Source organism: Eurosta solidaginis, chromosome X, assembly GCF_040869045.1.
Source record: "Eurosta solidaginis isolate ZX-2024a chromosome X, ASM4086904v1, whole genome shotgun sequence".
In the NCBI taxonomy this organism is placed as follows: Eukaryota; Metazoa; Arthropoda; class Insecta; order Diptera; family Tephritidae; genus Eurosta; species Eurosta solidaginis.
Window position 1 is genome coordinate 112,282,929 of NC_090324.1, and position 72,089 is coordinate 112,355,017.

Below are 72,089 nucleotides of genomic sequence, written 5' to 3' on the forward strand. Positions count from 1 at the left end.
AGGTATCAAATGAAAGATGTTAATGAGTATTTTAAAAGGGAGTGGGCCTTAGTTCTATAGGTGGTCGCCTTTTCGAGATATCGCCATAAAGGTGGACCAGGCGTGCCTCTAGAATGTGTTTGTACGATATGGGTATCAAACAAAAGGTGTTAATGCGTATTTTAAAAGGGAGTCGCCTTAGTTCTATAGGTGGACGCCTTTTCGAGATATCGAAATAAAGGTGGACCAGGGGTGACTCTAGAATGCGTTTGTACGATACGGGAATCAAATGAAAGATGGTAATGAGTATTTTAAAAGGGAGTGATCCTTAGTTCTATAGGTGGACGACTTTTCGAGATATCGCCATAAAGGTGGACCAGCGGTGACTCTAGATTTTTTTGTACGATATGGGTATCAAATGAAAGGTGTTAATGAGTATTTTTTAAAATTGAGTGGGCTTTAGTTCTATAGGTAGACGCCTTTTCGATATGTCGCCATAAAGGTGGACCAGGGGTGACTCTAGAATGTGTTTGTAGGATATGGGTATCAAACGAAAGGCGTTAATGAGTATTTTAAAAGGGAGTGGGCCTTAGTTCTATAGGTGGACGCCTTTTCGAGATATCGCATTAAAGGTGGACCAGGGGTGACTCTAGAATGTGTTTGTACGATATGGGTATCAAATGAAAGGTGTTAATGAGTATTTTAAAAATGAGTGTTCCTTAGTTCTATAGGTGGCCGCCTTTTCGAGATATCACCACGAAGGTGGACGAGGGGTGACTCTAGAATGTGTTTGTACGATATGGGTACCAAATGAAAGGAGTCAATGAGTATTTTAAAAGGGAGTGGGCCTTAGTTCTATAGGTGGACTCCTTTTCGAGATATCGCCATAAAGGTGGACCAGGGGTGACTCTAGAATGTGTTTGTACGATATGGGTATCAAATGAAAGGTGTTAATGAGTATTTTAAAAATGAGTGTTCCTTAGTTCTATAGGTGGCCGCCTTTTCGAGATATCACCACGAAGGTGGACGAGGGGTGACTCTAGAATGTGTTTGTACGATATGGGTACCAAATGAAAGGAGTCAATGAGTATTTTAAAAGGGAGTGGGCCTTAGTTCTATAGGTGGACGCCTTTTCGAGATATCGCATTAAAGGTGGACCAGGGGTGACTCTAGAATGTGTTTGTACGATATGGGTATCAACTGAAAGGTGTTAATGAGTATTTTAAAAATGAGTGTTCCTTAGTTCTATAGGTGGCCGCCTTTTCGAGATATCACCACGAAGGTGGACGAGGGGTGACTCTAGAATGCGTCTGTACGATATGGGTATCAAATGAAAGGTGTTAATGAGTATTTTTTAAAATTGAGTGGGCTTTAGTTCTATAGGTAGACGCCTTTTCGATATGTCGCCATAAAGGTGGACCAGGGGTGACTCTAGAATGTGTTTGTACGATATGGGTACCAAATGAAAGGAGTCGATGAGTATTTTAAAGAGGAGTGGGCCTTAGTTCTATAGGTGGACTCCTTTTCGAGATATCGCCATAAAGGTGGACCAGGGGTGACTCTAGAATGCGTTTGTACGATATGGCTATCAAACGAAAGGTGTTAATGAGTCTTTTAAAAGGGAGTGGGCCTTAGTTCTATAGGTGGACGCCTTTTCGAGATATCGCCATAAAGGTGGACCAGGGGTGACTCTAGAATGCGTTTGTACGATATGGCTATCAAACGAAAGGTGTTAATGAGTCTTTTAAAAGGGAGTGGGCCTTAGTTCTATAGGTGGACGCCTTTTCGAGATGTCGCCATAAAGGTGGACCAAGGGTGACTCTAGAATGCGTTTGTACGATATGGCTATCAAACGAAAGGTGTTAATGAGTCTTTTAAAAGGGAGTGGGCCTTAGTTCTATAGGTGGACGCCTTTTCGAGATATCGCCATAAAGGTGGACCAGGGGTGACTCTAGAATGTGTTTGTACGATGTGGGAATCAAATGAAAGGTGTTAATGAGTATTTTTTAAAATTGAGTGGGACTTAGTTCTATAGGTGGACGCCTTTTCAAGATATCGATAAAGGTGGACCAGGGGTGACTCTAGAATGCGTTTGTACGATATGGGTATCAAACGAAAGGTGTTAATGAGTATTTTAAAAGGGAGTGGGCCTTAGTTCTATAGATGGACGCCTTTTCCAGATATCGCCATAAAGGTGGACCAGGGGTGACTCTAGAATGTGTTAGTACGATATGGGTATCAAATGAAAGTGTTAATGAGTATTTTAAAAATGAGTGATCCTTAATTCTATAGGTGGCCGCCTCTACGAGATATCACCATAAAGGCGGACCAGGGGTGACTCTAGAATGTGTTTGTACGATATGGGTATCAAAGAAAGATGTTAATAAGTATTTTAAAAGGGAGTGGGCTTAGTTCTATATGGGGATGATTTTCGAGATATCGCAATAAAGGTGGACCAGGGGTGACTCTAGAATATGTTTGTACGATATGGGAATCAAATGAAAGGTGTTAATGAGTATTCTAGTGAATATTTTATATAGTGAATATTTTAAAAGGGAGTGGGCCTTAGTTCTATAGATGGACGTCTTTTCGAGATATCGTTAAATGTTTACCAGGGGTGACTCTGGAATTTGTTTGTACGATATGGGTATCAAATGAAGGGTTTTAATTAGTATTTTAAAAGAGAGTGGACCTTAGTTCTATAGGTGAACGCCTTTTCGAGATGTCGCCATAAAGGTGGACTAGGGGTGGCTCTAGAATATGCTTGTACGATATGGGTATCAAATGAAAGGTGTTAGTGAATATTTTGAAAGGAAGTGGGTCTTAGTTCTATAGGTGGACGTCTTTTCGAGACATCGATAAAGGTGGACCAGGGGTGACTCTAGAATTTGTTTGTACGATATGGGTATCAAATGAAAGTTGTTAATTAGTATTTTAAAAGGGAGTGGGCCTTTTTTTCTATAGGTGGACGCCTTTTCGAGATATCGCCATAAAGGTGGACCAGGGGTGACTCTAGAATGTGTTTGTACGATATGCTAATCCTATGAAAGGTGGTAGTGATTACTTTAAAAGGCAGTGGGCCTTAGTTCTAAAGGTGGACGCCTTTTCGAGATATCGCCATAAAAGTGGACCAGGGGTGACTCTAGAATGTGTTTGTACGATATGGGTATCAAATGAAAGGTGGTAATGATTAGTTTAAAAGGGAGTGATCCTTAGTTCTATAGGTGGACGACCTTTCGAGATATAGCCATAAAGGTGGACCAGGGGTGACTCTTGAATTTTTTTGTACGATATGGGTATCAAATGAAAGGTGTTAATAAGTGTATTTTAAAATTGAGTGGGCCTTAGTTCTATAGGTAGAGGCCTTTTAGAGATGTCGCCATAAAGGTGGACCAGGGGTGACTCTAGAATGTGTTTGTACGATATGGGTATCAAACGAAAGGTGTTAATGAGTATTTTAAAAGGGAGTGGGCCTTAGTTCTATAGGTGGACGCCTTTTCGAGATGTCGCCATAAAGGTGGACGAGGGGTGACACTAGAATGCGTTTGTACGATATGGGTATCAAAGAAAGGTGTTACTGAGTATTTTAAAAATGAGTGTTCTTAGTTCTATAGGTGGCCACCTTTTCGAGATATCACCATGAAGGTGGACAGGGGGGACTCTAGAATATGTTTGTACGATATGGGTATCAAAGAAAGGTGTTAATGAGTATTTTAAAAATGAGTGTTCCTTAGTTCTATAGGTGGCCACCTTTTCGAGATATCACCATGAAGGTGGGCCAGGGGTGACTCTAGAATGTGTTTGTACGATATGGGTATCAAAGAAAGGTGTTAATGAGTATATTAAAAGGGAGTGGGCCTTAGTTCTCTAGGTGGACGCCTTTTCGAGATATCGCATAAATTGTCGACCAGTGGTGACTCTAGAATGTGTTTGTACGATATGGGAAACAAATGAAAGGTGTTAATGAGTATTTTAAAAGGGAGTGGGCCTTAGTTTTATAGTTGTACGCCTTTTCAGATTTCGCCATAAAGGTGGACCAGGGGTGACTCTAGAATTTTTTGTACTATATGGGTATCAGATGAAAGGTGCTAATGAGTATTTTAAAAACGAGTGATCCTTAGTTCTATAGGTGGCCGCCTTTTCGAGATATCACCATAAAGTTGGACCAGGGGTGACTCTAGAATGTGTTTGTGCGATATGGGTATCAAACGAAAGGTGTTAATGAGTATTTTAAAAGGGAGTGGGCCTTAGTTCTATAGGTGGACGCCTTTTCGAGATGTCGCCATAAAGGTGGACGAGGGGTGACACTAGAATGCGTTTGTACGATATGGGTACCAAAGAAAGGTGTTAATAAATATTTTAAAAGGGAGTGCGATTAGTTCTATAGGTGGACGCCTTTTCGAGATATCGCAATAAAGGTGGACCAGGGGTGACTCTAGAATGTGTTTGTACGATATGGGAACAAATGAAAGATGTTAATGAGTATTTTAAAAGGAAGTAGGCCTTATTTCTATAGGTGGACGCTTTTTCGAGATATCGCCATAAAGGTGGACCAGGGGTGACTATAGAATTTTTTTGTACGATATGGGTATCAAATGAAAGGGGGTAATGAGTATTTTAAAATTAAGTGGGCCTTAGTTCAATAGGTGGACGCCTTTTCAAGATGTCGCCATAAGGGTGGACCAGTGATGACTCTAGAATGTGTTCGTACGATATGGGTATCAAATGAAAGTTGTTAGTGAATACTTTAAAAGGGAGTGGGCCTTAGTTCTATAGGTGGACGCCTTTTCGAGATACCGATAAAGGTGGACCAGGGGTTACTCTAGAATTTGTTTGTACGATATGGGTATCAAATGAAGGGTGTTAATTAGTATTTTAAAAGGGTGTGGGCCTTAGTTCTATAGGTGGACGCCTTTTCGAGATGTCGTCATAAAGGTGGACCAGGGGTGACTCTAGAATGTGTATGTACGATATGGGTATCAAACGCAAGGTGTTAATGAGTATTTTAAAAGGGAGTGGGCCTTAGTTCTATAGGTAGTCGCCTTTTCGAGATGTCGCCATAAAGGTGGACCAGGGGTGACTCTAGAATGCGTTTGTACGGTATGGGTATCAAACGAAAGGTGTTAATGAGTATTTTAAAAGGGAGCGGGTTTTAGATCTATAGGTGGACACTTTTCGAGATATCGCAATAAAGGTGGACCAGGGGTGACTCCAGAATGTGTTTGTACGATATGGGAATCAAATGAAAGGTGTTAATGAGTATTTTGAAAGGGAGTGGGCCTTAGTTTTATAGGTGGACGCCTTTTCGAGATTTCGCCATAAAGGTGGACCAGGGGTGACTCTAGAATATTTTGTACGATATGGGTATCAAATGAAAGGTGTTAATGAGTATTTTAAAAGGGAGTGAGCCTTAGTTCTATAGGTGGTCGCCTTTTCGAGATATCGCCATAAAGGTGGACCAGGGGTGCCTCCAGAATGTGTTTGTACGATATGGGTATCGAAAGGTGTTAATGGGTATTTTAAAAGGGAGTGGGCTTTAGTTCTATTAGTGTACGCCTTTTCGAGATGTCGCCATAAAGGTGGACCAGGGGTGACTCTAGAATGCGTTTGTACCATATGGGAATCAAATGAAAGGTGGTAATGAGTATTTTAAAAGGGAGTGATCCTTAGTTCTATAGGTGGACGACTTTTCGAGATATCGCCATAAAGGTGGACCAGGGTGACTCTAGAATTTTTTTGTAAGATATGGGTATCAAATGAAAGGTGTTAATGAGTATTTTTTAAAATTGAGTGGGCCTTAGTTCTATAGGTAGACACCTTTTCGAGATGTCGGTATAAAGGTGGACCAGGGGTGACTCTAGAATATGTTTGTACGATATGGGTATCAAACGAAAGGTGTTAATGAGTATTTTAAAAGGGAGTGGGACTTAGTTCTATAGGTGGACGCCTTTTCGAGATATCGATAAAGGTGGACCAGGGGTGACTCTAGAATGCGTTTGTACTATATGGGTATCAAACGAAAGGTGTTAATGAGTATTTTAAAAATGAGTGATTCTTAGTTCTATAGGTGGCCGCCTCTTCGAGATATCACCATAAAGGTGGACCAGGGGTGACTTTAGAATGTGTTTGTACGATATGGGTATCAAAGAAAGATGTTAATAAGTATTTTAAAAGTGAGTGGGCTTAGTCCTTTATGTGGATGATTTTCGAGATATCGCAATAAAGGTGGACCAGGGGTGACTCTAGAATATGCTTGTACGATATGGGAATCAATTGAAAGGTGTTAATGAGTATTCTATTGAATATTTTAAATAGTGAATATTTTAAAATGGAGTGGGCCTTAGTTCTATAGGTGGACGTCTTTTCGAGACATCGATAAAGGTGGACCAGCGGTGACTCTAGAATTTGTTTGTACGATATGGGTATCAAATGAAAGTTGTTAATTAGTATTTTAAAAGGGAGTGGTCCTTTTTTCTATAGGTGGACGCCTTTTCGAGATATCGCCATAAAGGTACACCAGGAGTGACTTTAGAATGTGTTTGTACGATATGCTAATCCAATGAAAGGTGTTAGTGAATATTTTAAAAGGGAGTGGGCCTTAGTTCTATAGGTGGACGTCTTTTCGAGACATCGATAAAGGTGGACCAGGGGTGACTCTAGAATTTGTTTGTACGATATGGGTATCAAATGAAAGTTGTTAATTAGTATTTTAAAAGGGAGTGGGCCTTTTTTCTATAGGTGGACGCCTTTTCGAGATATCACCATAAAGGTACACCAGGAGTGACTTTAGAATGTGTTTGTACGATATGCTAATCCAACGAAAGGTGGTAGTGAGTATTTTAAAAAGCAGTGTGCCTTAGTTCTAAAGGTGGACGCCTTTTCGAGATATCGCCATAAAAGTGGACCAGGGGTGACTCTAGAATGTGTTTGTACGATATGGGTATCAAATGAAAGGTGGTAATGAGTATTTTAAAAGGGAGTGATCCTTAGTTCTATAGGTGGACGACTTTTCGAGATATAGCCATAAAGGTGGACCAGGGGTGACTCTAGAATTTTTTTGTACGATATGGATATCAAACGAAAGGGGTTAATGAGTATTTTAAAAGGGAGTGGGCCTTAGTTCTATAGGTGGACGCCTTTTCGAGATGTCGCCATAAAGGTGGACCAGGGGTGACACTAGAATGCGTTTGTACGATATGGGTATGAAACGAAAGGTGTTAATGAGTATTTTAAAAGGGATTGGGCCTTAGTTCTATAGGTGGACGCCTTTTCGAGATATCGCAATAAAGGTGGACAATGGGTGACTCTAGAATGTGTTTGTACGATATGGGAATCAAATGAAAGGTGTTAATGAGTATTTTAAAAGGGAGTGGGCCTTAGTTTTATAGGTGGACGCTTTTTCGAGATTTCGCCATAAAGGTGGACCAGGGGTGACTCTAGAATATTTTGTACGATATGGGTATCAAATGAAAGGTGTTAGTGAGTATTTTAAAAGGGAGTGGGCCTTAGTTCTATAGGTGGTCGCCTTTTCGAGATATCGCCATAAAGGTGGACAAGGCGTGCCTCTAGAATGTGTTTGTACGATATGTGTATCAAACGAAAGGTGTTAATGAGTATTTTAAAAGGGAGTGGGCCTTAGTTCTATAGGTGGACGTCTTTTCGAGATGTCGCCATAAAGGTGGGCCAGGGGTGACTCTAGAATGCGTTTGTACGATATGGGTATCAAACGAAAGGTGTTAATGAGTATTTTAAAAGGGAGTGGGCCTTAGTTCTATAGGTGGACGTCTTTTCGAGATGTCGCCATAAAGGTGGACCAGGGGTGACTCTAGAATGCGTTTGTACGATATGGTTATTAAACGAAAGGTGTTAATGAGTATTTTAAAAGGGAGTGGGCCTTAGTTCTATAGGTGGACGCCTTTTCGAGATATCGCATTAAAGGTGGACCAGGGGTGACTTTAACATTTTTTTGTACGATATGGGTACCAAATGAAAGGAGTCAATAAGTATTTTAAAAGGGAGTGGGCCATAGTTCTATAGGTGGACTCCTTTTCGAGATATCGCCATAAAGGTGGACCAGAGGTGACTCTAGAATGTGTTTGTACGATATGGGTATCAAATAAAGGTGTTAATGAGTATTTTAAAAATGAGTGTTCCTTAGTTCTATAGGTGGCCACCTTTTCGAGATATCACCATGAAGGTGGACAGGGGTGACTCTAGAATATGTTTGTACGATATGGGTATCAAAGAAAGGTGTTAATGAGTATTTTAAAAATGAGTGTTCCTTAGTTCTATAGGTGGCCACCTTTTCGAGATATGACCATGAAGGTGGAACAGGGGTGACTCTAGAATGTGTTTGTACGATATGGGTATCAAAGAAAGGTGTTAATGAGTATATTAAAGGGGAGTGGGCCTTAGTTCTCTAGGTGAACGCCTTTTCGAGATATCGCATTAATGGTGGACCAGGGGTGACTCTAGAATGTGTTTTTACGATATGGGAAACAAATGAAAGGTGTTAATGAGTATTTTAAAAGGGAGTAGGCCTTAGTTCTATAGGTGGAAACCTTTTCGAGATATCGCCATAAAGGTGGACCAGGGGTGACACTAGAATGCGTTTGTACGATATGGGTATGAAACGAAAGGTGTTAATGAGTATTTTAAAAGGGAGTGGGCCTTAGTTTTATAGTTGTACGCCTTTTCAGATTTCGCCATAAAGGTGGACCAGGGGTGACTCTAGAATTTTTTGTACTATATGGGTATCAAATGAAAGGTGCTAATGAGTATTTTAAAAACGAGTGATCCTTAGTTCTATAGGTGGCCGCCTTTTCGAGATATTAATAAAGTTGGACCAGGGGTGACTCTAAAATGCGTTTGTACGATATGGGTATCAAACGAAAGGTGTTAATGAGTATTTTAAAAGGGAGTGGGCCTTAGTTCTATAGGTGGACGCCTTTTCGAGATGTCGCCATAAAGGTGGACCAGGGGTGACACTAGAATGCGTTTGTACGATATGGGTACCAAAGAAAGGTGTAAATAAATATTTTAAAAGGGAGTGCGATTAGTTCTATAGGTGGACGCCTTTTCGAGATATCGCAATAAAGGTGGACCAGGGGTGACTCTAGAATGTGTTTGTACGATATGGGAACAAATAAAAGGTGTTAATGAGTATTTTAAAAGGGATTAGGCCTTAGTTCTATAGGTGGACGCCTTTTCGAGATATCGCCATAAAGGTGGACCAGGGGTGACTATAGAATTTTTTTGTACGATATGGGTATCAAATGAAAGGTGGTAATGAGTATTTTAAAATTGAGTGGGCCTTAGTTCTATAGGTGGACGCCTTTTCAAGATGTCGCCATAAAGGTGGACCAGTGATGACTCTAGAATGTGTTTGTACGATATGGGTATCAAATGAAAGGTGTTAGTGAATACTTTAAAAGGGAGTCGGCCTTAGTTCTATAGGTGGACGCCTTTGCGAGATACCGATAAAGGTGGACCAGGGGTGACTCTAGAATGTGTTTGTACGATATGAGTATCAAATGAAAGGTGTTAATGAGTAGTTTAAAATTGAGTGGGTCTTAGTTCTATAGGTAGACGCCTTTTCGAGATGTCGCCATAAAGGTGGACCAGGGGTGACTCTAGAATGTGTTTGTATGATATGGGTATCAAACGAAAGGTATTAATGAGTATTTTAAAAGGGAGTGTGCTTTAGTTCTATAGGTAGACTCCTTTTCGAGATGTCGCCATAAAGGTGGACCAGGGGTGACTCTAGAATGCGTCTGTACGATATGGGTATCAAACGAGAGGTGTTAATGAGTATTTTAAAATGGAGTGGGCCTTAGTTTTATAGGTGGACGCCTTTTCGAGATTTCGCCATAAAGGTGGACCAGGGGTGACCTTAGAATATTTTACGATATAGGTATCAAATGAAAGATGTTAATGAGTATTTTAAAAGGGAGTGGGCCTTAGTTCTATAGGTGGTCGCCTTTTCGAGATATCGCCATAAACGTGGACCAGGCGTGCCTCTAGAATGTGTTTGTACGATATGGGTATCAAACAAAAGGTGTTAATGCGTATTTTAAAAGGGAGTCGCCTTAGTTCTATAGGTGGACGCCTTTTCGAGATATCGAAATAAAGGTGGACCAGGGGTGACTCTAGAATGCGTTTGTACGATACGGGAATCAAATGAAAGATGGTAATGAGTATTTTAAAAGGGAGTGATCCTTAGTTCTATAGGTGGACGACTTTTCGAGATATTGCCATAAAGGTGGACCAGCGGTGACTCTAGATTTTTTTGTACGATATGGGTATCAAATGAAAGGTGTTAATGAGTATTTTTTAAAATTGAGTGGGCTTTAGTTCTATAGGTAGACGCCTTTTCGATATGTCGCCATAAAGGTGGACCAGGGGTGACTCTAGAATGTGTTTGTAGGATATGGGTATCAAACGAAAGCGTTAATGAGTATTTTAAAAGGGAGTGGGCCTTAGTTCTATAGGTGGACGCCTTTTCGAGATATCGCATTAAAGGTGGACCAGGGGTGACTCTAGAATGTGTTTGTACGATATGGGTATCAAATGAAAGGTGTTAATGAGTATTTTAAAAATGAGTGTTCCTTAGTTCTATAGGTGGCCGCCTTTTCGAGATATCACCACGAAGGTGGACGAGGGGTGACTCTAGAATGTGTTTGTACGATATGGGTACCAAATGAAAGGAGTCAATGAGTATTTTAAAAGGGAGTGGGCCTTAGTTCTATAGGTGGACTCCTTTTCGAGATATCGCCATAAAGGTGGACCAGGGGTGACTCTAGAATGTGTTTGTACGATATGGGTATCAAATGAAAGGTGTTAATGAGTATTTTAAAAATGAGTGTTCCTTAGTTCTATAGGTGGCCGCCTTTTCGAGATATCACCACGAAGGTGGACGAGGGGTGACTCTAGAATGTGTTTGTACGATATGGGTACCAAATGAAAGGAGTCAATGAGTATTTTAAAAGGGAGTGGGCCTTAGTTCTATAAGTGGACGCCCTTTCGAGATATCGCATTAAAGGTGGACCAGGGGTGACTCTAGAATGTGTTTGTACGATATGGGTATCAACTGAAAGGTGTTAATGAGTATTTTAAAAATGAGTGTTCCTTAGTTCTATAGGTGGCCGCCTTTTCGAGATATCACCACGAAGGTGGACGAGGGGTGACTCTAGAATGCGTCTGTACGATATGGGTATCAAATGAAAGGTGTTAATGAGTATTTTTTAAAATTGAGTGGGCTTTAGTTCTATAGGTAGACGCCTTTTCGATATGTCGCCATAAAGGTGGACCAGGGGTGACTCTAGAATGTGTTTGTACGATATGGGTACCAAATGAAAGGAGTCGATGAGTATTTTAAAGAGGAGTGGGCCTTAGTTCTATAGGTGGACTCCTTTTCGAGATTTCGCCATAAAGGTGGACCAGGGGTGACTCTAGAATGTGTTTGTACGATATGGGTATCAAATGAAAGGTGTTAAGGAGTATTTTAAAAATGAGTGTTCCTTAGTTCTATAGGTGGCCGCCTTTTCGAGATATCACCACGAAGGTGGACGAGGGGTGACTCTAGAATGTGTTTGTACGATATGGGTATCAAATAAAGGTGTTAATAAGTATTTTAAAATGGAGTGGGCTTAGTTCTATAGGTGGACGCCTTTTCGAGATATCACCATAAAGGTGGACCAGGGGTGACTCTAGAATGTGTTTGTACGATATGGGTATCAAAGAAAGGTGTTAATGAGTATTTTAAAAATGAGTGTTCCTTGGTTCTATATGTGGCCACCTTTTCGAGATATCACCATGAAGGTGGACCAGGGGTGACTCTATAATGTGTTTGTACGATATGCGTATCAAAGAAAGGTGTTAATGAGTATTTTAAAAGGGAGTGGGCCTTAGTTCTATAGGTGGACGCCTTTTCGAGATGTCGCCATAAAGGTGGACCAGGGGTGACACTAGAATGCGTTTGTACGATATGGGTACCAAAGAAAGGTGTTAATAAGTATTTTAAAAGGGAGTGCGCTTAGTTCTATAGGTGGACACCTTTTCGAGATATCGCAATAAAGGTGAACCTGGGATGACTCTAGAATGTGTTTGTACGATATGGGAAACAAATGAAAGGTGTTAATGATTATTTTAAAAGGCAGTGGGCCTTAGTTTTATATGTGTACGCCTTTTCAGATTTCGCCATAAAGGTGGACCAGGGGTGGCTCTAGAATTTTTTGTACGATATGGGTATCAAATGAAAGGTGCTAATAAGTATTTTAAAAACGAGTGATCCTTAGTTCTATAGGTGGCCGCCTTTTCGAGATATCACCATAAAGTTGGACCAGGGGTGACTCTAGAATTTTTTGTACGATATGGGAACAAATGAGAGGTGTTAATGAGTATTTTAAAAGGGAGTAGGCCTTAGTTCTATTGGTGGACGCCTTTCGAGATGTCGCCATAAAGGTGGACCAGGGGTGACACTAGAATGCGTTTGTACGATATGGGTACAAAAGAAAGGTGTTAATAAGTATTTTAAAATGGAGTGGGCTTAGTTCTGTAGGTGGACGCCTTTTCGAGATATCACCATAAAAGTGGACCAGGGGTGACTCTAGAATGTGCTTGTACGATTTGGGTATCAAAGAAAGTGTTAATGAGTATTTTAAAAATGAGTGTTCCTTAGTTCTATAGGTGGCCACCTTTTCGAGATAACACCATGAAGGTGGACCAGGGGTGACTCTAGAATGTGCTTGTACGATATGCGTATCAAAGAAAGGTGTTAATGAGTATTTTAAAAGGGAGTGGGCCTTAGTTCTATAGGTGGACGCCTTTTCGAGATGTCGCCATAAAGGTGGACCAGGGGTGACACTAGAATGCGTTTGTACGATATGGGTACCAAAGAAAGGTGTTAATAAGTATTTTAAAAGGGAGTGGGCCTTAGTTCTATAGGTGGACGCCTTTTCGAGATGTCGCTATAAAGGTGGACCAGGGGTGACACTAGAATGCGTTTGTACGATATGGGTACCAAAGAAAGGTGTTAATAAGTATTTTAAAAGGGAGTGCGCTTAGTTCTATAGGTGGACGCCTTTTCGAGATGTCGCCATAAAGGTGGACCAGGGGTGACTCTAGAATGTGTTTGTACGATATGGGTATCAAATGAAAGGTGTTAATGAGTATTTTAAAATTGAGTGGGCCTTAGTTCTATAGGTGGACGCCTTTTCGAGGTGTCGCCATGAAGGTGGACCAGGGGTGACTCTAGAATGTGTTTGTACGATATGAGTATCAAATGAAAGGTGTTAGTGAATATTTTAAAATGGAGTGGGCCTTAGTTCTATAGCTGGACGCCTTTTCGAGATATCGATAAAGGTGGACCAGGGGTGAATCTAGAATTTGTTTGTACGATATGAGTATCAAATGAAAGGTGTTAGTGAATTTTTTAAAAGGAGGTGGACGCCTTTTCGAGATATCGATAAAGGTGGACCAGGGGTGACTCTAGATTGCGTTTGTACGATATGGATATCAAACGAAAGGTGTTAATGAGTATTTAAAAAGGGAGTTAGCCTTAGTTCTATTGGTGGACGCCTTTTCGAGATATCGCCATAAAGGTGGACCAGGGGTGACTCTAGAATGTGTTTGTACGATATGGGTATTAAATGAAAGGTGTTAATGAGTATTTTAAAATTGATTTGGCCTTAGTTCTATAGGTGGACGCCTTTTCGAGATGTCGCCATAAAGGTGGATCAGGGGTGACTCTAGAATGTGTTTGTACGATATGGGTATCAAATGAACGGTGTTAGTGAATATTTTAAAAGGGAGTGGGCCTTAGTTCTATAGGTGGAAGCCTTTTCGAGATATCGATAAAGGTGGACCAGGGGTGAATCTAGAATGTGTTTGTACGATGTGGGAATCAAATGAAAGGTGTTAATGAGTATTTTTTAAAAGTGAGTGGGACTTAGTTCTATAGATGGACGCCTTTTCGAGATATCGATAAAGGTGGAACAGGGGTGACTCTAGAATGCGTTTGTACGATATAGGTATCAAACGAAAGGTGTTAATGAGTATTTTAAAAGGGAGTGGGCCTTAGTTCTATAGGTGGACGTCTTTTCGAGATATCGCCATAAAGGTGGACCAGGGGTGATTCTAGAATGTGTTTGTAAGATATGGGTATCAAATAAAAGGTGTTAATGAGTATTAGTGTTACTGAATATTTTAAAAGGGAGTAATCCTTAGTTCTATAGGTGGACGACTTTTCGAGATATAGCCATAAAGGTGGACCAGGGGTGACTTTAGCATTTTTTTGTACGATATGGGTACCAAACGAAAGGTGTTAATGAGTATTTTAAAAGGGAGTGGGCCTTAGTTCTATAGGTGGACGCCTTCTCGAGATATCGCAATAAAGGTGGACCAGAGGTGACTCTAGAATGTGTTTGTACGATATGGTAATCAAATGAAAGGTGTTAATGAGTATTTTAAAAGGAATTGGGCCTTAGTTTTATAGGTGAACGCCTTTTCGAGATTTCGCCATAAAGGTGGACCAGGGGTGACTCTAGAATATTTGGACGATATGGGTATCAAATGAAAGGTGTCAATGAGTATTTTAAAAGGGAGTGGGCCTTAGTTTTATAGGTGGTCGCCTTTTCGAGATATCGCCATAAAGGTGGACCAGGGGTGCCTCTAGAATGTGTTTGTACTATATGGGTATCAAACGAAAGGCGTTAATGAGTATTTTAAAAGGGAGTGGGCCTTAGTTCTATAGTTGGACGCCTTTTCGAGATATCGCCATAAAGGTGGACCAGGGGTGATTCTAGAATGCGTTTGCACGATATGGGAATCGAATGAAAGGTGGTAATGAGTATTTTAAAAGGGAGTGATCCTTAGTTCTATGGGTGGACGCCTTTTCGAGATATCGCAATAAAGGTGCACCAGGGGTGACTCTAGAATGTGTGTGTACGGTATGGGAATCAAATGAAAGGTGCTAATGAGTATTTTAAAAGGGAGTGGGCCTTAGTTTTATATGTGGACGCCTTTTCGAGATTTCGCCATAAAGGTGGACCAGGGGTGACTCTTGAATATTTTGTACGATATGGGAATCAAATGAAAGGTGCTAATGAGTATTTTAAAAGGAGTGGGCCTTAGTTTTATAGGTGGACGCCTTTTCGAGATATCGCAATAAAGGTGCACCAGGGGTGACTCTAGAATGTGTTTGTACGATATGGGAATCAAATGAAAGGTGCTAATGAGTATTTTAAAAGGGAGTGGGCCTTAGTTTTATAGGTGGACGCCTTTTCAAGATTTCGCCATAAAGGTGGACCAGGGGTGACTCTAGAATGTGTTTGTACGATATGGGAATCAAATGAAAGGTGCTAATGAGTATTTTAAAAGGGAGTGGGCCTTAGTTTTATAGGTGGACGCCTTTTCGAGATTTCGCCATAAAGGTGGAACAGGGGTGACTCTAGAATATTTTGTACGATGTGGGAATCAAATGAAAGGTGTTAATGAGTATTTTTTAAAATTGAGTGGGACTTAGTTCTATAGGTGGACGCCTTTTCGAGATATCGATAAAGGAGGACCAGGGGTGATTCTGGAATGCGTTTTTACGATATGGGTATCAATATTTTAAAAGGGAGTGGGCTTTAGTTCTATAGGTGGACGTCTTTTCGAGACATCGATAAAGGTGGACCAGGGGTGACTCTAGAATTTGTTTGTACGATATGGGTATCAAATGAAAGTTGTTAATTGGTATTTTAAAAGGGAGTGGGCCTTTTTTCTACAGGTGGACGCCTTTTCGAGATATCGCCATAAAGGTGGACCAGGGGTGACTCTAGAATGTGTTTGTACGATATGCTAAACAAATGAAAGGTGGCAGTGTGTATTTTAAAAGGCACTGGGCCTTAGTTCTAAAGGAGGACGCCTTTTCGAGATATCGCCATAAAAGTGGACCAGGGGTGACTCTAGAATGTGTTTGTACGATATGGGTATCAAATGAAAGGCGGTAATGAGTATTTTAAAAGGGAGTGATCCTTAGTTCTATAGGTGGACGACTTTTCGAGATATAGCCATAAAGGTGGACCAGGGGTGACTCTAGAATTTTTTTGTACGATATGGGTATCCTTTCATTTGCTAATGAGTATTTTTTAAAATTGAGTGGGCCTTATTTCTATAGGTAGACGCCTTTTCGAGATGTTGCCATAAAGGTTGACCAGGGGTGACTCTAGAATGTGTTTTTACGATATGGGAATCAAATGAAAGGTGTTAATGACTATTTTAAAAGGGAGTGGGCCTTAGTTTTATAGGTGGACGCCTTTTCGAGATTTCGCCATAAAGGTGGACCAGGGGTGACTCTAGAATATTTTGTACGATATGGGTATCAAATGAAAGGTGTTAATGAGTATTTTAAAAGGGAGTGGGCCTTAGTTCTACAGATGGTCGCCTTTTCGAGATATCGCCATAAAGGTGGACCAGGGGTGTCTCTAGAATGCGTTTGTACGATATGGGTATCAAACGAAAGGTGTTAATGAGTATTTTAAAAGGGAGTGGGCCTTAGTTCTATAGGTGGACGCCTTTTCGAGATATTGCAATAAAGGTGGACCAGGGGTGTCTCTAGAATGCGTTTGTACGATTTGGGTATCAAACGAAAGGTGTTAATGAGTATTTTAAAAGGGAGTGGGCCTTGGTTCTATAGGTGGACGCCTTTTCGAGATGTCGCAATAAAGGTGGACCAGGGGTGACTCTAGAATGCGTTTGTACTATATGGGAATCAAATGAAAGGTGTTAATGAGTATTTTAAAAGGAAGCTGGCCTTAGTTCTATAGGTAGACGCCTTTTCGAGATGTCGCCATAAAGGTGGACCAGGGGTGACTCTAGAATGCGTTTGTACGATGTGGGTATCAAACGAAAGGTGTTAATGAGTATTTTAAAAGGGAGTGGGCCTTGGTTCTATAGGTGGACGCCTTTTCGAGATATCGCATTAAAGGTGGACCATGGCTGACTTTAGCATTTTTTTGTACGATATGGTACCAAATGAGAGGAGTTAATGAGTATTTTAAAAGGGAGTGGGCCTTAGTTCTATAATTGGAATCCTTTTCGAGATATCGCCATGAAGGTGGACCAGGGGTGACTCTAGAATGTGTTTGTACGATATGGGTATCAAATGAAAGGTGCTAATGAGTATTTTAAAAATGAGTTTTCCTTAGTTCTATAGGTGGCCGCCTTTTCGAGATATCACCATGAAGGTGGACCAGGGGTGACTCTAGAATGTGTGTGTACGATATGGGTATCAAAGAAAGGTGTTAATAAGTATTTTAAAATTGAGTGGGCTTAGTTCTATAGGTGGACGCCTTTTCGAGATATCACCATAAGGGTGGATCAGGGGTGACTCTAGAATGTGTTTGTACGATACGGGTATCAAAGAAAGGTGTTAATGATTATTTTAAAAATGATTGTTCTTTAGTTCTATAGGTGGCCAACTTTTCGAGATATCACCATGAAGGTGGACCAGGGGTGACTCTAGAATATGTTTGTACGATATGGGTATCAAAGAAAGGTGTTAATGAGTATTTTAAAAGGGAGTGGGCCTTAGTTCTCTAGGTGGACGCCTTTTCGAGATATCGCAATAATGGTGGACCAAGGGTGACTCTAGAATGTGTTTGTACGATATGGGAAATAAATGAAAGATGTTAATGAGTATTTTAAAAGGGAGTGGACCTAAGTTTTATAGGTGCACGCCTTTTCAGATTTCGCCATAAAGGTGGACCAGGGGTGACTCTATAATTTTTTGTACGATATGGGAAATCAAATGAAAGGTGTCAATGAGTATTTTAAAAGGGAGTAGGCCTTAGTTCTATAGGTGGACGCCTTTTCGAGATATCGCCATAAAGGTGGACCAGGGGTGACTATAGAATTTTTTTGTACGATATGGGTATCAAATGAAAGGTGTTAATGAGCATTTTAAAAGGGAGTGGGCCTTAGTTCTATATGTGGACGCCTTTTCGAGATATCGCCATAAAAGTGGACCAGGGGTGCCTCTAGAATGTGTTTATACGATATAGGTATCAAACGAAAGGTGTTAATGAGCATTTTAAAAGGGAGTGGGCCTTAGTTCTATAGGTGGACGCCTTTTCGAGATGTCGCCATTAAGGTGGACCAGGGGTGACACTAGAATGCGTTTGTACGATATGGGTATCAAACGGAAGGTGTTAATGAGTATTTTAAAAGGGAGTGGGCCTTAGTTCTATAGGTGGACATCTTTTCGATATATCGCCATAAAGGTGGACCAGGGGTGACTCTAGAATGTGTTTGTACGATATGGGTATGAAATGAAAGGTGCTAATGAGTATTTTAAAAACGAGTGATCCTTAGTTCTATAGGTGGCCGCCTTTTCGGGATATCACCATAAAGTTGGACCAGGGGTGACTCTAGAATGTGTTTGTACGATATGGGTACCAAAGAAAGGTGTTAATAAGTATTTTAAAAGGGAGTGCGCTTAGTTCTATAGGTGGACGCCTTTCGAGATATCGCAATAAAGTTGGGCCAGGGGTGACTCTAGAATGTGTTTGTACGATATGGGAAACAAATTAAAGGTGTTAATGAGTTATTTAAAAGGGAGTAGGCCTTAGTTCTATAGGTGGACGCCTTTTCGAGATATCGCCATAAAGGTGGACCAGGTGTGACTATAGAATTTTTTTGTACGATATGGGTATCAAATGAAAGGTGGGAATGAGTATTTTAAAAGAGAGTGGGCCTTAGTTCTATAGGTGGACGCCTTTTCGAGATATCGCCATAAAGGTGGACCAGAGGTGACTATAGAATTTTTTTGTACGATATGGGTATCAAATGAAAGGTGTTAATGAGCATTTTAAAAGGGAGTGGGCCTTAGTTCTATATGTGGACGCCTTTTCGAGATATCGCCATAAAAGTGGACCAGGGGTGCCTCTAGAATGTGTTTATACGATATAGGTATCAAACGAAAGGTGTTAATGAGCATTTTAAAAGGGAGTGGGCCTTAGTTCTATAGGTGGACGCCTTTTCGAGATGTCGCCATTAAGGTGGTCCAGGGGTGACACTAGAATGCGTTTGTACGATATGGGTATCAAACGGAAGGTGTTAATGGGTATTTTAAAAGGGAGTGGGCCTTAGTTCTATAGGTGGACATCTTTTCGATATATCGCCATAAAGGTGGACCAGGGGTGACTTTAGAATGTGTTTGTACGATATGGGTGTGAAATGGAAGGTGCTAATGAGTATTTTAAAAACGAGTTATCCTTAGTTATATAGGTGGCCGCCTTTTCGAGATATCACCATAAAGTTGGACCAGTGATGACTCTAGAATGTGTTTGTATGATATGGGTATGAAAGAAAGATGTTAATAAGTATTTTAAAAGGGAGTGGGCTTAGTTCTATATGTGGACGATTTTCGAGATATCGCAATAAAGGTGGACCAGGGGTGACTCTAGAATGTGTTTGTACGATATGGGAATCAAATGAAAGGTGTTAATGAGTATTCTAGTAAATATTTTAAATAGTGAATATATTAAAAGGGAGTGGGCCTTAGTTCTATAGGTGGACGTCTTTTCCAGATATCGATAAAGGTGGACCAGGGGTGACTCTAGAATTTGTTTGTACGATATGGGTATCAAATGAAGGGTGTTAATTAGTATTTTAAAAGGGAGTCGGCCTTTGTTCTATAGGTGGACGCCTTTTCGAGATGTTGCCATAAAGGTGGACCACGGGTCACTAGAATATGTTTGTACGATATGGGTATCAAACGAAAGGCGTTAGTGAATATTTTAAAAGGGAGTGGGCCTTAGTTTTATAGATGGACGTCTTTTAGAGACATCGGTAAAGGTGGACCAGGGGTTACTCTAGAATTTGTTTGTACGATATGGGTATCAAATGAAGGGTGTTAATGAGTATTTTAAAAGGAAGCTGGCCTTAGTTCTATAGGTAGACGCCTTTTCGAGATGTCGCCATAAAGGTGGACCAGGGGTGACTCTAGAATGCGTTTGTACGATGTGGGTATCAAACGAAAGGTGTTAATGAGTATTTTAAAAGGGAGTGGGCCTTGGTTCTATAGGTGGACGCCTTTTCGAGATATCGCATTAAAGGTGGACCACGGCTGACTTTAGCATTTTTTTGTACGATATGGTACCAAATGAGAGGAGTTAATGAGTATTTTAAAAGGGAGTGGGCCTTAGTTCTATAGGTGGAATCCTTTTCGAGATATCGCCATGAAGGTGGACCAGGGGTGACTCTAGAATGTGTTTGTACGATATGGGTATCAAATGAAAGGTGCTAATGAGTATTTTAAAAATGAGTTTTCCTTAGTTCTATAGGTGGCCGACTTTTCGAGATATCACCATGAAGGTGGACCAGGGGTGACTCTAGAATGTGTGTGTACGATATGGGTATCAAAGAAAGGTGTTAATAAGTATTTTAAAATTGAGTGGGCTTAGTTCTATAGGTGGACGCCTTTTCGAGATATCACCATAAGGGTGGATCAGGGGTGACTCTAGAATGTGTTTGTACGATACGGGTATCAAAGAAAGGTGTTAATGATTATTTTAAAAATGATTGTTCTTTAGTTCTATAGGTGGCCAACTTTTCGAGATATCACCATGAAGGTGGACCAGGGGTGACTCTAGAATATGTTTGTACGATATGGGTATCAAAGAAAGGTGTTAATGAGTATTTTAAAAGGGAGTGGGCCTTAGTTCTCTAGGTGGACGCCTTTTCGAGATATCGCAATAATGGTGGACCAAGGGTGACTCTAGAATGTGTTTGTACGATATGGGAAACAAATGAAAGATGTTAATGAGTATTTTAAAAGGGAGTGGACCTTAGTTTTATAGGTGCACGCCTTTTCAGATTTCGCCATAAAGGTGGACCAGGGGTGACTCTATAATTTTTTGTACGATATGGGAAATCAAATGAAAGGTGTCAATGAGTATTTTAAAAGGGAGTAGGCCTTAGTTCTATAGGTGGACGCCTTTTCGAGATATCGCCATAAAGGTGGACCAGGGGTGACTATAGAATTTTTTTGTACGATATGGGTATCAAATGAAAGGTGCTAATGAGCATTTTAAAAGGGAGTGGGCCTTAGTTCTATATGTGGACGCCTTTTCGAGATATCGCCATAAAAGTGGAACAGGGGTGCCTCTAGAATGTGTTTATACGATATAGGTATCAAACGAAAGGTGTTAATGAGCATTTTAAAAGGGAGTGGGCCTTAGTTCTATAGGTGGACGCCTTTTCGAGATGTCGCCATTAAGGTGGACCAGGGGTGACACTAGAATGCGTTTGTACGATATGGGTATCAAACGGAAGGTGTTAATGAGTATTTTAAAAGGGAGTGGGCCTTAGTTCTATAGGTGGACATCTTTTCGATATATCGCCATAAAGGTGGACCAGGGGTGACTCTAGAATGTGTTTGTACGATATGGGTATGAAATGAAAGGTGCTAATGAGTATTTTAAAAACGAGTGATCCTTAGTTCTATAGGTGGCCGCCTTTTCGGGATATCACCATAAAGTTGGACCAGGGGTGACTCTAGAATGTGTTTGTACGATATGGGTACCAAAGAAAGGTGTTAATAAGTATTTTAAAAGGGAGTGCGCTTAGTTCTATAGGTGGACGCCTTTCGAGATATCGCAATAAAGTTGGGCCAGGGGTGACTCTAGAATGTGTTTGTACGATATGGGAAACAAATTAAAGGTGTTAATGAGTTATTTAAAAGGGAGTAGGCCTTAGTTCTATAGGTGGACGCCTTTTCGAGATATCGCCATAAAGGTGGACCAGGTGTGACTATAGAATTTTTTTGTACGATATGGGTATCAAATGAAAGGTGCTAATGAGCATTTTAAAAGGGAGTGGGCCTTAGTTCTATATGTGGACGCCTTTTCGAGATATCGCCATAAAAGTGGAACAGGGGTGCCTCTAGAATGTGTTTATACGATATAGGTATCAAACGAAAGGTGTTAATGAGCATTTTAAAAGGGAGTGGGCCTTAGTTCTATAGGTGGACGCCTTTTCGAGATGTCGCCATTAAGGTGGACCAGGGGTGACACTAGAATGCGTTTGTACGATATGGGTATCAAACGGAAGGTGTTAATGAGTATTTTAAAAGGGAGTGGGCCTTAGTTCTATAGGTGGACATCTTTTCGATATATCGCCATAAAGGTGGACCAGGGGTGACTCTAGAATGTGTTTGTACGATATGGGTATGAAATGAAAGGTGCTAATGAGTATTTTAAAAACGAGTGATCCTTAGTTCTATAGGTGGCCGCCTTTTCGGGATATCACCATAAAGTTGGACCAGGGGTGACTCTAGAATGTGTTTGTACGATATGGGTACCAAAGAAAGGTGTTAATAAGTATTTTAAAAGGGAGTGCGCTTAGTTCTATAGGTGGACGCCTTTCGAGATATCGCAATAAAGTTGGGCCAGGGGTGACTCTAGAATGTGTTTGTACGATATGGGAAACAAATTAAAGGTGTTAATGAGTTATTTAAAAGGGAGTAGGCCTTAGTTCTATAGGTGGACGCCTTTTCGAGATATCGCCATAAAGGTGGACCAGGTGTGACTATAGAATTTTTTTGTACGATATGGGTATCAAATGAAAGGTGGGAATGAGTATTTTAAAAGAGAGTGGGCCTTAGTTCTATAGGTGGACGCCTTTTCGAGATATCGCCATAAAGATGGACCAGGGGTGACTATAGAATTTTTTTGTACGATATGGGTATCAAATGAAAGGTGTTAATGAGCATTTTAAAAGGGAGTGGGCCTTAGTTCTATATGTGGACGCCTTTTCGAGATATCGCCATAAAAGTGGACCAGGGGTGCCTCTAGAATGTGTTTATACGATATAGGTATCAAACGAAAGGTGTTAATGAGCATTTTAAAAGGGAGTGGGCCTTAGTTCTATAGGTGGACGCCTTTTCGAGATGTCGCCATTAAGGTGGTCCAGGGGTGACCCTAGAATGCGTTTGTACGATATGGGTATCAAACGGAAGGTGTTAATGGGTATTTTAAAAGGGAGTGGGCCTTAGTTCTATAGGTGGACATCTTTTCGATATATCGCCATAAAGGTGGACCAGGGGTGACTCTAGAATGTGTTTGTACGATATGGGTATGAAATGAAAGGTGCTAATGAGTATTTTAAAAACGAGTGATCCTTAGTTCTATAGGTGGCCGCCTTTTCGGGATATCACCATAAAGTTGGACCAGGGGTGACTCTAGAATGTGTTTGTACGATATGGGTACCAAAGAAAGGTGTTAATAAGTATTTTAAAAGGGAGTGCGCTTAGTTCTATAGGTGGACGATTTTCGAGATATCGCAATAAAGGTGGACCAGGGGTGACTCTAGAATGTGTTTGTACGATATGGGAATCAAATGAAAGGTGTTAATGAGTATTCTAGTGAATATTTTAAATAGTGAATATATTAAAAGGGAGTGGGCCTTAGTTCTATAGGTGGACGTCTTTTCCATATATCGATAAAGGTGGACCAGGGGTGACTCTAGAATTTGTTTGTACGATATGGGTATCAAATGAAGGGTGTTAATTAGTATTTTAAAAGGGAGTCGGCCTTAGTTCTATAGGTGGACGCCTTTTCGAGATGTTGCCATAAAGGTGGACCACGGGTCACTAGAATATGTTTGTACGATATGGGTATCAAATGAAAGGCGTTAGTGAATATTTTAAAAGGGAGTGGGCCTTAGTTTTATAGGTGGACGTCTTTTAGAGACATCGGTAAAGGTGGACCAGGGGTTACTCTAGAATTAGTTTGTACGATATGGGTATCAAATGAAAGTTGTTAATTAGTATTTTAAAAGGGAGTGGGCCTTTTTTCTATAGGTGGACGCCTTTTCGAGATATCGCCATAAAGGTGGACCAGGGGTGACTCTAGAATATGTTTGTACGATATGCTAAACAAATGAAAGGTGGCAGTGAGTATTTTAAAAGGCAGTGGGCCTTAGTTCTAAAGGTGGACGCTTTTTCGAGATATCGCCATAAAAGTGAACCAGGGGTGACTCTAGAATGTGTTTTTACGATATGGGTATCAAATGAAAGGTGTTAATGAGTATTTTTTAAAATTGAGTGAGCCTTAGGTCTATAGGTAGACGCCTTTTCGAGATGTCGCAATAAAGGTGGACCAGGGGTAACTCTAGAATGCGTTTGTACGATATGGGAATCAAATGAAAGGTGGTGATGAGTATTTTAAAAGGGAGTGATCCTTAGTTCTATAGGTGGACTACTTTTAGAGATGTCGCCATAAAGGTGGACCAGGGGTGACTCTAGAATGTGTTTGTACGATATGGGAATCAAATGAAAGGTGTTAATTAGTATTTTAAAAGGGAGTGGGCCTTTTTCTATAGGTGGACGCCTTTTCGAGATATCGCCATGAAGGTGGACCAGGGGTGACTCTAGAATGTGTTTGTACGATATGCTAAACAATTGAAAGGTGGCAGTGAGTATTTTAAAAGGCAGTGGGCCTTAGTTCTAAAGGTGGACGCTTTTTCGAGATATCGCCATAAAAGTGAACCAGGGGTGACTCTAGAATGTGTTTTTACGATATGGGTATCAAATGAAAGGTGTTAATGAGTATTTTTTAAAATTGAGTGAGCCTTAGGTCTATAGGTAGACGCCTTTTCGAGATGTCGCCATAAAGGTGGACCAGGGGTGACTCTAGAATGTGTTCGTACGATATGGGAATCAAATGAAAGGTGTTAATGAGTATTTTAAAAGGGATTGGGCCTTAGTTTTATAGGTGGACGCCTTTTCGAGATTTCGCCATAAAGGTGGACCAGGGGTGACTCTAGAATATTTTGTACGATATGGGTATCAAATGAAAGGCGCTAATGAGTATTTTAAAAGGGAGTGGGCCTTAGTTCTATAGGTGGTCGCCTTTTCGAGATATCGCCATAAAGGTGGACCAGGCGTGCCTCTAGAATGTGTTTGTACGATATGGGTATCAAACGAAAGGTGTTAATGAGTATTTTAAAAGGGAGTGGGCCTTAGTTCTATAGGTGGACGCCTTTTCGAGATGTTGCCATAAAGGTGGACCACGGGTCACTAGAATATGTTTGTACGATATGGGTATCAAATGAAAGGCGTTAGTGAATATTTTAAAAGGGAGTGGGCCTTAGTTTTATAGGTGGACGTCTTTTAGAGACATCGGTAAAGGTGGACCAGGGGTTACTCTAGAATTAGTTTGTACGATATGGGTATCAAATGAAAGTTGTTAATTAGTATTTTAAAAGGGAGTGGGCCTTTTTCTATAGGTGGACGCCTTTTCGAGATATCGCCATGAAGGTGGACCAGGGGTGACTCTAGAATGTGTTTGTACGATATGCTAAACAATTGAAAGGTGGCAGTGAGTATTTTAAAAGGCAGTGGGCCTTAGTTCTAAAGGTGGACGCTTTTTCGAGATATCGCCATAAAAGTGAACCAGGGGTGACTCTAGAATGTGTTTTTACGATATGGGTATCAAATGAAAGGTGTTAATGAGTATTTTTTAAAATTGAGTGAGCCTTAGGTCTATAGGTAGACGCCTTTTCGAGATGTCGCCATAAAGGTGGACCAGGGGTGACTCTAGAATGTGTTCGTACGATATGGGAATCAAATGAAAGGTGTTAATGAGTATTTTAAAAGGGATTGGGCCTTAGTTTTATAGGTGGACGCCTTTTCGAGATTTCGCCATAAAGGTGGACCAGGGGTGACTCTAGAATATTTTGTACGATATGGGTATCAAATGAAGGGCGCTAATGAGTATTTTAAAAGGGAGTGGGCCTTAGTTCTATAGGTGGTCGCCTTTTCGAGATATCGCCATAAAGGTGGACCAGGCGTGCCTCTAGAATGTGTTTGTACGATATGGGTATCAAACGAAATGTGTTAATGAGTATTTTAAAAGGGAGTGGGCCTTAGTTCTATAGGTGGACGCCTTTTCGAGATGTCGCAATAAAGGTGGACCAGGGGTAACTCTAGAATGCGTTTGTACGATATGGGAATCAAATGAAAGGTGGTGATGAGTATTTTAAAAGGGAGTGATCCTTAGTTCTATAGGTGGACTACTTTTAGAGATGTCGCCATAAAGGTGGACCAGGGGTGACTCTAGAATGTGTTTGTACGATATGGGAATCAAATGAAAGGTGTTAGTGAGTATTTTAAAAGGGAGTGGGCCTTAGTTTTATAGGTGGACGCCTTTTCGAGATTTCGCCATAAAGGTGGACCAGGGGTGACTCTAGAATATTTTGTACGATATGGGTATCAAATGAAAGGCGTTAATGAGTATTTTAAAAGGGAGTGGGCCTTAGTTCTATAGGTAGACGCCTTTTCGAGATGTCGCCATAAAGGTGGACCAGGGGTGGCTCTAGAATGTGTTTGTACGATATGGGTATCAAACGAAAGGTGTTAATGAGTATTTTAAAAGGGAGTGGGCCTTAGTTCTACAGGTGGACGTCTTTTCGAGATGTCGCCATAAATGTGGACCAGGGGTGACTCTAGAATGCGTTTGTACGATATGGGTATCAAACGAAAGGTGTTAATGAGTATTTTAAAAGGGAGTGGGCCTTAGTTCTATAGGTGGACGCCTTTTCGAGATATCGCATTAAAGGTGGACCACGGCTGACTTTAGCATTTTTTGTACGATATGGGTACCAAATGAAATGAGTTAATGAGTATTTTAAAAGGGAGTAGGCCTTAGTTCTATAGGTGGACTCCTTTTCGAGATATCGCCATGAAGGTGGACCAGGGGTGATTCTAGAATGTGTTTGTACGATATGGGTATCAAATGAAAGGTGCTAATGAGTATTTTAAAAATGAGTGTTCCTTAGTTCTATAGGTGGCCGCCTCTTCGAGATATCACCATGAAGGTGGACCAGGGGTGATTCTAGAATGTGTTTGTACGATACGGGAAACAAAGAAAGGTGTTAATAAGTATTTTAAAATGGAGTGGGCTTAGTTCTATAGGTGGACGCCTTTTCGAGATATCACCATAAGGGTGGACCAGGGGTGACTCTAGAATGTGTTTGTACGATATGGGTATCAAAGAAAGGTGTTAATGATTATTTTAAAAATGAGTGTTCCTTAGTTCTATAGGTGGCCAACTTTTCGAGATATCACCATGAAGGTGGACCAGTGATGACTCTAGAATGTGTTTGTATGATATGGGTATCAAAGAAAGATGTTAATAAGTATTTTAAAAGGGATTGGGCTTAGTTCTATATGTGGACGATTTTCGAGATATCGCAATAAAGGTGGACCAGGGGTGACTCTAGAATGTGTTTGTACGATATGGGAACAAATAAAAGGTGTTAATGAGTATTTTAAAAGGGATTAGGCCTTAGTTCTATAGGTGGACGCCTTTTCGAGATATCGCCATAAAGGTGGACCAGGGGTGACTATAGAATTTTTTTGTACGATATGGGTATCAAATGAAAGGTGGTAATGAGTATTTTAAAATTGAGTGGGCCTTAGTTCTGTAGGTGGACGCCTTTTCAAGATGTCGCCATAAAGGTGGACCAGTGATGACTCTAGAATGTGTTTGTACGATATGGGTATCAAATGAAAGGTGTTAGTGAATACTTTAAAAGGGAGTCGGCCTTAGTTCTATAGGTGGACGCCTTTGCGAGATACCGATAAAGGTGGACCAGGGGTGACTCTAGAATGTGTTTGTACGATATGAGTATCAAATGAAAGGTGTTAATGAGTAGTTTAAAATTGAGTGGGTCTTAGTTCTATAGGTAGACGCCTTTTCGAGATGTCGCCATAAAGGTGGACCAGGGGTGACTCTAGAATGTGTTTGTATGATATGGGTATCAAACGAAAGGTATTAATGAGTATTTTAAAAGGGAGTGTGCTTTAGTTCTATAGGTAGACTCCTTTTCGAGATGTCGCCATAAAGGTGGACCAGGGGTGACTCTAGAATGCGTCTGTACGATATGGGTATCAAACGAGAGGTGTTAATGAGTATTTTAAAATGGAGTGGGCCTTAGTTTTATAGGTGGACGCCTTTTCGAGATTTCGCCATAAAGGTGGACCAGGGGTGACCTTAGAATATTTTACGATATAGGTATCAAATGAAAGATGTTAATGAGTATTTTAAAAGGGAGTGGGCCTTAGTTCTATAGGTGGTCGCCTTTTCGAGATATCGCCATAAAGGTGGACCAGGCGTGCCTCTAGAATGTGTTTGTACGATATGGGTATCAAACAAAAGGTGTTAATGCGTATTTTAAAAGGGAGTCGCCTTAGTTCTATAGGTGGACGCCTTTTCGAGATATCGAAATAAAGGTGGACCAGGGGTGACTCTAGAATGCGTTTGTACGATATGGGTATCAAACGGAAGGTGTTAATGGGTATTTTAAAAGGGAGTGGGCCTTAGTTCTATAGGTGGACATCTTTTCGATATATCGCCATAAAGGTGGACCAGGGGTGACTCTAGAATGTGTTTGTACGATATGGGTATGAAATGGAAGGTGCTAATGAGTATTTTAAAAACGAGTTATCCTTAGTTATATAGGTGGCCGCCTTTTCGAGATATCACCATAAAGTTGGACCAGTGATGACTCTAGAATGTGTTTGTATGATATGGGTATGAAAGAAAGATGTTAATAAGTATTTTAAAAGGGAGTGGGCTTAGTTCTATATGTGGACGATTTTCGAGATATCGCAATAAAGGTGGACCAGGGGTGACTCTAGAATGTGTTTGTACGATATGGGAATCAAATGAAAGGTGTTAATGAGTATTCTAGTAAATATTTTAAATAGTGAATATATTAAAAGGGAGTGGGCCTTAGTTCTATAGGTGGACGTCTTTTCCAGATATCGATAAAGGTGGACCAGGGGTGACTCTAGAATTTGTTTGTACGATATGGGTATCAAATGAAGGGTGTTAATTAGTATTTTAAAAGGGAGTCGGCCTTAGTTCTATAGGTGGACGCCTTTTCGAGATGTTGCCATAAAGGTGGACCACGGGTCACTAGAATATGTTTGTACGATATGGGTATCAAATGAAAGGCGTTAGTGAATATTTTAAAAGGGAGTGGGCCTTAGTTTTATAGGTGGGCGTCTTTTAGAGACATCGGTAAAGGTGGACCAGGGGTTACTCTAGAATTTGTTTGTACGATATGGGTATCAAATGAAGGGTGTTAATGAGTATTTTAAAAGGAAGCTGGCCTTAGTTCTATAGGTAGACGCCTTTTCGAGATGTCGCCATAAAGGTGGACCAGGGGTGACTCTAGAATGCGTTTGTACGATGTGGGTATCAAACGAAAGGTGTTAATGAGTATTTTAAAAGGGAGTGGGCCTTGGTTCTATAGGTGGACGCCTTTTCGAGATATCGCATTAAAGGTGGACCACGGCTGACTTTAGCATTTTTTTGTACGATATGGTACCAAATGAGAGGAGTTAATGAGTATTTTAAAAGGGAGTGGGCCTTAGTTCTATAGGTGGAATCCTTTTCGAGATATCGCCATGAAGGTGGACCAGGGGTGACTCTAGAATGTGTTTGTACGATATGGGTATCAAATGAAAGGTGCTAATGAGTATTTTAAAAATGAGTTTTCCTTAGTTCTATAGGTGGCCGACTTTTCGAGATATCACCATGAAGGTGGACCAGGGGTGACTCTAGAATGTGTGTGTACGATATGGGTATCAAAGAAAGGTGTTAATAAGTATTTTAAAATTGAGTGGGCTTAGTTCTATAGGTGGACGCCTTTTCGAGATATCACCATAAGGGTGGATCAGGGGTGACTCTAGAATGTGTTTGTACGATACGGGTATCAAAGAAAGGTGTTAATGATTATTTTAAAAATGATTGTTCTTTAGTTCTATAGGTGGCCAACTTTTCGAGATATCACCATGAAGGTGGACCAGGGGTGACTCTAGAATATGTTTGTACGATATGGGTATCAAAGAAAGGTGTTAATGAGTATTTTAAAAGGGAGTGGGCCTTAGTTCTCTAGGTGGACGCCTTTTCGAGATATCGCAATAATGGTGGACCAAGGGTGACTCTAGAATGTGTTTGTACGATATGGGAAACAAATGAAAGATGTTAATGAGTATTTTAAAAGGGAGTGGACCTTAGTTTTATAGGTGCACGCCTTTTCAGATTTCGCCATAAAGGTGGACCAGGGGTGACTCTATAATTTTTTGTACGATATGGGAAATCAAATGAAAGGTGTCAATGAGTATTTTAAAAGGGAGTAGGCCTTAGTTCTATAGGTGGACGCCTTTTCGAGATATCGCCATAAAAGTGGACCAGGGGTGACTATAGAACTTTTTTGTACGATATGGGTATCAAATGAAAGGTGCTAATGAGCATTTTAAAAGGGAGTGGGCCTTAGTTCTATATGTGGACGCCTTTTCGAGATATCGCCATAAAAGTGGACCAGGGGTGCCTCTAGAATGTGTTTATACGATATAGGTATCAAACGAAAGGTGTTAATGAGCATTTTAAAAGGGAGTGGGCCTTAGTTCTATAGGTGGACGCCTTTTCGAGATGTCGCCATTAAGGTGGACCAGGGGTGACACTAGAATGCGTTTGTACGATATGGGTATCAAACGGAAGGTGTTAATGAGTATTTTAAAAGGGAGTGGGCCTTAGTTCTATAGGTGGACATCTTTTCGATATATCGCCATAAAGGTGGACCAGGGGTGACTCTAGAATGTGTTTGTACGATATGGGTATGAAATGAAAGGTGCTAATGAGTATTTTAAAAACGAGTGATCCTTAGTTCTATAGGTGGCCGCCTTTTCGGGATATCACCATAAAGTTGGACCAGGGGTGACTCTAGAATGTGTTTGTACGATATGGGTACCAAAGAAAGGTGTTAATAAGTATTTTAAAAGGGAGTGCGCTTAGTTCTATAGGTGGACGCCTTTCGAGATATCGCAATAAAGTTGGGCCAGGGGTGACTCTAGAATGTGTTTGTACGATATGGGAAACAAATTAAAGGTGTTAATGAGTTATTTAAAAGGGAGTAGGCCTTAGTTCTATAGGTGGACGCCTTTTCGAGATATCGCCATAAAGGTGGACCAGGTGTGACTATAGAATTTTTTTGTACGATATGGGTATCAAATGAAAGGTGGGAATGAGTATTTTAAAAGAGAGTGGGCCTTAGTTCTATAGGTGGACGCCTTTTCGAGATACCGCCATAAAGATGGACCAGGGGTGACTATAGAATTTTTTTGTACGATATGGGTATCAAATGAAAGGTGTTAATGAGCATTTTAAAAGGGAGTGGGCCTTAGTTCTATATGTGGACGCCTTTTCGAGATATCGCCATAAAAGTGGACCAGGGGTGCCTCTAGAATGTGTTTATACGATATAGGTATCAAACGAAAGGTGTTAATGAGCATTTTAAAAGGGAGTGGGCCTTAGTTCTATAGGTGGACGCCTTTTCGAAATGTCGCCATTAAGGTGGTCCAGGGGTGACACTAGAATGCGTTTGTACGATATGGGTATCAAACGGAAGGTGTTAATGGGTATTTTAAAAGGGAGTGGGCCTTAGTTCTATAGGTGGACATCTTTTCGATATATCGCCATAAAGGTGGACCAGGGGTGACTCTAGAATGTGTTTGTACGATATGGGTATGAAATGAAAGGTGCTAATGAGTATTTTAAAAACGAGTTATCCTTAGTTATATAGGTGGCCGCCTTTTCGAGATATCACCATAAAGTTGGACCAGTGATGACTCTAGAATGTGTTTGTATGATATGGGTATGAAAGAAAGATGTTAATAAGTATTTTAAAAGGGAGTGGGCTTAGTTCTATATGTGGACGATTTTCGAGATATCGCAATAAAGGTGGACCAGGGGTGACTCTAGAATGTGTTTGTACGATATGGGAATCAAATGAAAGGTGTTAATGAGTATTCTAGTGAATATTTTAAATAGTGAATATATTAAAAGGGAGTGGGCCTTAGTTCTATAGGTGGACGTCTTTTCCAGATATCGATAAAGGTGGACCAGGGGTGACTCTAGAATTTGTTTGTACGATATGGGTATCAAATGAAGGGTGTTAATTAGTATTTTAAAAGGGAGTCGGCCTTAGTTCTATAGGTGGACGCCTTTTCGAGATGTTGCCATAAAGGTGGACCACGGGTCACTAGAATATGTTTGTACGATATGGGTATCAAATGAAAGGCGTTAGTGAATATTTTAAAAGGGAGTGGGCCTTAGTTTTATAGGTGGACGTCTTTTAGAGACATCGGTAAAGGTGGACCAGGGGTTACTCTAGAATTAGTTTGTACGATATGGGTATCAAATGAAAGTTGTTAATTAGTATTTTAAAAGGGAGTGGGCCTTTTTTCTATAGGTGGACGCCTTTTCGAGATATCGCCATAAAGGTGGACCAGGGGTGACTCTAGAATATGTTTGTACGATATGCTAAACAAATGAAAGGTGGCAGTGAGTATTTTAAAAGGCAGTGGGCCTTAGTTCTAAAGGCTGACGCCTTTTCGAGATATCGCCATAAAAGTTGACCAGGGGTGACTCTAGAATGTGTTTGTACGATATGGGTATCAAACGGAAGGTGTTAATGAGTATTTCAAAAGGGAGTGATCCTTAGTTCTATAGGTGGACGACTTTTCGAGATATAGCCATAAAGGTGGACCAGGGGTGACTCTAGAATTTTTTGTACGATATGGGTATCAAATGAAAGGTGTTAATGAGTATTTTTTAAAATTCAGTGAGCCTTAGTTCTATAGGTAGACATCTTTTCGAGATGTCGCCATAAAAGTGGACCAGGGGTGACTCTAGAATGTGTTTGTACGATATGGGTATCAAACGAAAGGTGTTAGTGAGTATTTTAAAAGGGAGTGGGCCTTAGTTCTATAGGTGGACGCCTTTTCGAGATGTCGCCATAAAGGTGGACCAGGGGTGACTCTAGAATGCGTTTGTACGATATGGGTATCAAATGAAAGGTGTTAGTGAATATTTTAAAAGGGAGTGGGCCTTAGTTTTATAGGTGGACGTCTTTTCGAGATATCGATAAAGGTGGACCAGGGGTGACTCTAGAATTTGTTTGTACGATATGGGTATCAAATGAAAGTTGTTAATTAGTATTTTAAAAGGGAGTGGGCCTTTTTCTATAGGTGGACGCCTTTTCGAGATATCGCCATGAAGGTGGACCAGGGGTGACTCTAGAATGTGTTTGTACGATATGCTAAACAATTGAAAGGTGGCAGTGAGTATTTTAAAAGGCAGTGGGCCTTAGTTCTAAAGGTGGACGCTTTTTCGAGATATCGCCATAAAAGTGAACCAGGGGTGACTCTAGAATGTGTTTTTACGATATGGGTATCAAATGAAAGGTGTTAATGAGTATTTTTTAAAATTGAGTGAGCCTTAGGTCTATAGGTAGACGCCTTTTCGAGATGTCGCCATAAAGGTGGACCAGGGGTGACTCTAGAATGTGTTCGTACGATATGGGAATCAAATGAAAGGTGTTAATGAGTATTTTAAAAGGGATTGGGCCTTAGTTTTATAGGTGGACGCCTTTTCGAGATTTCGCCATAAAGGTGGACCAGGGGTGACTCTAGAATATTTTGTACGATATGGGTATCAAATGAAAGGCGCTAATGAGTATTTTAAAAGGGAGTGGGCCTTAGTTCTATAGGTGGTCGCCTTTTCGAGATATCGCCATAAAGGTGGACCAGGCGTGCCTCTAGAATGTGTTTGTACGATATGGGTATCAAACGAAAGGTATTAATGAGTATTTTAAAAGGGAGTGGGCCTTAGTTCTATAGGTGGACGCCTTTTCGAGATGTCGCAATAAAGGTGGACCAGGGGTAACTCTAGAATGCGTTTGTACGATATGGGAATCAAATGAAAGGTGGTGATGAGTATTTTAAAAGGGAGTGATCCTTAGTTCTATAGGTGGACTACTTTTAGAGATGTCGCCATAAAGGTGGACCAGGGGTGACTCTAGAATGTGTTTGTACGATATGGGAATCAAATGAAAGGTGTTAGTGAGTATTTTAAAAGGGAGTGGGCCTTAGTTTTATAGGTGGACGCCTTTTCGAGATTTCGCCATAAAGGTGGACCAGGGGTGACTCTAGAATATTTTGTACGATATGGGTATCAAATGAAAGGCGTTAATGAGTATTTTAAAAGGGAGTGGGCCTTAGTTCTATAGGTAGACGCCTTTTCGAGATGTCGCCATAAAGGTGGACCAGGGGTGGCTCTAGAATGTGTTTGTACGATATGGGTATCAAACGAAAGATGTTAATGAGTATTTTAAAAGGGAGTGGGCCTTAGTTCTACAGGTGGACGTCTTTTCGAGATGTCGCCATAAATGTGGACCAGGGGTGACTCTAGAATGCGTTTGTACGATATGGGTATCAAACGAAAGGTGTTAATGAGTATTTTAAAAGGGAGTGGGCCTTAGTTCTATAGGTGGACGCCTTTTCGAGATATCGCATTAAAGGTGGACCACGGCTGACTTTAGCATTTTTTGTACGATATGGGTACCAAATGAAATGAGTTAATGAGTATTTTAAAAGGGAGTAGGCCTTAGTTCTATAGGTGGACTCCTTTTCGAGATATCGCCATGAAGGTGGACCAGGGGTGATTCTAGAATGTGTTTGTACGATATGGGTATCAAATGAAAGGTGCTAATGAGTATTTTAAAAATGAGTGTTCCTTAGTTCTATAGGTGGCCGCCTCTTCGAGATATCACCATGAAGGTGGACCAGGGGTGATTCTAGAATGTGTTTGTACGATACGGGAAACAAAGAAAGGTGTTAATAAGTATTTTAAAATGGAGTGGGCTTAGTTCTATAGGTGGACGCCTTTTCGAGATATCACCATAAGGGTGGACCAGGGGTGACTCTAGAATGTGTTTGTACGATATGGGTATCAAACGAAAGGTATTAATGAGTATTTTAAAAGGGAGTGTGCTTTAGTTCTATAGGTAGACTCCTTTTCGAGATGTCGCCATAAAGGTGGACCAGGGGTGACTCTAGAATGCGTCTGTACGATATGGGTATCAAACGAGAGGTGTTAATGAGTATTTTAAAATGGAGTGGGCCTTAGTTTTATAGGTGGACGCCTTTTCGAGATTTCGCCATAAAGGTGGACCAGGGGTGACCTTAGAATATTTTACGATATAGGTATCAAATGAAAGATGTTAATGAGTATTTTAAAAGGGAGTGGGCCTTAGTTCTATAGGTGGTCGCCTTTTCGAGATATCGCCATAAAGGTGGACCAGGCGTGCCTCTAGAATGTGTTTGTACGATATGGGTATCAAACAAAAGGTGTTAATGCGTATTTTAAAAGGGAGTCGCCTTAGTTCTATAGGTGGACGCCTTTTCGAGATATCGAAATAAAGGTGGACCAGGGGTGACTCTAGAATGCGTTTGTACGATATGGGAATCAAATGAAAGATGGTAATGAGTATTTTAAAAGGGAGTTATCCTTAGTTCTATAGGTGGACGACTTTTCGAGATATCGCCATAAAGGTGGACCAGCGGTGACTCTAGATTTTTTTGTACGATATGGGTATCAAATGAAAGGTGTTAATGAGTACTTTTTAAAATTGAGTGGGCTTTAGTTCTATAGGTAGACGCCTTTTCGATATGTCGCCATAAAGGTGGACCAGGGGTGACTCTAGAATGTGTTTGTAGGATATGGGTATCAAACGAAAGGCGTTAATGAGTATTTTAAAAGGGAGTGGGCCTTAGTTCTATAGGTGGACGCCTTTTCGAGATATCGCATTAAAGGTGGACCAGGGGTGACTCTAGAATGTGTTTGTACGATATGGGTATCAAATGAAAGGTGTTAATGAGTATTTTAAAAATGAGTGTTCCTTAGTTCTATAGGTGGCCGCCTTTTCGAGATATCACCACGAAGGTGGACGAGGGGTGACTCTAGAATGTGTTTGTACGATATGGGTACCAAATGAAAGGAGTCAATGAGTATTTTAAAAGAGAGTGGGCCTTAGTTCTATAGGTGGACTCCTTTTCGAGATATCGCCATAAAGGTGGACCAGGGGTGACTCTAGAATGTGTTTGTACATTATGGGTATCAAATGAAAGGTGTTAATGAGTATTTTAAAAATGAGTGTTCCTTAGTTCTATAGGTGGACGCCTTTTCGAGATATCACCACGAAGGTGGACGAGGGGTGACTCTAGAATGTGTTTGTACGATATGGGTACCAAACGAAAGGAGTCAATGAGTATTTTAAAAGGGAGTGGGCCTTAGTTCTATAGGTGAACGCCTTTTCGAGATATCGCATTAAAGGTGGACCAGGGGTGACTCTAGAATGTGTTTGTACGATATGGGTATCAAATGAAAGGTGTTAATGAGTATTTTAAAAATGAGTGTTCCTTAGTTCTATAGGTGGCCGCCTTTTCGAGATATCACCACGAAGGTGGACGTGGGGTGACTCTAGAATGCGTCTGTACGATATGGGTATCAAATGAAAGGAGTTAATGAGTATTTTTTAAAATTGAGTGGGCTTTAGTTCTATAGGTAGACGCCTTTTCGATATGTCGCCATAAAGGTGGACCGGGGGTGACTCTAGAATGTGTTTGTACGATATGGGTACCAAATGAAAGGAGTCGATGAGTATTTTAAAGAGGAGTGGGCCTTAGTTCTATAGGTGGACTCCTTTTCGAGATTTCGCCATAAAGGTGGACCAGGGGTGACTCTAGAATGTGTTTGTACGATATGGGTATCAAATGAAAGGTGTTAATGAGTATTTTAAAAATGAGTGTTCCTTAGTTCTATAGGTGGCCGCCTTTTCGAGATATCACCACGAAGGTGGACGAGGGGTGACTCTAGAATGTGTTTGTACGATATGGGTATCAAATAAAGGTGTTAATAAGTATTTTAAAATGGAGTGGGCTTAGTTCTATAGGTGGACGCCTTTTCGAGATATCACCATAAAGGTGGACCAGGGGTGACTCTAGAATGTGTTTGTACGATATGGGTATCAAAGAAAGGTGTTAATGAGTATTTTAAAAATGAGTGTTCCTTGGTTCTATATGTGGCCACCTTTTCGAGATATCACCATGAAGGTGGACCAGGGGTGACTCTATAATGTGTTTGTACGATATGCGTATCAAAGAAAGGTGTTAATGAGTATTTTAAAAGGGAGTGGGCCTTAGTTCTATAGGTGGACGCCTTTTCGAGATGTCGCCATAAAGGTGGACCAGGGGTGACACTAGAATGCGTTTGTACGATATGGGTACCAAAGAAAGGTGTTAATAAGTATTTTAAAAGGGAGTGCGCTTAGTTCTATAGGTGGACACCTTTTCGAGATATCGCAATAAAGGTGAACCAGGGATGACTCTAGAATGTGTTTGTACGATATGGGAAACAAATGAAAGGTGTTAATGATTATTTTAAAAGGCAGTGGGCCTTAGTTTTATATGTGTACGCCTTTTCAGATTTCGCCATAAAGGTGGACCAGGGGTGGCTCTAGAATTTTTTGTACGATATGGGTATCAAATGAAAGGTGCTAATAAGTATTTTAAAAACGAGTGATCCTTAGTTCTATAGGTGGCCGCCTTTTCGAGATATCACCATAAAGTTGGACCAGGGGTGACTCTAGAATGTGTTTGTACGATATGGGAACAAATGAGAGGTGTTAATGAGTATTTTAAAAGGGAGTAGGCCTTAGTTCTATTGGTGGACGCCTTTCGAGATGTCGCCATAAAGGTGGACCAGGGGTGACACTAGAATGCGTTTGTACGATATGGGTACAAAAGAAAGGTGTTAATAAGTATTTTAAAATGGAGTGGGCTTAGTTCTGTAGGTGGACGCCTTTTCGAGATATCACCATAAAAGTGGACCAGGGGTGACTCTAGAATGTGCTTGTACGATTTGGGTATCAAAGAAAGTGTTAATGAGTATTTTAAAAATGAGTGTTCCTTAGTTCTATAGGTGGCCACCTTTTCGAGATAACACCATGAAGGTGGACCAGGGGTGACTCTAGAATGTGCTTGTACGATATGCGTATCAAAGAAAGGTGTTAATGAGTATTTTAAAAGGGAGTGGGCCTTAGTTCTATAGGTGGACGCCTTTTCGAGATGTCGCCATAAAGGTGGACCAGGGGTGACACTAGAATGCGTTTGTACGATATGGGTACAAAAGAAAGGTGTTAATAAGTATTTTAAAAGGGAGTGCGCTTAGTTCTATAGGTGGACGCCTTTTCGAGATGTCGCCATAAAGGTGGACCAGGGGTGACTCTAGAATGTGTTTGTACGATATGGGTATCAAATGAAAGGTGTTAATGAGTATTTTAAAATTGAGTGGGCCTTAGTTCTATAGGTGGACGCCTTTTCGAGGTGTCGCCATGAAGGTGGACCAGGGGTGACTCTAGAATGTGTTTGTACGATATGAGTATCAAATGAAAGGTGTTAGTGAATATTTTAAAATGGAGTGGGCCTTAGTTCTATAGCTGGACGCCTTTTCGAGATATCGATAAAGGTGGACCAGGGGTGAATCTAGAATTTGTTTGTACGATATGAGTATCAAATGAAAGGTGTTAGTGAATTTTTTAAAAGGAGGTGGACGCCTTTTCGAGATATCGATAAAGGTGGACCAGGGGTGACTCTAGATTGCGTTTGTACGATATGGATATCAAACGAAAGGTGTTAATGAGTATTTAAAAAGGGAGTTGGCCTTAGTTCTATTGGTGGACGCCTTTTCGAAATATCGCCATAAAGGTGGACCAGGGGTGACTCTAGAATGTGTTTGTACGATATGGGTATTAAATGAAAGGTGTTAATGAGTATTTTAAAATTGATTTGGCCTTAGTTCTATAGGTGGACGCCTTTTCGAGATGTCGCCATAAAGGTGGATCAGGGGTGACTCTAGAATGTGTTTGTACGATATGGGTATCAAATGAACGGTGTTAGTGAATATTTTAAAAGGGAGTGGGCCTTAGTTCTATAGGTGGAAGCCTTTTCGAGATATCGATAAAGGTGGACCAGGGGTGAATCTAGAATGTGTTTGTACGATGTGGGAATCAAATGAAAGGTGCTAATGAGTATTTTTTAAAAGTGAGTGGGACTTAGTTCTATAGATGGACGCCTTTTCGAGATATCGATAAAGGTGGAACAGGGGTGACTCTAGAATGCGTTTGTACGATATAGGTATCAAACGAAAGGTGTTAATGAGTATTTTAAAAGGGAGTGGGCCTTAGTTCTATAGGTGGACGCCTTTTCGAGATATCGCCATAAAGGTGGACCAGGGGTGACTCTAGAATGTGTTTGTAAGATATGGGTATCAAATAAAAGGTGTTAATGAGTATTAGTGTTACTGAATATTTTAAAAGAGAGTAATCCTTAGTTCTATAGGTGGACGACTTTTCGAGATATAGCCATAAAGGTGGACCAGGGGTGACTTTAGCATTTTTTTGTACGATATGGGTACCAAACGAAAGGTGTTAATGAGTATTTTAAAAGGGAGTGGGCCTTAGTTCTATAGGTGGACGCCTTCTCGAGATATCGCAATAAAGGTGGACCAGAGGTGACTCTAGAATGTGTTTGTACGATATGGTAATCAAATGAAAGGTGTTAATGAGTATTTTAAAAGGGATTGGGCCTTAGTTTTATAGGTGAACGCCTTTTCGAGATTTCGCCATAAAGGTGGACCAGGGGTGACTCTAGAATATTTGGACGATATGGGTATCAAATGAAAGGTGTCAATGAGTATTTTAAAAGGGAGTGGGCCTTAGTTTTATAGGTGGTCGCCTTTTCGAGATATCGCCATAAAGGTGGACCAGGGGTGCCTCTAGAATGTGTTTGTACGATATGGGTATCAAACGAAAGGCGTTAATGAGTATTTTAAAAGGGAGTGGGCCTTAGTTCTATAGTTGGACGCCTTTTCGAGATATCGCCATAAAGGTGGACCAGGGGTGATTCTAGAATGCGTTTGCACGATATGGGAATCGAATGAAAGGTGGTAATGAGTATTTTAAAAGGGAGTGATCCTTAGTTCTATGGGTGGACGCCTTTTCGAGATATCGCAATAAAGGTGCACCAGGGGTGACTCTAGAATGTGTGTGTACGGTATGGGAATCAAATGAAAGGTGCTAATGAGTATTTTAAAAGGGAGTGGGCCTTAGTTTTATATGTGGACGCCTTTTCGAGATTTCGCCATAAAGGTGGACCAGGGGTGACTCTTGAATATTTTGTACGATATGGGAATCAAATGAAAGGTGCTAATGAGTATTTTAAAAGGGAGTGGGCCTTAGTTTTATAGGTGGACGCCTTTTCGAGATATCGCAATAAAGGTGCACCAGGGGTGACTCTAGAATGTGTTTGTACGATATGGGAATCAAATGAAAGGTGCTAATGAGTATTTTAAAAGGGAGTGGGCCTTAGTTTTATAGGTGGACGCCTTTTCAAGATTTCGCCATAAAGGTGGACCAGGGGTGACTCTAGAATGTGTTTGTACGATATGGGAATCAAATGAAAGGTGCTAATGAGTATTTTAAAAGGGAGTGGGCCTTAGTTTTATAGGTGGACGCCTTTTCGAGATTTCGCCATAAAGGTGGAACAGGGGTGACTCTAGAATATTTTGTACGATGTGGGAATCAAATGAAAGGTGTTAATGAGTATTTTTTAAAATTGAGTGGGACTTAGTTCTATAGGTGGACGCCTTTTCGAGATATCGATAAAGGAGGACCAGGGGTGATTCTGGAATGCGTTTTTACGATATGGGTATCAAACGAAAGGTGTTAATGAGTATTTTAAAAGGGAGTGGGCCTTAGTTCTATAGGTGGACGCCTTTTCCAGATATCGCCATAAAGGTGGACCAGGGGTGACTCTAGAATGTGTTAGTACGATATGGGTATCAAATGACAGGTGTTAATGAGTATTTTAAAAATGAGTGATCCTTAGTTCTATAGGTGGACCAGGGGTGACTCTAGAATGTGTTTGTACGATATGGGAATCAAATGAAAGGTGTTAATGAGTATTCTAGTGAATATTTTAAATAGTGAATATTTTAAAAGGGAGTGGGCCTTAGTTCTATAGGTGGACGTCTTTTCGAAATATCGATAAAGGTGGACCAGGGGTGACTCTAGAATTTGTTTGTATGATATGGGTATCAAATGAAGGGTGTTAATTAGTATTTTAAAAGGGAATCGGCCTTAGTTCTATAGGTGGACGCCTTTTCGAGATGTTGCCATAAATGTGGACCAGGGGTGACTCTAGGATATCTTTGTACGATATGGGTATCAAATGAAAGGTGTTAGTGAATATTTTAAAAGGAAGTGGGCGTTAGTTCTATAGGTGGACGTCTTTTCGAGACATCGATAAAGGTGGACCAGGGGTGACTCTAGAATTTGTTTGTACGATATGGGTATCAAATGAAAGTTGTTAATTGGTATTTTAAAAGGGAGTGGGCCTTTTTTCTACAGGTGGACGCCTTTTCGAGATATCGCCATAAAGGTGGACCAGGGGTGACTCTAGAATGTGTTTGTACGATATGCTAAACAAATGAAAGGTGGCAGTGAGTATTTTAAAAGGCACTGGGCCTTAGTTCTAAAGGAGGACGCCTTTTCGAGATATCGCCATAAAAGTGGACCAGGGGTGACTCTAGAATGTGTTTGTACGATATGGGTATCAAATGAAAGGCGGTAATGAGTATTTTAAAAGGGAGTGATCCTTAGTTCTATAGGTGGACGACTTTTCGAGATATAGCCATAAAGGTGGACCAGGGGTGACTCTAGAATTTTTTTGTACGATATGGGTATCCTTTCATTTGTTAATGAGTATTTTTTAAAATTGAGTGGGCCTTATTTCTATAGGTAGACGCCTTTTCGAGATGTTGCCATAAAGGTTGACCAGGGGTGACTCTAGAATGTGTTTTTACGATATGGGAATCAAATGAAAGGTGTTAATGACTATTTTAAAAGGGAGTGGGCCTTAGTTTTATAGGTGGACGCCTTTTCGAGATTTCGCCATAAAGGTGGACCAGGGGTGACTCTAGAATATTTTGTACGATATGGGTATCAAATGAAAGGTGTTAATGAGTATTTTAAAAGGGAGTGGGCCTTAGTTCTACAGATGGTCGCCTTTTCGAGATATCGCCATAAAGGTGGACCAGGGGTGCCTCTAGAATGCGTTTGTACGATATGGGTATCAAACGAAAGGTGTTAATGAGTATTTTAAAAGGGAGTGGGCCTTAGTTCTATAGGTGGACGCCTTTTCGAGATATTGCAATAAAGGTGGACCAGGGGTGTCTCTAGAATGCGTTTGTACGATTTGTGTATCAAACGAAAGGTGTTAATGAGTATTTTAAAAGGGAGTGGGCCTTGGTTCTATAGGTGGACGCCTTTTCGAGATGTCGCAATAAAGGTGGACCAGGGGTGACTCTAGAATGCGTTTGTACGATATGGGAATCAAATGAAAGGTGTTAATGAGTATTTTAAAAGGAAGCTGGCCTTAGTTCTATAGGTAGACAGACGCCTTTTCGGGATGTCGCCATAAAGGTGGACCAGGGGTGACTCTAGAATGCGTTTGTACGATGTGGGTATCAAACGAAAGGTGTTAATGAGTATTTTAAAAGGGAGTGGGCCTTGGTTCTATAGATGGACGCCTTTTCGAGATATCGCATTAAAGGTGGACCACGGCTGACTTTAGCATTTTTTTGTACGATATGGTACCAAATGAGAGGAGTTAATGAGTATTTTAAAAGGGAGTGGGCCTTAGTTCTATAGGTGGAATCCTTTTCGAGATATCGCCATGAAGGTGGACCAGGGGTGACTCTAGAATGTGTTTGTACGATATGGGTATCAAATGAAAGGTGCTAATGAGTATTTTAAAAATGAGTTTTCCTTAGTTCTATAGGTGGCCGCCTTTTCGAGATATCACCATGAAGGTGGACCAGGGGTGACTCTAGAATGTGTGTGTACGATATGGGTATCAAAGAAAGGTGTTAATAAGTATTTTAAAATGGAGTGGGCTTAGTTCTATAGGTGGACGCCTTTTCGAGATATCACCATAAGGGTGGATCAGGGGTGACTCTAGAATGTGTTTGTACTATACGGGTATCAAAGAAAGGTGTTAATGATTATTTTAAAAATGATTGTTCTTTAGTTCTATAGGTGGCCAACTTTTCGAGATATCACCATGAAGGTGGACCAGGGGTGACTCTAGAATATGTTTGTACGATATGGGTATCAAAGAAAGGTGTTAATGAGTATTTTAAAAGGGAGTGGGCCTTAGTTCTCTAGGTGGACGCCTTTTCGAGATATCGCAATAATGGTGGACCAGGGGTGACTCTAGAATGTGTTTGTACGATATGGGAAACAAATGAAAGATGTTAATGAGTATTTTAAAAGGGAGTGGAACTTAGTTTTATAGGTGCACGCCTTTTCAGATTTCGCCATAAAGGTGGACCAGGGGTGACTCTATAATTTTTTGTACGATATGGGAAATCAAATGAAAGGTGTCAGTGAGTATTTTCAAAGGGAGTAGGCCTTAGTTCTATAGGTGGACGCCTTTTCGAGATATCGCCATAAAGGTGGACCAGGGGTGACTATAGAATTTTTTTGTACGATATGGGTATCAAATGAAAGGTGTTAATGAGCATTTTAAAAGGGAGTGGGCCTTAGTTCTATATGTGGACGCCTTTTCGAGATATCGCCATAAAATTGGACCAGGGGTGACACTAGAATGCGTTTGTACGATATGGGTATCAAACGGAAGGTGTTAATGAGTATTTTAAAAGGGAGTGGGCCTTAGTTCTATAGGTGGAAATCTTTTCGATATATCGCCATAAAGGTGGACCAGGGGTGCCTCTAGAATGTGTTTATACGATATAGGTATCAAACGAAAGGTGTTAATGAGCATTTTAAAAGGGAGTGGGCCTTAGTTCTATAGGTGGACGCCTTTTCGAGATGTCGCCATTAAGGTGGACCAGGGGTGACACTAGAATGCGTTTGTACGATATGGGTATCAAACGGAAGGTGCTAATGAGTATTTTAAAAGGGAGTGGGCCTTAGTTCTATAGGTGGACATCTTTTCGATATATCGCCATAAAGGTGGACCAGGGGTGACTCTAGAATGTGTTTGTACGATATGGGTATGAAATGAAAGGTGCTAATGAGTATTTTAAAAACGAGTGATCCTTAGTTCTATAGGTGGCCGCCTTTTCGGGATATCACCATAAAGTTGGACCAGGGGTGACTCTAGAATGTGTTTGTACGATATGGGTACCAAAGAAAGGTGTTAATAAGTATTTTAAAAGGGAGTGCGCTTAGTTCTATAGGTGGACGCCTTTCGAGATATCGCAATAAAGTTGGGCCAGGGGTGACTCTAGAATGTGTTTGTACGATATGGGAAACAAATTAAAGGTGTTAATGAGTTATTTAAAAGGGAGTAGGCCTTAGTTCTATAGGTGGACGCCTTTTCGAGATATCGCCATAAAGGTGGACCAGGTGTGACTATAGAATTTTTTTGTACGATATGGGTATCAAATGAAAGGTGGGAATGAGTATTTTAAAAGAGAGTGGGCCTTAGTTCTATAGGTGGACGCCTTTTCGAGATATCGCCATAAAGGTGGACCACGGGTGACTATAGAATTTTTTTGTACGATATGGGTATCAAATGAAAGGTGTTAATGAGCATTTTAAAAGGGAGTGGGCCTTAGTTCTATATGTGGACGCCTTTTCGAGATATCGCCATAAAAGTGGACCAGGGGTGCCTCTAGAATGTGTTTATACGATATAGGTATCAAACGAAAGGTGTTAATGAGCATTTTAAAAGGGAGTGGGCCTTAGTTCTATAGGTGGACGCCTTTTCGAGATGTCGCCATTAAGGTGGACCAGGGGTGACACTAGAATGCGTTTGTACGATATGGGTATCAAACGGAAGGTGTTAATGGGTATTTTAAAAGGGAGTGGGCCTTAGTTCTATAGGTGGACATCTTTTCGATATATCGCCATAAAGGTGGACCAGGGGTGACTCTAGAATGTGTTTGTACGATATGGGTATGAAATGAAAGGTGCTAATGAGTATTTTAAAAACGAGTTATCCTTAGTTATATAGGTGGCCGCCTTTTCGAGATATCACCATAAAGTTGGACCAGTGATGACTCTAGAATGTGTTTGTATGATATGGGTATGAAAGAAAGATGTTAATAAGTATTTTAAAAGGGAGTGGGCTTAGTTCTATATGTGGACGATTCTCGAGATATCGCAATAAAGGTGGACCAGGGGTGACTCTAGAATGTGTTTGTACGATATGGGAATCAAATGAAAGGTGTTAATGAGTATTCTAGTGAATATTTTAAATAGTGAATATATTAAAAGGGAGTGGGCCTTAGTTCTATAGGTGGACGTCTTTTCGAGATATCGATAAAAGTGGACCAGGGGTGACTCTAGAATTTGTTTGTACGATATGGGTATCAAATGAAGGGTGTTAATTAGTATTTTAAAAGGGAGTCGGCCTTAGTTCTATAGGTGGACGCCTTTTCGAGATGTTGCCATAAAGGTGGACCACGGGTCACTAGAATATGTTTGTACGATATGGGTATCAAATGAAAGGCGTTAGTGAATATTTTAAAAGGGAGTGGGCCTTAGTTTTATAGGTGGACGTCTTTTAGAGACATCGGTAAAGGTGGACCAGGGGTTACTCTAGAATTAGTTTGTACGATATGGGTATCAAATGAAAGTTGTTAATTAGTATTTTAAAAGGGAGTGGGCCTTTTTTCTATAGGTGGACGCCTTTTCGAGATATCGCCATAAAGGTGGACCAGGGGTGACTCTAGAATATGTTTGTACGATATGCTAAACAAATGAAAGGTGGCAGTGAGTATTTTAAAAGGCAGTGGGCCTTAGTTCTAAAGGTGGACGCTTTTTCGAGATATCGCCATAAAAGTGAACCAGGGGTGACTCTAGAATGTGTTTTTACGATATGGGTATCAAATGAAAGGTGCTAATGAGCATTTTTTAAAATTGAGTGAGCCTTAGGTCTATAGGTAGACGCCTTTTCGAGATGTCGCCATAAAGGTGGACCAGGGGTGACTCTAGAATGTGTTTGTACGATATGGGAATCAAATGAAAGGTGTTAATGAGTATTTTAAAAGGGATTGGGCCTTAGTTTTATAGGTGGACGCCTTTTCGAGATTTCGCCATAAAGGTGGACCAGGGGTGACTCTAGAATATTTTGTACGATATGGGTATCAAATGAAAGGTGCTAATGAGTATTTTAAAAGGGAGTGGGCCTTAGTTCTATAGGTGGTCGCCTTTTCGAGATATCGCCATAAAGGTGGACCAGGCGTGCCTCTAGAATGTGTTTGTACGATATGGGTATCAAACGAAAGGTGTTAATGAGTATTTTAAAAGGGAGTGGGCCTTAGTTCTATAGGTGGACGCCTTTTCGAGATGTCGCAATAAAGGTGGACAAGGGGTAACTCTAGAATGCGTTTGTACGATATGGGAATCAAATGAAAGGTGGTGATGAGTATTTTAAAAGGGAGTGATCCTTAGTTCTATAGGTGGACTACTTTTAGAGATGTCGCCATAAAGGTGGACCAGGGGTGACTCTAGAATGTGTTTGTACGATATGGGAATCAAATGAAAGGTGTTAATGAGTATTTTAAAAGGGAGTGGGCCTTAGTTTTATAGGTGGACGCCTTTTCGAGATTTCGCCATAAAGGTGGACCAGGGGTGACTCTAGAATATTTTGTACGATATGGGTATCAAATGAAAGGCGTTAATGAGTATTTTAAAAGGGAGTGGGCCTTAGTTCTATAGGTAGACGCCTTTTCGAGATGTCGCCATAAAGGTGGACCAGGGGTGGCTCTAGAATGTGTTTGTACGATATGGGTATCAAACGAAAGGTGTTAATGAGTATTTTAAAAGGGGAGTGGGCCTTAGTTCTACAGGTGGACGTCTTTTCGAGATGTCGCCATAAATGTGGACCAGGGGTGACTCTAGAATGCGTTTGTACGATATGGGTATCAAACGAAAGGTGTTAATGAGTATTTTAAAAGGGAGTGGGCCTTAGTTCTATAGGTGGACGCCTTTTCGAGATATTGCATTAAAGGTGGACCACGGCTGACTTTAGCATTTTTTGTACGATATGGGTACCAAATGAAATGAGTTAATGAGTATTTTAAAAGGGAGTAGGCCTTAGTTCTATAGGTGGACTCCTTTTCGAGATATCGCCATGAAGGTGGACCAGGGGTGATTCTAGAATGTGTTTGTACGATACGGGAAACAAAGAAAGGTGTTAATAAGTATTTTAAAATGGAGTGGGCTTAGTTCTATAGGTGGACGCCTTTTCGAGATATCACCATAAGGGTGGACCAGGGGTGACTCTAGAATGTGTTTGTACGATATGGGTATCAAAGAAAGGTGTTAATGAGTATTTTAAAAGGGAGTGGGCCTTAGTTTTATAGGTGGACGCCTTTTCGAGATTTCGCCATAAAGGTGGACCAGGGGTGACTCTAGAATATTTTGTACGATATGGGTATCAAATGAAAGGTGCTAATGAGTATTTTAAAAGGGAGTGGGCCTTAGTTCTATAGGTGGTCGCCTTTTCGAGATATCGCCATAAAGGTGGACCAGGCGTGCCTCTAGAATGTGTTTGTACGATATGGGTATCAAACGAAAGGTGTTAATGAGTATTTTAAAAGGGAGTGGGCCTTAGTTCTATAGGTGGCCGCCTCTTCGAGATATCACCATGAAGGTGGACCAGGGGTGATTCTAGAATGTGTTTGTACGATACGGGAAACAAAGAAAGGTGTTAATAAGTATTTTAAAATGGAGTGGGCTTAGTTCTATAGGTGGACGCCTTTTCGAGATATCACCATAAGGGTGGACCAGGGGTGACTCTAGAATGTGTTTGTACGATATGGGTATCAAAGAAAGGTGTTAATGATTATTTTAAAAATGAGTGTTCCTTAGTTCTATAGGTGGCCAACTTTTCGAGATATCACCATGAAGGTGGACCAGTGATGACTCTAGAATGTGTTTGTATGATATGGGTATCAAAGAAAGATGTTAACAAGTATTTTAAAAGGGATTGGGCTTAGTTCTATATGTGGACGATTTTCGAGATATCGCAATAAAGGTGGACCAGGGGTGACTCTAGAATGTGTTTGTACGATGTGGGAATCAAATGAAAGGTGTTAATGAGTATTCTAGTGAATATTTTAAATAGTGACTATTTTAAAAGGGAGTGGGCCTTAGTTCTATAGGTGGACGTCTTTTCGAGATATCGATAAAGGTGGACCAGGGGTGACTCTAGAATTTGTTTGTACGATATGGGTATCAAATGAAGGGTGTTAATTAGTGTTTTAAAAGGGAGTCGGCCTTAGTTCTATAGGTGGCCGCCTTTTCGAGATGTTGCCATAAAGGTGGACCAGGGGTGACTAGAATATGTTTGTACGATATGGGTATCAAATGAAAGGTGTTAGTGAATATTTTAAAAGGGAGTGGGCCTTAGTTTTATAGGTGGACGTCTTTTCGAGACATCGATAAAGGTGGACCAGGGGTGACTCTAGAATTTGTTTGTACGATATGGGTATCAAATGAAAGTTGTTAATCAGTATTTTAAAAGGAAGTGGGCCTTTTTTTCTATAGGTGGACGCCTTTTCGAGATATCGCCATAAAGGTGGACCAGGCGTGCCTCTAGAATGTGTTTGTACGATATGGGTATCAAACGAAAGGTGTTAATGAGTATTTTAAAAGGGAGTGGGCCTTAGTTCTATAGGTGGACGCCTTTTCGAGATGTCGCAATAAAGGTGGACAAGGGGTAACTCTAGAATGCGTTTGTACGATATGGGAATCAAATGAAAGGTGGTGATGAGTATTTTAAAAGGGAGTGATCCTTAGTTCTATAGGTGGACTACTTTTAGAGATGTCGCCATAAAGGTGGACCAGGGGTGACTCTAGAATGTGTTTGTACGATATGGGAATCAAATGAAAGGTGTTAATGAGTATTTTAAAAGGGAGTGGGCCTTAGTTTTATAGGTGGACGCCTTTTCGAGATTTCGCCATAAAGGTGGACCAGGGGTGACTCTAGAATATTTTGTACGATATGGGTATCAAATGAAAGGCGTTAATGAGTATTTTAAAAGGGAGTGGGCCTTAGTTCTATAGGTAGACGCCTTTTCGAGATGTCGCCATAAAGGTGGACCAGGGGTGGCTCTAGAATGTGTTTGTACGATATGGGTATCAAACGAAAGGTGTTAATGAGTATTTTAAAAGGGGAGTGGGCCTTAGTTCTACAGGTGGACGTCTTTTCGAGATGTCGCCATAAATGTGGACCAGGGGTGACTCTAGAATGCGTTTGTACGATATGGGTATCAAACGAAAGGTGTTAATGAGTATTTTAAAAGGGAGTGGGCCTTAGTTCTATAGGTGGACGCCTTTTCGAGATATTGCATTAAAGGTGGACCACGGCTGACTTTAGCATTTTTTGTACGATATGGGTACCAAATGAAATGAGTTAATGAGTATTTTAAAAGGGAGTAGGCCTTAGTTCTATAGGTGGACTCCTTTTCGAGATATCGCCATGAAGGTGGACCAGGGGTGATTCTAGAATGTGTTTGTACGATACGGGAAACAAAGAAAGGTGTTAATAAGTATTTTAAAATGGAGTGGGCTTAGTTCTATAGGTGGACGCCTTTTCGAGATATCACCATAAGGGTGGACCAGGGGTGACTCTAGAATGTGTTTGTACGATATGGGTATCAAAGAAAGGTGTTAATGAGTATTTTAAAAGGGAGTGGGCCTTAGTTTTATAGGTGGACGCCTTTTCGAGATTTCGCCATAAAGGTGGACCAGGGGTGACTCTAGAATATTTTGTACGATATGGGTATCAAATGAAAGGTGCTAATGAGTATTTTAAAAGGGAGTGGGCCTTAGTTCTATAGGTGGTCGCCTTTTCGAGATATCGCCATAAAGGTGGACCAGGCGTGCCTCTAGAATGTGTTTGTACGATATGGGTATCAAACGAAAGGTGTTAATGAGTATTTTAAAAGGGAGTGGGCCTTAGTTCTATAGGTGGACGCCTTTTCGAGATGTCGCAATAAAGGTGGACAAGGGGTAACTCTAGAATGCGTTTGTACGATATGGGTATCAAATGAAAGGTGCTAATGAGTATTTTAAAAATGAGTGTTCCTTAGTTCTATAGGTGGCCGCCTCTTCGAGATATCACCATGAAGGTGGACCAGGGGTGATTCTAGAATGTGTTTGTACGATACGGGAAACAAAGAAAGGTGTTAATAAGTATTTTAAAATGGAGTGGGCTTAGTTCTATAGGTGGACGCCTTTTCGAGATATCACCATAAGGGTGGACCAGGGGTGACTCTAGAATGTGTTTGTACGATATGGGTATCAAAGAAAGGTGTTAATGATTATTTTAAAAATGAGTGTTCCTTAGTTCTATAGGTGGCCAACTTTTCGAGATATCACCATGAAGGTGGACCAGTGATGACTCTAGAATGTGTTTGTATGATATGGGTATCAAAGAAAGATGTTAACAAGTATTTTAAAAGGGATTGGGCTTAGTTCTATATGTGGACGATTTTCGAGATATCGCAATAAAGGTGGACCAGGGGTGACTCTAGAATGTGTTTGTACGATGTGGGAATCAAATGAAAGGTGTTAATGAGTATTCTAGTGAATATTTTAAATAGTGACTATTTTAAAAGGGAGTGGGCCTTAGTTCTATAGGTGGACGTCTTTTCGAGATATCGATAAAGGTGGACCAGGGGTGACTCTAGAATTTGTTTGTACGATATGGGTATCAAATGAAGGGTGTTAATTAGTGTTTTAAAAGGGAGTCGGCCTTAGTTCTATAGGTGGCCGCCTTTTCGAGATGTTGCCATAAAGGTGGACCAGGGGTGACTAGAATATGTTTGTACGATATGGGTATCAAATGAAAGGTGTTAGTGAATATTTTAAAAGGGAGTGGGCCTTAGTTTTATAGGTGGACGTCTTTTCGAGACATCGATAAAGGTGGACCAGGGGTGACTCTAGAATTTGTTTGTACGATATGGGTATCAAATGAAAGTTGTTAATCAGTATTTTAAAAGGAAGTGGGCCTTTTTTTCTATAGGTGGACGCCTTTTCGAGATATCGCCATAAAGGTGGACCAGGGGTGACTCTAAAATGTGTTTGTACGATATGCTAAACAATTGAAAGGTGGCAGTGAGTATTTTAAAAGGCAGTGGGCCTTAGTTCTAATGGTGCACGCCTTTTCGAGATATCGCCATAAAAGTGGACCAGGGGTGACTCTAGAATGTGTTTGTACGATATGGGTATCAAATGAAAGGTGGTAATGAGTATTTTAAAAGGGAGTGATCCTTAGTTCTATAGGTGGACGACTTTTCGAGATATAGCCATAAAGGTGGACCAGGGGTGACTCTAGAATTTTTTTGTACGATATGGGTATCAAATGAAAGGTGTTAATGAGTATTTTTTTAAAATTGAGTGAGCCTTAATTTTACAGGTAGACGCCTTTTCGAGATGTCGCCATAAAGGTGGACCAGGGGTGACTCTAGAATGTGTTTGTACGATATGGCAATCAAATGAAAGGTGTTAATGAGTATTTTAAAAGGGAGTGGGCCTTAGTTTTATAGGTGGACGCCTTTTCGAGATTTCGCCATAAAGGTGGACCAGGGGTGACTCTAGAATATTTTGTACGATATGGGTATCAAATGAAAGGTGTTAATGTGTATTTTAAAAGGGAGTGGGCCTTAGTTCTATAGGTGGACGCCTTTTCGAGATTTCGCAATAAAGGTGGAACAAGGGTGACTCTAGAATGTGTTTGTACGATATGGGAATCAAATGAAAGGTGTTAATGAGTATTTTAAAAGGGAGTGGGCCTTAGTTTTATAGGTGAACGCCTTTTCGAGATATCGCCATAAAAGTGGACCAGGGGTGACTCTAGAATGTGTTTGTACGATATGGGTATCAAATTAAAGGTGGTAATGAGTATTTTAAAAGGGAGTGATCCTTAGTTCTATAGGTGGACCACTTTTAGAGATATCGCTATAAAGGTGGACCAGGGGTGACTCTAGAATTTTTTTGTACGATATTGGTATCAAATGAAAGGTGTTAATGAGTATTTTTTAAAATTGAGTGAGCCTTAGTTTTACAGGTAGACGCCTTTTCGAGATGTCGCCATAAAGGTGGACCAGGGGTGACTCTAGAATGTGTTTGTACGATATGGGAATCAAATGAAAGGTGTTAATGAGTATTTTAAAAGGGAGTGGGCCTTAGTTTTATAGGTGGACGCCTTTTCGAGATATCGCCATAAAAGTGGACCAGGGGTGACTCTAGAATGTGTTTGTACGATATGGGTATCAAATGAAAGGTGGTAATGAGTATTTTAAAAGGGAGTGATCCTTAGTTCTATAGGTGGACCACTTTTAGAGATATCGCCATAAAGGTGGACCAGGGGTGACTCTAGAATTTTTTTGTACGATATTGGTATCAAATGAAAAGTGTTAATGAGTATTTTTTAAAATTGAGTGGGCCTTAGTTCTATAGGTAGACGCCTTTTCGAGATGTCGCCATAAAGGTGGACCAGGGGTGGCTCTAGAATGTGTTTGTACGATATGGGTATCAAACGAAAGGTGTTAATGAGTATTTTAAAAGGGAGTGGGCCTTAGTTCTATAGGTGGACGTCTTTTCGAGATGTCGCCATAAATGTGGACCAGGGGTGACTCTAGAATGCGTTTCTACGATATGAGTATCAAACGAAAGGTGTTAATGATTATTTTGAAAATGAGTGTTCCTTAGTTCTATCGGTGGCCAACTTTTCGAGATAACACCATGAAGGTGGAGCAGGGGTGACTCTAGAATGTGTTTGTACGATATGGGTATCAAAGAAAGGTGTTAATGAGTATTTTAAAAGGGAGTGGGCCTTAGTTCTCTAGGTGGACGCCTTTTCGAGATATCGCAATAATGGTGGACCAGGGGTGACTCTAGAATGTGTTTGTACGATATGGGAAACAAATGAAAGGGGTTAATGAGTATTTTAAAAGGGAGTGGACTTTAGTTTTATAGGTGCACGCCTTTTCAGATTACGCCATAAAGGTGGACCAGGGGTGACTCTAGAATTTTTTGTACGATATGGGAAATTAAATGAAAGGTGTCAATGAGTATTTTAAAAGGGAGTAGGCCTTAGTTCTATTGGTGGATGCCTTTTCGAGATATCGCCATAAAGGTGGACCAGGGGTGACTATAGATTTTTTTTGTACGATATGGGTATCAAATGGAAGGTGTTAATGAGTATTTTAAAAGGGAGTGGGCCTTAGTTCTATAGGTGGACGCCTTTTCGAGATATCGCCATAAAGGTGGACCAGGAGTGCTTCTAGAATGTGTTTGTACGATATAGGTATCAAACGAAAGGTGTTAATGAGTATTTTAAAAGGGAGTGGGCCTTAGTTCTATAGGTGGACGCCTTTTCGAGATGTCGCCATAAAGGTGGACCAGGGGTGACACTAGAATGCGTTTGTACGATATGGGTATCAAACGAAAGGTGTTAATGAGTATATTAAAAGGGAGTGGGCCTTAGTTCTATAGGTGTACATCTTTCCGATATATCGCCATAAAGGTGGACCAGGGGTGACTCTAGAATGCGTTTGTACGATATGGGTATGAAATGAAAGGTGCTAATGAGTATTTTAAAAACGAGTGATCCTTAGTTCTATAGGTGGCCGCCTTTTCGAGACATCACCATAAAGTTGGATCAGGGGTGACTCTAGAATGTGTTTGTACGATATGGGTACCAAAGAAAGGTGTTAATAAGTATTTTAAAAGGGAGTGCGCTTAGTTCTATAGGTGGACGCCTTTTCGATATGGGTATCAAATGAAAGGTGTTAATGAATATTTTTTTAAATTGAGTAAGCCTTAGTTCTATAGGTCGACGCCTTTTCGAGATGCTGCCATAAAGGTGGACCAGGGGTGACTAGAATATGTTTGTACGATATGGGTATCAAATGAAAGGTGTTAGTGAATATTTTAAAATGGAGTGGGAATTAGTTTTATAGGTGGACGTCTTTTCGAGACATCGATAAAGGTGGACCAGGGGTGACTCTAGAATTTGTTTCTACGATATGGGTATCAAACGAAAGTTGTTAATTAGTATTTTAAAAGGGAATGGGCCTTTTTTCTATAGGTGGGCGCCTTTTCCAGATATCGCCATAAAGGTGAACCAGGGGTGACTCTAGAATGTGTTTGTACGATATGCTAAACAATTGAAAGGTGGCAGTGAGTATTTTAAAAGGCAGTGGGCCTTAGTTCTAAAGGTGGACGCCTTTTCGAGATATCGCCATAAAAGTGGACCAGGGGTGACTATAGAATGTGTTTGTACGATATGGGTATCAAATGAAAGGTGGGAATGAGTATTTTAAAAGGGAGTGATCCTTAGTTCTATAGGTGGACCACTTTTCGAGATATAGCCATAAAGGTGGACCAGGGGTGACTCTAGAATTTTTTTGTACGATATGGGTATCAAATGAAAGGTGTTAATGAATATTTTTTAAAATTGAGTGAGCCTTAGTTCTATAGGTCGACGCCTTTTCGAGATGTCGCCATAAAGGTGGACCAGGGGTGACTCTAGAATGCGTTTGTACGATATGGGTATCAAACGAATGGTGTTAATGAGTATTTTAAAAGGGAGTGGGCCTTAGTTCTATAGGTGAACGCCTTTTCGGGATATCGCAATAAAGGTGGACAAGGGGTGACTCTAGAATGTGTTTGTACGATATGGGAATCAAACGAAAGGTGTTAATGAGTATTTTAAAAGGGAGTGGGCCTTAGTTCTATAGGTGGACGTCTTTTCGAGATATCGATAAAAGTGGCCCAGGGGTGATATGGGAAACAAATGAAAGGTGTTAATGAGTATTTTAAAAGGGAGTGGACTTTAGTTTTATAGGTGCACGCCTTTTCAGATTACGCCATAAAGGTGGACCAGGGGTGACTCTAGAATTTTTTGTACGATATGGGAAATTAAATGAAAGGTGTCAATGAGTATTTTAAAAGGGAGTAGGCCTTAGTTCTATTGGTGGACGCCTTTTCGAGATATCGCCATAAAGGTGGACCAGGGGTGACTATAGATTTTTTTTGTACGATATGGGTATCAAATGGAAGGTGTTAATGAGTATTTTAAAAGGGAGTGGGCCTTAGTTCTATAGGTGGACGCCTTTTCGAGATATCGCCATAAAGGTGGACCAGGAGTGCTTCTAGAATGTGTTTGTACGATATAGGTATCAAACGAAAGGTGTTAATGAGTATTTTAAAAGGGAGTGGGCCTTAGTTCTATAGGTGGACGCCTTTTCGAGATGTCGCCATAAAGGTGGACCAGGGGTGACACTAGAATGCGTTTGTACGATATGGGTATCAAACGAAAGGTGTTAATGAGTATTTTAAAAGGGAGTGGGCCTTAGTTCTATAGGTGTACATCTTTCCGATATATCGCCATAAAGGTGGACCAGGGGTGACTCTAGAATGCGTTTGTACGATATGGGTATGAAATGAAAGGTGCTAATGAGTATTTTAAAAACGAGTGATCCTTAGTTCTATAGGTGGCCGCCTTTTCGAGACATCACCATAAAGTTGGATCAGGGGTGACTCTAGAATGTGTTTGTACGATATGGGTACCAAAGAAAGGTGTTAATAAGTATTTTAAAAGGGAGTGCGCTTAGTTCTATAGGTGGACGCCTTTTCGAGATATCGCAATAAAGTTGGACCAGGCGTGACTCTAGAATGTGTTTGTACGATATGGGTACCAAAGAAAGGTGTTAATACGTATTTTAAAAGGGAGTAGGCCTTAGTTCTATAGGTGGACGCCTTTTCGAGATATCGCCATAAAGGTGGACCAGGTGTGACTATAGAATTTTTTTGTACGATATGGGTATCGAATGAAAGGTGGTAATGAGCATTTTAAAATTGAGTGGGCCTTAGTTCTATAGGTGGACGCCTTTTCGAGATGTCGCCATAAAGGTGGACCAGTGATGACTCTAGAATGTGTTTGTATGATATGGGTATCAAAGAAAGATGTTAATAAGTATTTTAAAAGGGAGTGAGCTTAGTTCTATATGTGGACGATTTTCGAGATATCGCAATAAAGGTGGGCCAGGGGTGACTCTAGAATGTGTTTGTACGATATGGGAATCAAATGAAAGGTGTTAATGAGTATTCTAGTGAATATTTTAAATAGTGAATATTTTAAAAGGGAGTGGGCCTTAGTTCTATAGGTGGACGTCTTTTCGAGATATCGATAAAAGTAGCCCAGGGGTGACTCTAGAATTTGTGTGTACGATATGGGTATCAAATGAAGGGTGTTAATTAGTATTTTAAAAGGGAGTCGGCCTTAGTTCTATAGGTGGACGCCTTTTCGCGATGTTGCCATAAAGGTGGACCAGGGGTGACTAGAATATATTTGTACGATATGGGTATCAAATGAAAGGTGTTAGTGAATATTTTAAAATGGAGTGGGCCTTAGTTTTATAGGTGGACGTCTTTTCGAGACATCGATAAAGGTGGACCAGGGGTGACTCTAGAATTTGTTTCTACGATATGGGTATCAAACGAAAGTTGTTAATTAGTATTTTAAAAGGGAGTGGGCCTTTTTTCTATAGGTGGGCGCCTTTTCCAGATATCGCCATAAAGGTGAACCAGGGGTAACTCTAGAATGTGTTTGTACGATATGCTAAACAATTGAAAGGTGGCAGTGAGTATTTTAAAAGGCAGTGGGCCTTAGTTCTAAAGGTGGACGCCTTTTCGAGATATCGCCATAAAAGTGGACCAGGGGTGACTATAGAATGTGTTTGTACGATATGGGTATCAAATGAAAGGTGGTAATGAGTATTTTAAAAGGGAGTGCTCCTTAGTTCTATAGGTGGACCACTTTTCGAGATATAGCCATAAAGGTGGACCAGGGGTGACTCTAGAATTTTTTTGTACGATATGGGTATCAAATGAAAGGTGTTAATGAATATTTTTTAAAATTGAGTGAGCCTTAGTTCTATAGGTCGACGCCTTTTCGAGATGTCGCCATAAAGGTGGACCAGGGGTGACTCTAGAATGTGTTTGTACGATATGGGTATCAAACGTAAGGTGTTAGTGAGTATTTTAAAAGGGAGTGGGCCTTAGTTCTATAGGTGGACGCCTTTTCGAGATGTCGCCATAAAGGTGGACCAGGGGTGACTCTAGAATTTTTTTGTACGATATGGGTATCAAATGAAAGGTGTTAATGAATATTTTTTTAAATTGAGTAAGCCTTAGTTCTATAGGTCGACGCCTTTTCGAGATGCTGCCATAAAGGTGGACCAGGGGTGACTAGAATATGTTTGTACGATATGGGTATCAAATGAAAGGTGTTAGTGAATATTTTAAAATGGAGTGGGAATTAGTTTTATAGGTGGACGTCTTTTCGAGACATCGATAAAGGTGGACCAGGGGTGACTCTAGAATTTGTTTCTACGATATGGGTATCAAACGAAAGTTGTTAATTAGTATTTTAAAAGGGAATGGGCCTTTTTTCTATAGGTGGGCGCCTTTTCCAGATATCGCCATAAAGGTGAACCAGGGGTGACTCTAGAATGTGTTTGTACCATATGCTAAACAATTGAAAGGTGGCAGTGAGTATTTTAAAAGGCAGTGGGCCTTAGTTCTAAAGGTGGACGCCTTTTCGAGATATCGCCATAAAAGTGGACCAGGGGTGACTATAGAATGTGTTTGTACGATATGGGTATCAAATGAAAGGTGGGAATGAGTATTTTAAAAGGGAGTGATCCTTAGTTCTATAGGTGGACCACTTTTCGAGATATAGCCATAAAGGTGGACCAGGGATGACTCTAGAATTTTTTTGTACGATATGGGTATCAAATGAAAGGTGTTAATGAATATTTTTTAAAATTGAGTGAGCCTTAGTTCTATAGGTCGACGCCTTTTCGAGATGTCGCCATAAAGGTGGACCAGGGGTGACTCTAGAATGCGTTTGTACGATATGGGTATCAAACGAATGGTGTTAATGAGTATTTTAAAAGGCAGTGGGCCTTAGTTCTATAGGTGGACGCCTTTTCGGGATATCGCAATAAAGGTGGACAAGGGGTGACTCTAGAATGTGTTTGTACGATATGGGAATCAAACGAAAGGTGTTAATGAGTATTTTAAAAGGGAGTGGGCCTTAGTTCTATAGGTTGTCGCCTTTTCGAGATATCGCCATAAAGGTGGACCAGGCGTGCCTCTAGAATGTGTTTGTACGATATGGGTATCAAACGAAAGGTGATAATGAGTATTTTAAAAGGGAATTGGCCTTAGTTCTATAGGTGGACGCCTTTTCGAGATGTCGCAATAAAGGTGGACCAGGGGTGACTCTAGAATGCGTTTGTACGATATGGAAATCAAATGAAAAGTGGTAATGAGTATTTTAAAAGGGAGTGATCCTTAGTTCTATAGGTGGACCACTTTTAGAGATATCGCCATAATGGTGGACCAGGGGTGACTCTAGAATTTTTTTGTACGATATTGGTATCAAATGAAAGGTGTTAATGAGTATTTTTTTAAAATTGAGTGGGCCTTAGTTCTATAGGTAGACGCCTTTTCAAGATGTCGCCATAAAGGTGGACCAGGGGTGGCTCTAGAATGGGTTTGTACGATATGGGTATCAAACGAAACGTGTTAATGAGTATTTTAAAAGAGAGTGGGCCTTAGTTCTATAGGTGGACGGTTTTTCGAGATCTCGCCATAAATGTGGACCAGGGGTGACTAAAGAATGCGTTCGTACGATATGGGTATCAAACGAAAAGTGGTAATGAGTATTTTAAAAGGGAGTGGGCCTTAGTTCTATAGGTGGACGCCTTTTCGAGATATCACATTAAAGGTGGACCAGGGCTGAATTTAGCATTTTTTTGTACGTTATGGGTACCAAATGAAAGGAGTTAATGAGTATTTTAAAAGGGAGTGGGCCGGTGTTAATAAGTATTTTAAAATGGAGTGGGCTTAGTTCTATAGGTGGACGCCTTTTCGAGATATCACCATAAGGGTGGAGCAGGGGTGACTCTAGAAAATGTTTGTACGATATGGGTATGAAAGAAAGGTGTTACTGATTATTTTAAAAATGAGTGTTCCTTAGTTCTATAGGTGGCCAACTTTTCGAGATATCACCATAAGGGTGGACCAGGGGTGACTCTAGAATGTGTTTGTACGATATGGGTATCAAAGAAAGGTGTTAATGTGTATTTTAAAAGGGAGTGGGCCTTAGTTCTCTAGGTGGACGCCTTTTCGAGATATCGCAATAATGGTGGACCAGGGGTGACTCTAGAATGTGTTTGTACGATATGGGAAACAAATGAAAGGTGTTAATGAGTATTTTAAAAGGGAGTGGACCTTAGTTTTATAGGTGGACGCCTTTTCGGGATATCGCAATAATGGTGGTCCAGGGGTGACTCTAGAATGTGTTTGTACGATATGGGAAACAAATGAAAGGTGTTAATGAGTATTTTAAAAGGGAGTGGACCTTAGTTTTATAGGTGCAACTCTTTTCAGATTTCGCCATAAATGTGGACCAGGGGTGACTCTAGAATTTTTTGTACGATATGGGAAATCAAATGAAAGGTGTCAATGAGTATTTTAAAATGGAGTGGGCCTTAGTTCTATAGGTGGACGCCTTTTCGAGATGTCGCCATAAAGGTGGACCAGGGGTGACACTAGAATGCGTTTGTAAGATATGGGTATCAAACGAAAGGTGTTAATGAGTATTTTACAAGGGAGTGGGCCTTGGTTCTATAGGTGGACATCTTTTCGAGATATCGCCATAAAGATGGACAAATGGTGACTCTAGAATGTGTTTGTACGATATGGGTATCAAATGAAAGGTGCTAATGAGTACTTTAAAAACGAGTGATCCTTAGTTCTATAGGTGGCCGCCTTTTCGAGATATCACCATAAAGTTGGACCAGAGGTGACTCTAGAATGTGTTAGTACGATATGGGTACCAAAGAAAGGTGTTAATAAGTATTTTAAAAGGGAGTGCGCTTAGTTCTATAGGTGGACGCCTTTTCGAGATATCGCAATAAAGTTGGACCAGGGGTGACTCTAGAATGAGTTTGTATGATATGGGAAATAAATAAAAGGTGTTAATGAGTATTTTAAAAGGGAGTAGGCCTTAGTTCTATAGGTGGACGCCTTTTCGAGATATCGCCATTAAGGTGGACCTGGTGTGATTATAGAATTTTTTTGTACGATATGGGTATCAAATGAAAGGTGGTAATGAGTATTTTAAAATTGAGTGGGCCTTAGTTCTATAGGTGGACGCCTTTTCGAGATGTCGCCATAAAGGTGGACCAGTGATGACTCTAGAATATGTTTGTACGATATGGCTATCAAATGAAAGGTGTTAGTGAATACTTTAAAAGGGAGTGGGCCTTAGTTCTATAGGTGGACACCTTTTCGAGATATCGATAAAAGTGGACCAGGGGTGACTCTAGAATTTGTTTGTACTATATGGGTATCAAATGAAATGTGTTAATTAGTATTTTAAATGGGAGTGGGCCTTAGTTCTATAGGTGGACGCCTTTTCGAGATATCGCATTAAAGGTGGACCAGGGCTGACTTTAGCATTTTTTTGTACGATATGGGTACCAAATGAAAGGAGTTAATGAGTATTTTAAAAGGGAGTGGGCCTTAGTTCTATAGGTGGCCGCCTTTTCGAGATATCGCCCTGAAGGTGGACCAGTCTAGAATGTGTTCGTACAATATGGGTATCAAAGAAAGGTGTTAATAAGTATTTTAAAATGGAGTGGGCTTAGTTCTATAGGTGGACGCCTTTTCGAGATATCACCATAAAGGTGGACCAGGGGTGACTCTAGAATGTGTTTGTACGATATGGGAAACAAATGAAAGGTGTTAATGAGTATTTTAAAAGGGAGTAGGCCTTAGTTCTATAGGTGGACGCCTTTTCGAGATATCGCCATAAAGGTGGACCAGGTGTGACTATAGAATTTTTTTGTACGATATGGGTATCAAATGAAAGGTGGTAACGAGTATTTTAAAATTGAGTGGGCCTTAGTTCTATAGCTGGACGCCTTTTCGAGATGTCGCCATAAAGGTGGACCAGTGATGACTCTAGAATATGTTTGTACGATATGGCTATCAAATGAAAGGTGTTAGTGAATACTTTAAAAGGGAGTGGGACTTATTTCTATAGGTGGACACCTTTTCGAGATATCGATAAAAGTGGACCAGGGGTGACTCTAGAATTTGTTTGTACTATATGGGTATCAAATGAAATGTGTTAATTAGTATTTTAAAAGGGAGTGGGCCTTAGTTCTATAGGTTTACTCCTTTTCGAGATATCGCCATGACGGTGTACCAGGGGTGACTCTAGAATGTGTTTGTACGACATGGGTATCAAATGAAAACTGCTAATGAGTATTTTAAAAATTAGTGTTCCTTAGTTCTATAGGTGGCCGCCTTTTCGAGATATCACCCTGAAGGTGGACCAGGGGTGACTCTAAAATGTGTTTGTACGATATGGGTATCAAAGAAAGGTGTTAATAAGTATTTTAAAATGGAGTGGGCTTAGTTCTATAGGTGGACGCCTTTTCGAGATATCACCATAAGGGTGGACCAGGGGTGACTCTAGAATGTGTTTGTACGATATGGGTATCAAAGAAAGGTGTTAATGATTATTTTAAAAATGAGTGTTCCTTAGTTCTATAGGTGGCCAACTTTTCGAGATATCACCATGAAAGTGGACCAGGAGTGACTCTAGAATGTGTTTGTACGATATGGGTATCAAAGAAATGTGTTAATGAGTATTTTAAAAGGGAGTGGGCCTTAGTTCTCTAGGTGGACGCCTTTTCGAGATATCGCAATAATGGTGGACCAGGGGTGACTCTAGAATGTGTTTGTACGATATGGGAAACAAATGAAAGGTGTTAATGAGTATTTTAAAAGGGAGTGGACCTTAGTTTTATAGGTGCACGACTTTTCAGATTTCGCCATAAAGGTGGACCAGGGGTGACTCTAGAATTTTTTGTACGATATGGGAAATCAAATGAAAGGTGTCAATGAGTATTTTGAAAGGGAGTAGGCCTTAGTTCTATAGGTGGACGCCTTTTCGAGATATCGCCATAAAGGTGGACCAGGGGTGACTATAGAATATTTTTGTACGATATGGGTATCAAATGAAAGGTGTTAATGAGTATTCTAAAAGGGAGTGGGCCTTAGTTCTATAGGTGGACGCCTGTTCGAGATATCGCCATAAAAGTGGACCAGGGGTGCCTGTAGAATGTGTTTGTACGATATAGGTATCAAACGAAAGGTGTTAATGAGTATTTTAAAACGGAGTGGGCCTTAGTTCTATAGGTGGACGCCTTTTCGAGATGTCGCCATAAAGGTGGACCAGGGGGGACACTAGAATGCGTTTGTACGATATGGGTATCCAACGAAAGGTGTTAATGAGTATTTTAAAAGGGAGTGGGCCTTAGTTCTATAGGTGGACATCTTTTCGAGATATCGCCATAAAGGTGGACCAGGGGTGACTCTGGAATGTGTTTGTACGATATGGGTATCAAATGAAAGGTGCTAATGGGTATTTTAAAAACGAGTGATCTTTAGTTCTATAGGTGGCCGCCTTTTGGAGATATCACCATAAAGTTGGACCAGGGGTGACTTTAGAAGGTGTTTGTACGATATGGGTATCAAAGAAAGGTGTTAATAAGTATTTTTAAAGGGAGGTCGCTTAGTTCTATTTTAAAATGGAGTGTGCCCTAGTTCTATAGGTGGACGACTTTTCAGATATCGCCATAAAAGTGGACCAGGGGAGCCTCTAGAATATGTTTGTACGATATGGGTATCAAAGAAAGGTGTTAATAAGTATTTTAAAAGGGAGTGGGCTTAGTTCTATAGGTGGACGCCTTTTCGAGATATCACCATAAAGGTGGACCAGGGGTGACTCTAGAATGTGTTTGTACGATATGGGTATCAAAGAAAGGTGTTAATGAGTATTTTAAAAATGAGTGTTCCTTAGTTCTATAGGTGGCGGCCTTTTCGAGATATCACAATGAAGGTGGACCAGGGGTGACTCTAGAATGTGTTTGTACGATATGGGTATCAAATGAAATGTGTTAGTTAGTATTTTAAAAGGGAGTGGGCCTTAGTTCTATACTTGGATGCCTTTTCGCGATATCGCATTAAAGGGTGACTCTAGAATTTGTTTGTACGATATGGGTATCAAAGAAAGGTGTTAATAAGTATTTTAAAAGGGAGTGGGCTTAGTTCTATAGGTGGACGCCTTTTCGAAATATCACCATAAAGGTGGATCAGGGGTGACTCTAGAATGTGTTTGTACGATATGGGTATCAAAGAAAGGTGTTAATGAGTATTTTAAAAATGAGTGTTCCTTAGTTCTATAGGTGGCGGCCTTTTCGAGATATCACAATGAAGGTGGACCAGGGGTGACTCTAGAATGTGTTTGTACAATATGGGTATCAAATGAAATGTGTTAAATAGTATTTTAAAAGGGAGTGGGCCTTAGTTCTATAGGTGGATGCCTTTTCGAGATATCGATAAAAGTGGACCAGGGGTGACTCTAGAATTTGTTTGTACTATATGGGTATCAAATGAAATGTGTTAATTAGTATTTTAAAAGGGGGTGGACCTTAGTTCTATAGGTGGACGCCTTTTCGAGATATCGCCATAAAGGTGGACCAGGGGTGACTCTAAAATGTGTTTGTACGATATGGGAATCAAATGAAAGGTGGTAGTGAGTATTTTAAAAGGCAGTGGGCCTTATTTCTAAAGGTGGATGCCTTTTCGAGATATCGCCATAAAGGTGGACCAGGGGTGACTCTAGAATGTGTTTGTACGATATGGGTATCAAAGAAAGGTGTTAATGAGTATTTTAAAAGGGAGTGATCCTTAGTTCTATAGGTGGACCACTTTTAGAGATATCGCCATAAAGGTGGACCAGGGGTGACTCTAGAATTTTTTTGTACGATATTGGTATCAAATTAAAAGTGTTAATGAGTATTTTTTAAAATTGAGTGGGCCTTATTTCTATAGGTAGACGCCTTTTCGAGATGTCGCAATAAAGGTGGACCAGGGGTGGCTCTAGAATGTGTTTGTACGATATGGGTATCAAACGAAAGGTGTTAATGAGTATTTTAAAAGAGAGTGGGCCTTAGTTCTATAGGTGGACGTCTTTTCGAGATGACGCCATAAATATGGACCAGGGGTGACTCTAGAATGCGTTTCTACGATATGAGTATCAAACGAAAGGTGTTAATGATTATTTTGAAAATGAGTGTTCCTTAGTTCTATAGGTGGCCAACTTTTCGAGATAACACCATGAAGGTGGTGCAGGGGTGACTCTAGAATGTGTTTGTACGATATGGGTATTAAAGAAAGGTGTTAATGAGTATTTTAAAAGGGAGTGGGCCTTAGTTCTCTAGGTGGACGCCTTTTCGAGATATCGCAATAATGGTGGACCAGGGGTGACTCTAGAATGTGTTTGTACGATATGGGAAACAAATGAAAGGTGTTAATGAGTATTTTAAAAGGGAGTGGACTTTAGTTTTATAGGTGCACGCCTTTTCAGATTTCGCCATAAAGGTGGACCAGGGGTGACTCTAGAATTTTTTGTACGATATGGGAAATTAAATGAAAGGTGTCAATGAGTATTTTAAAAGGGAGTAGGCCTTAGTTCTATTGGTGGACGCCTTTTCGAGATATCGCCATAAAGGTGGACCAAGGGTGACTCTAGAATTTTTTGTACGATATGGGAAATTAAATGAAAGGTGTTAATGAGTATTTTAAAAGGGAGTGGGCCTTAGTTCTCTAGGTGGACGCCTTTTCGAGATATCGCAATAATGGTGGACCAGGGGTGACTCTAGAATGTGTTTGTACGATATGGGAAACAAATGAAAGGTGTTAATGAGTATTTTAAAAGGGAGTGGACTTTAGTTTTATAGGTGCACGCCTTTTCAGATTTCGCCATAAAGGTGGACCAGGGGTGACTCTAGAATTTTTTGTACGATATGGGAAATTAAATGAAAGGTGTTAATGAGTATTTTAAAAGGGAGTGGGCCTTAGTTCTATAGGTGGACGCCTTTTCGAGATGTCGCCATAAAGGTGGACCAGGGGTGACACTAGAATGCGTTTGTACGATATGGGTATCAAACGAAAGGTGTTAATGAGTATTTTAAAAGGGAGTGGGCCTTTTTTCTATAGGTGGGCGCCTTTTCCAGATATCGCCATAAAGGTGAACCAGGGGTGACTCTAGAATGTGTTTGTACGATATGCTAAACAATTGAAAGGTGGCAGTGAGTATTTTAAAAGGCAGTGGGCCTTAGTTATAAAGGTGTACATCTTTTCGATATATCGCCATAAAGGTGGACCAGGGGTGACTCTAGAATGTGTTTGTACGATATGGGTATGAAATGAAAGGTGCTAATGAGTATTTTAAAAACGAGTGATCCTTAGTTCTATAGGTGGCCGCCTTTTCGAGATATCACCATAAAGTTGGATCAGGGGTGACTCTAGAATGTGCTTGTACGATATGGGTACCAAAGAAAGGTGTTAATAAGTATTTTAAAAGGGAGTGCGCTTAGTTCTATAGGTGGACGCCTTTTCGAGATATCGATAAAAGTGGACCAGGGGTGACTCTAGAATTTGTTTGTACTATATGGGTATCAAATGAAATGTGTTAATTAGTATTTTAAAAGGGGGTGGGCCTTAGTTCTATAGGTGGACGCCTTTTCGAGATATCGCCATAAAGGTGGACCAGGGGTGACTCTAAAATGTGTTTGTACGATATGGGAATCAAATGAAAGGTGGTAGTGAGTATTTTAAAAGGCAGTGGCCTTATTTCTAAAGGTGGATGCCTTTTCGAGATATCGCCATAAAGGTGGACCAGGGGTGACTCTAGAATGTGTTTGTACGATATGGGTATAAAAGAAAGGTGTTAATGAGTATTTTAAAAGGGAGTGATCCTTAGTTCTATAGGTGGACCACTTTTAGAGATATCGCCATAAAGGTGGACCAGGGGTGACTCTAGAATTTTTTTGTACGATATTGGTATCAAATGAAAAGTGTTAATGAGTATTTTTTAAAATTGAAAGGGCCTTAGTTCTATAGGTAGACGCCTTTTCGAGATGTCGCCATAAAGGTGGACCAGGGGTGGCTCTAGAATGTGTTTGTACGATATGGGTATCAAACGAAAGGTGTTAATGAGTATTTTAAAAGGGAGTGGGCCTTAGTTCTATAGGTGGACGTCTTTTCGAGATGTCGCCATAAATGTGGACCAGGGGTGACTCTAGAATGCGTTTCTACGATATGAGTATCAAACGAAAGGTGTTAATGATTATTTTGAAAATGAGTGTTCCTTAGTTCTATAGGTGGCCAACTTTTCGAGATAACACCATGAAGGTGGAGCAGGGGTGACTCTAGAATGTGTTTGTACGATATGGGTATCAAAGAAAGGTGTTAATGAGTATTTTAAAAGGGAGTGGGCCTTAGTTCTCTAGGTGGACGCCTTTTCGAGTTATCGCAATAATGGTGGACCAGGGGTGACTCTAGAATGTGTTTGTACGATATGGGAAACAAATGAAAGGTGTTAATGAGTATTTTAAAAGGGAGTGGACTTTAGTTTTATAGGTGCACGCCTTTTCAGATTTCGCCATAAAGGTGGACCAGGGGTGACTCTAGAATTTTTTGTACGATATGGGAAATTAAATGAAAGGTGTCAATGAGTATTTTAAAAGGGAGTAGGCCTTAGTTCTATTGGTGGACGCCTTTTCGAGATATCGCCATAAAGGTGGACCAGGGGTGACTATAGATTTTTTTTGTACGATATGGGTATCAAATGGAAGGTGTTAATGAGTATTTTAAAAGGGAGTGGGCCTTAGTTCTATAGGTGGACGCCTTTTCGAGATATCGCCATAAAGGTGGACCAGGAGTGCTTCTAGAATGTGTTTGTACGATATAGGTATCAAACGAAAGGTGTTAATGAGTGTTTTAAAAGGGAGTGGGCCTTAGTTCTATAGGTGGACGCCTTTTCGAGATGTCGCCATAAAGGTGGACCAGGGGTGACACTAGAATGCGTTTGTACGATATGGGTATCAAACGAAAGGTGTTAATGAGTATTTTAAAAGGGAGTGGGCCTTTTTTCTATAGGTGGGCGCCTTTTCCAGATATCGCCATAAAGGTGAACCAGGGGTGACTCTAGAATGTGTTTGTACGATATGCTAAACAATTGAAAGGTGGCAGTGAGTATTTTAAAAGGCAGTGGGCCTTAGTTCTAAAGGTGTACATCTTTTCGATATATCGCCATAAAGGTGGACCAGGGGTGACTCTAGAATGTGTTTGTACGATATGGGTATGAAATGAAAGGTGCTAATGAGTATTTTAAAAACGAGTGATCCTTAGTTCTATAGGTGGCCGCCTTTTCGAGATATCACCATAAAGTTGGATCAGGGGTGACTCTAGAATGTGTTTGTTCGATATGGGTACCAAAGAAAGGTGTTAATAAGTATTTTAAAAGGGAGTGCGCTTAGTTCTATAGGTGGACGCCTTTTCGAGATATCGCAATAAAGTTGGACCAGGCGTGACTCTAGAATGTGTTTGTACGATATGGGTACCAAAGAAAGGTGTTAATAAGTATTTTAAAAGGGAGTAGGCCTTAGTTCTATAGGTGGACGTCTTTTCGAGATAAAGGTGGACCAGGTGTGACTATAGAATTTTTTTTGTACGATATGGGTATCAAATGAAAGGTGGTAATGAGCATTTTAAAATTGAGTGGGCCTTAGTTCTATAGGTGGACGCCTTTTCGAGATGTCGCCATAAAGGTGGACCAGTGATGACTCTAGAATGTGTTTGTATGATATGGGTATCAAAGAAAGATGTTATTAAGTATTTTAAAAGGGAGTGAGCTTAGTTCTATATGTGGACGATTTTCGAGATATCGCAATAAAGGTGGGCCAGGGGTGACTCTAGAATGTGTTTGTACGATATGGGAATCAAATGAAAGGTGTTAATGAGTATTCTAGTGAATATTTTAAATAGTGAATATTTTAAAAGGGAGTGGGCCTTAGTTCTATAGGTGGACGTCTTTTCGAGATATCGATAAAAGTGGACCAGGGGTGACTCTAGAATTTGTGTGTACGATATGGGTATCAAATGAAGGGTGTTAATTAGTATTTTAAAAGGGAGTCGGCCTTAGTTCTATAGGTGGACGCCTTTTCGAGATGTTGCCATAAAGGTGGACCAGGGGTGACTAGAATATGTTTGTACGATATGGGTATCAAATGAAAGGTGTTAGTGAATATTTTAAAATGGAGTGGGCCTTAGTTTTATAGGTGGACGTCTTTTCGAGACATCGATAAAGGTGGACCAGGGGTGACTCTAGAATTTGTTTCTACGATATGGGTATCAAACGAAAGTTGTTAATTAGTATTTTAAAAGGGAGTGGGCCTTTTTTCTATAGGTGGGCGCCTTTTCCAGATATCGCCATAAAGGTGAACCAGGGGTGACTCTAGAATGTGTTTGTACGATATGGGTATCAAATGAAAAGTGGTAATGAGTATTTTAAAAGGGAGTGATCCTTAGTTCTATAGGTGGACCACTTTTCGAGATATAGCCATAAAGGTGGACCAGGGGTGACTCTAGAATTTTTTTGTACGATATGGGTATCAAATGAAAGGTGTTAATGAATATTTTTTAAAATTGAGTGAGCCTTAGTTCTATAGGTCGATGCCTTTTCGAGATGTCGCCAAAAAGGTGGACCAGGGGTGACTCTAGAATGTGTTTGTACGATATGGGTATCAAACGAAACGTGTTAGTGAGTATTTTAAACGGGAGTGGGCCTTAGTTCTATAGGTGGACGCCTTTTCGAGATGTCGCCATAAAGGTGGACCAGGGGTGACTCTAGAATGCGTTTGTACGATATGGGTATCAAACGAATGGTGTTAATGAGTATTTTAAAAGGCAGTGGGCCTTAGTTCTAAAGGTGGACGCCTTTTCGAGATATCGCCATAAAAGTGGACCAGGGGTGACTCTAGAATGCGTTTGTACGATATGGGTATCAGACGAATGGTGTTAATGAGTATTTTAAAAGGGAGTGGGCCTTAGTTCTATAGGTGGACGCCTTTTCGGGATATCGCAATAAAGGTGGACAAGGGGTGACTCTAGAATGTGTTTGTACGATATGGGAATCAAATGAAAGGTGTTAATGAGTATTTTAAAAGAGAGTGGGCCTTAGTTTTATAGGTGGACACCTTTTCGAGATTTCGCCATAAAGGTGGACCAGGGACTCTAGAATATTTTGTACGATATGGGTATCAAATGAAAGGTGTTAATGAGTATTTTAAAAGGGAGTGGGAAGGTGTTAATAAGTATTTTAAAATGGAGTGGGCTTAGTTCTATAGGTGGACGCCTTTTCGAGATATCACCATAAGGGTGGAGCAGGGGTGACTCTAGAAAATGTTTGTACGATATGGGTATGAAAGAAAGGTGTTAATGATTATTTTAAAAATGAGTGTTCCTTAGTTCTATAGGTGGCCAACTTTTCGAGATATCACCATAAAGGTGGACCAGGGGTGCCTCTAGAATGTGTTTGTACGATATGGGTATCAATCGAAAGGTGTTAATAAGTATTTTAAAAGGGAGTGGGCCTTAGTTCTATAGGTGGACGCCTTTTCGAGATGTCGCCATAAAGGTGGACCAAGGGTGACTCTAGAATGTGTTTGTACGATATGGGTATCAAATGAAAGGTGGTAGTGAGTATTTTAAAAGGCAGTGGGCCTTAGTTCTAAAGGTGGACTCCTTTTCGAGATATCGCTATAAAGGGTGACACTAGAATTTTTTTGTACGATATGGGTATCAAATGAAAGGTGTTAATGAGTATTTTGTAAAATTGAGTGGGCCTTAGTTCTATAGGTGGACGCCTTTTCGAGATGTCGCCATAAAGGTGGACCAGGGGTAACTCTAGAATGTGTTTGTACGATATGGGTATAAAATGAAAGGTGTTAGTGGATATTTTAAAAGGGAGTGGGCCTTAGTTCTATAGGTGGACGCCTTTTCGAGATATCGATAAAGGTGGACCAGGGGTGACTCTAGAATGTGTTTGTACGATATGGGTATCAAATGATAGGTGTTAATGAGTATTTTTTAAAATTGAGTGGGCCTTAGTTCTATAGGTAGACGCCTTTTGGGATGTAACCATAAAGGTGGACCAGGGTGACTCTAGAATGTGTTTGTACGATATGGGTATCAATCGAAAGGTGTTAATGAGTATTTTAAAAGGGAGTGGGCCTTAGTTCTATAGGTGGACGCCTTTTCGAGATGTCGCCATAAAGGTGGACCAAGGGTGACTCTAGAATGTGTTTGTACGATATGGGTATCAAATGAAAGTTGGTAGTGAGTATTTTAAAAGGCAGTGGGCCTTAGTTCTAAAGGTGGACTCCTTTTCGAGATATCGCCATAAAGGTGGACCAGGGGTGACTCTGGAATGTGTTTGTACGATATGGGTATCAAATGAAAGGTGTTAATGAGTGCTTTAAAAATGAGTGATCCTTAGTTCTATAGGTGGCCACCTTTTCGAGATATCAGAATAAAGATGGACAAGGGGTGATTCTAGAATGTGTTTGTACGATATGGGTATCAAATGGAAGTTGTTAATAAGTATTTTAAAAGGGAGTGGGCCTTAGTTCTATAGGTGGACGCCTTTTCGAGATGGACAAGGGGTGATTCTAGAATGTGTTTGTACGATATGGGTATCAAATGGTAGTTGTTAATAAGTATTTTAAAAGGGAGTGGGTCTTAGTTCTATAGGTGGACGCCTTTTCGAGATGTCGCCATAAAGGAGGACCAGGGGTGACTCTAGAATGTGTTTGTACGATATGGGTATAAAATGAAAGGTGTTAATGAGTATTTTAAAAATGAGTGTTCTTTAGTTCTATAGGTGGCCGCCTTTTCGAGATATCACCATGAAGGTGGACCAGGGGTGACTCTAGAATGTGTTTGTACGATATGGGAATCAAATGAAAGGTGGTAGTGAGTATTTTAAAAGGCAATGGGCCTTAGTTCTGAAGGTGGACGCCTTTTCGAGATATCGCCATAAAAGTGGACCAGGGGTGACTTTAGAATTTGTTTGTACCATATGGGTACCAAATGAAAGGTGTTAATGAGTATTTTAAAAGGGAGTGGGCCTTAGTTCGAGATATCGATAAAGGTGGACCAGGGGTACTCTAGAATATGTTTGTACGATATGGGAATCAAATGAAAGGTGTTAATGAGTATTTTAAAAGGGAGTGGACATTAGTTCTATAGGTGGACTCCTTTTCTTGATATCGCCATAAAGGTGGACCAGTGGTGACTCTAGAATATGTTTGTACGATATGGGTATGAAATGAAAGGTGTTAATAAGTATTTTAAAAGGGAGTGGGCTTAGTTCTATAGGTGGACGCCTTTTCGAAATATCACCATAAAGGTGGACCAGGGGTGACTCTAGAATGTGTTTGTACGATGAGGGTATCAAATGAAAGGTGTTAGTGAATATTTTAAAAGGGAGTGAGCCTTAGTTCTATAGGTGGACGCCTTTTCAAGATATCGATAAAGGTGGACCAGGGGTGACTCTAGAATATTTGTACGATATGGGTATCAAATGAAAGGTGTTAGTGAATATTTTAAAAGGGAGTGGGCCTTAGTTCTCTAGGTGGACGCCTTTTCGAGATATCGGTAAAGGTGACCAGGGGCGACTCTAGAATTTGTTTGTACGATATGGGTATCAAATGAAAGGTGTTAATGAGTATTTTAAAAATGAGTGTTCTTTAGTTCTATAGGTGGCCGCCTTTTCGAGATATCACCATGAAGGTGGACCAGGGGTGACTCTAGAATGTGTTTGTATGATATGGGAATCAAATGAAAGGTGGTAGTGAGTATTTTAAAAGGCAATGGGCCTTAGTTCTGAAGGTGGACGCCTTTTCGAGATATCGCCATAAAGGTGGACCAGGGGTGACTTTAGAATTTGTTTGTACGATATGGGTACCAAATGAAAGGTGTTAATGAGTATTTTAAAAGGGAGTGGTCCATAGTTCTTTAGGTGGACTCCTTTTCGAGATATCGCCATAAAGGTGGACCAGGGGTGACTCTAGAATGTGTTTGTACGATATGGGTATCAAATTAAAGGT